The sequence below is a fragment of the Anolis carolinensis genome, chromosome 3 (genome assembly GCF_035594765.1).
Source record: "Anolis carolinensis isolate JA03-04 chromosome 3, rAnoCar3.1.pri, whole genome shotgun sequence".
NCBI classification, from domain to species: domain Eukaryota; kingdom Metazoa; phylum Chordata; class Lepidosauria; order Squamata; family Dactyloidae; genus Anolis; species Anolis carolinensis.
Window position 1 is genome coordinate 90,827,267 of NC_085843.1, and position 51,459 is coordinate 90,878,725.

Below are 51,459 nucleotides of genomic sequence, written 5' to 3' on the forward strand. Positions count from 1 at the left end.
TTTGGACACCTGCTCTGTGAAGAGATTTGAAGTTCCTTAAAAGTTCTGTGCGCTGGCCAGCCAAGTGTGGACTGCGCTTAAGTCCACTACTTTCCAGCCTTGACGTGCCTTGCCAAGCCGTGTTCCTTGACTTGTCTTGCCGTGAATCTAGTCTTGTCCTGTCGTGCCGTGTATCCAGCTTTGTCTTCAATTTCTTGCCTTTGGACTTGCTTTGAACTCTAGTGAAAGACTTGGACGTTTTCCCCACTCAAACTGCTTGGAAGTTTGAGTGCGTTTAGGTTTTGGATTACAAACTTTAAACTCTAATATTATATATTGGACAATATACTACTGGACTATATTTGACCTTTCCTGAAAGGTCTATTGATGGACTATACTTTCTACTTGTTTTCGTTTTAATTTCTTAATTCCTTAATAAAGATATTAGACTGTTTATTGGCCTCGGTGTATTGGTTTCCAGTGCTCTCGCAGCCAGGCACGTTACACCAGTATAAGTATGAATGCTTTCCAAACAAGGACACTCACGATCCAGGTGGGGTAGTGTAAGACTCTTTGTGGGAATTAACAGTACAAGCATGATACCATTACTGTCCTTTAAATCTGATCATCATTTGGAAAAGGGTACTTGTCCCATATTTGTATTAAAGGGAGGTCTTAACATCTAGATGTGAAAGAAGCCAGTTTTTGAAAGAGACAGAGAGAAAGAAAAATGTTAGCCAAAGTTCCAAACCTTCTTGGGATGGTAAGTGTTATTCTCTGGCATTTGTTATATGATCTGATATGAAGGGGCAAATAGTATGCTACAAATATTTACATATGTACTTCAATTTATACCAGGTGTGTGAAACTTCTTTATGAAAGGTTGTAGACCTATAAGAAAAACCAGTTGGGAGACCAAGCTGATGTTGGATAAAAACAGAACCAAAAATGACTAGAGACTCGTTCTGTTTTCACCATCATTTTTCTCTCTGGTTTTTTTTAAGGAAGAGTGTAGTGCCTTGCCACACTTGCTCTGAACAAGGATTTGGGGTGGAGGTGAAAGAATGCATTTGTGTCCCAGGCTGTTATTACTGTTTTAGTCATAGTCAGTAAAATGGGTGCTTGACATCCTGTTGTCCAGAAATGAATCAGACTATGAAGTATTCTTTTGAAATGCTTTGTTGGGTGCTTATGAAGGTGAGATCATCCCTAAGGGATTTGTTTTGGCCCTCGCACCTAGGGAAAAAGGAACATTATTGTGCCTTTTCTTCAAAACAGTACTATATGGGTCTCATTTTCCCATTTTCACACAATGCTGAAGCTTGAGCTAACATATTTGCAAGGATGCTGTAGGTTTCATATCTCTTTGAAAAGTTCAGGAAGGATGAAACATCAGAAATCCAAAGTAGGTCAGAAGAAGTGTGTAGCTCAGATGGGATAAGGTGAGAAATGACTCACAGATTTTCTACTCCATACTTTTTCAGTATGTATATAAATCAAATATAAAACACAACACAATGTCTTGAATTCTGTTGATTAGTCACAAGTAGAGTAGACCCATTGAATTAATTGTTAAGTCATGAATCAACATATAAGTAAAGCCAGCAGATTCAATGAGTTTATTTAGTTAGGAGTAACAATAGGATTTAGATTAAACTCTCCAGTAATCTCTTCTTTCTGAAGGAACCCAAAAATACAGTATGTTCCCCTGTATTTGCAAAACCAATATATGAAGTTCCACTTATTCACTTAGGACATTTTGTACAACCTATACCGTCTTTCTTGATACTCTGTCATTTATTCAATTGAAAATAATATTGCTATTATCTGCAGTTTCTTGTATCCATGCAAAATTCAGAAACACAGCCCCTCCCGACATGTGGGTTTAAAGGTGTTTCCTATGGTGTATCTGACAAAGTCTTAAGAGTCTACAAAATCTGGGCAGGAAAATGAACACTGATTATCCACATGAACAAAACATAATGTCTGGACTTGTGAGAAATGGCTGAAGTGAAATATGTTGTCTACGCTGCATTAGGTGCAGCATATTTAGTCAAATGTGTTCAACCCTTTTTCTGGAACTGTCCAGCCTTGTGACTAGAGATTTATCCTATTTTTTCATCATAGTGAACTTTCCAATAACATATTAAGGGAAAAGCACCACAGAGAAGATAAAAGCTTTACCAGTTTAATAGCTATTCAGGGCTAATATAAAAATTCCTTTCACACTCTCATAAAGAGCCACCTGTTACAATTCAATGCTTTTCTTCATCTGTATCTTGTGGCGCATCTGCACAGATACTGAAATCTAGGGCTGGTCCAGAGTATTGATGCTTCAAACTGTGCCTAGATTTTGCAGAGCTGTTCGGGAGTTCCTTCTTTAAGCCATTGTAGTGGAAGGAGTGAAGTCCATACTGTCCAGTCAGGCAAAATCCAGTTCAGTTCTGATGGATGATCACAGTTACTCGTATCATTGTTATTGTTGTATTCCAGGCAGCCTGGAATACTGTGTCCAGTTGAAGGGAGATGTTGACAAGCTGGAAAGCGTCCAGAGGAGGGCAACTAAAATTATTAAGTATCTGGAGAACAAGCTCTATGAGGAGCGGATTAAAGTGCTGGGCATGATTAGCCTGCAGAAGAGAAGGCTGAGAGAAGACATGATAGCCATGTACAAATATGTGAGGGAAGTCATAGGGAGGAGGAAGCAAGCTTGTTTGCTGCTGCCCTGGAGACTAGGATGTGGAACAATGACTTCAAACTACAGGAAAGGAGATTCCACCTGAACATCAGGAAGACCTTGCTCCCTGTGAGAGCTGTTTGGCAGTGGAACTCTCTCCCCCGGACGGCTCCTTCTTTGGAGGCGTTTAAGCAGAGGCTGGATGGCCATCTGTCAGGGGCGCTTTGAATGAGATTTTCCTGCTTCTTGCAGGGGGTTGGATTGGATGGCCCATGAGGTCTCTTCCAATTCTACGATTCTATGATTTTATGAAAAGAGAGATCTGGAGAGCTGTTGTTGGATGTCTTTACTGACATTAGCAAACATGCCTAAGGAGAGGGAGCGGGGATAGCTGTTGTCAGCAAAAGTGCCTGGTGATGGCCAGAAGCCCTCTGGAGCTCTTTGTCTACTGTGACACGGATACTAAAGTCTTGATCTCTCTACCTTTTCCTGTGCTGTGGTGGTGCCTGGCCAAGTGGACAATGGATTAGTTCCAATTAAGACTAGTCTAGGTGTCCACATTAACCTCTGAATATGGAGTTGCTCCAAATCTTCCCTGAAAATCTCATAACACAGAGTAAAAACAGGATAAACCACATTTATCTTATGTTACTGATTAGAGGTCCCTTAATGTCCAGGAATAATTTCTGAACAAACCCAGGTTATAGGGCCAATGTAGACAAGCCCTTGGGGTATTGTATTATTTGCCTGCCATAGCTGAAACACAAGATTAGAAGCAAGTGTTATATAGGTTCTATTTCCATCACTGCTCTGATGTTATGTGAGACATCTGGACCCAGCTTCAAAGTCTCATGAGATTTTAGGATTAATGTAAACTCAAATATTCACATAAGCAGATTAGATTGTCTACTTCTGCAAGAAACATTGCAGTAGTACAAGGAGCAATAAGTAAAATTAATGTCTTTCCTCTATAGTAACAGAATTAATCAGTAACTAGGGATGGAATAACAATGATATAATACAAAACCACTATATAGCATCTGTATTGCAGTGCTTAATGATCTATTTATAAATGAGAAATAATTTTCCAGGTGATATGCTGATTGTCTGGATCTGCTTATTATGACAAGAAAAGTAGAACTTAAATTACAGTATATATTCTTCTTTTCCATTTTCAATCCCCATTGGTATGTAGGGTCATAGAACACATACTGTGATAGAGAGAATTTTTACCCTTCACATACTCTGATTTGGTCTTAACCATTGCCCTTGTTAATTTTCTATTGTCCAACTTTTTTAGCCACTTAAAAATATTTCAGTTTGCCTTTTCCTTCTATTTCCCTCTTCCTCCTCAGTTTACTTCTGTTTCCACAAAACGAGTTCAAAGTATAAAACTACTCAACTCAGTGAGGGGATAAGTGATAAAATCTTAACTTTGTCTGAAGATCAAGCAAAAGCAAACGACTGCATCATCTTGTCTACATTTTTCCAACATTAGTATCCCATTTCCCTATCTTTACCATGCTGTGACCCTGCTGTGACCCTGCTGTGAAAATAATAGAAATTATGAGCCCAAGAAGCCATTCTTCTTGCTTTATAACCACATGAGACTTTAAAATGGTATTTGTCTGCAGATATCTCTAGCAATAGAATCATAGCATTATCTCTGGTTATAGGATATAAAATAGTTTGAAATGTGGTATACTACAAAACTAGCACACATAGTGTGAAAGCAAAAATGTAATAACGGAAAATATCATTCATAATCCCAATGGGAATTTTTACATTTTGAATGCTTTTTTATTTAGGTATTTTTTACACCACTCTTCAGCCACAAAGGCATTCAGAGTGGCTTACAAAATGTTAATTTGTCCTCAAATAAATATGTAACACATAAGATGAGACACAATGTAGCTGTGTATGGCTCCCTCCCACTCAGTGGTAAACAGAATGGCAGTTGTTGTGCTAGAGGCGATGAAAGAGCCAGCATGGTGTAGTGGTGGTATGAGCATTGGACTACAACCTTGGAGACTAGAGTTCAGTTTTCCTGCTCAGCCATGGAACCCACTGGGTGAGTCTCACACTCTCAGCCCCAGAAAACCCAACAATAGGGTTGTTGTGAGCTGTAAGTCAGAAATGACTTGAAGGCATACAACAACAACAAGAAGCAATGAACTTCTGATGGGAAAGACAAGTGGGGCCAGGTATGACCATTTATAACCTTTGCTTCTGTCACTATTTGAATATATCTGGCATTGATTATTTCAAGAAATGTACCACACACTTTGCATCAAGTAAACTTTGATGCTTTGATGCTATATCACAACAAACAGTAACTATTCCCACAGGGAGAACATTCTGCCCCCCCCCCCCCCCGGTATATTAGACAAGTATTGATGGCTGAATTTACTGAAGAACCTCCCAACTATAAATTTCAGAATTCTGAATGAATTTTCAGTACCATTTAATTTCCAGGATCAGTGTATGTATCTGTATTTCAATAATTGCTTAGGTTTCCTGTATTATTTAGTGTTGCCTGTGGGGTTTCAGTTAGTTTATGCAACTATTCCTCTGTTCCACATTCATCATGCACAGCTATTTGACTTTGCATATCAAATAACTCCTATTAATATGTATCTCACTGTATGGGTGGGAACATCTAGGTTAACAGTAGAAACCCTATGTTCCTATTTCCTGAGATGAAAGTGAGAATTTTCCCAATTCCATCTTAGAAAAGACATGAGAAATGCAGTGGGAGGGCTGCTCACATCCTAATCCCCAAACCTGGAATCCACTCATTGAGGAGAAAAGAGAAGAATCACTATAACTGTGTTTGTAATTTTGATTCAATAAGATTTAATGATCAGTGATATCAAAAGTCATTGAGATCTGAAATAGCAATAGCAGTTCTCTTCTCCCAGTTGCAGAACTGAAGCTGGATGCTTCCTAAGTACTTCTTGCCTTTCTCTGGCCAGTAAATGGCATGGCAGAATAATCTATCACTTGGCTTGAGTGGGTAGGGAATAAACATTCCATAAGAAGGCATTGAATACTTCCTTTGTAATATTTGAGAAAGGATGTCAGAAATGTATGTGTATGTCACCAACAGACTTTGTGTTCACATGGTATATGGAAGATGTCAATTACAAGAAACCAGCCTAGGACTTCATCACATGAAGAGGGGGGGGGGAGGGGGTATTTGCCAGGCAGTGTGGTGAATTGGGCAGGCAAAGGGGGAATCTTTCCATTCCCTGCATGGCCTTTCCACAAAGTGGAAAGTGTCGCTACCCAGCTTCCCTCTGTGCTCACCCTGTTGCTGGCAACGAGAACACGGGAAGCCTCCCTTGTTCTCCTTGCCTCTTAGGATTCATTCAGCACCATTCAGGGATGGAGCCCTGCCAGAAGTACCTCTACATTGTTTGGTGGGCTCCATCCCCTAACTATGCTGGATGCATCCTAGGATGGATAAAAACCTCAATGCAACGGGGTCCCTAATCTTGATGCTAAGGAACAACTGTGAGTACACTATCATCTGCAATTCATGAGTGTCCTTATTAAAGGATGATGTGACACAATGAAGATAGTGTCTAGTTGTAGCACTATAGTGTTGTAGCACTATAGTTACTTCAGTGTCCTCAAGAACCATAGGTTCAGTGGCCCGACGTGTAATGTTTTTCCAGAAGGCCGAATGAGACACAGACAGATTGAAGGCAAAATCAGGGGTTTATTCTCAATGGCCAGAGAGGATGTCAGAGAAGAAAGCATCCCCCCAAAATGATATAGCACAACTGTAAATACATAACATTTTTATTGCATTTGATAGCCTGAAAACTTGGCTCTTCCAACAGGCTTTTGGTGACTGATTTCCTTAGTTTGGGATTGCCCTGTTTGTCCATTCTATTTTTATATCATTTTTACTCCTTAGCCGTACATAGTCTTTAGGTGTATGCCTCCTCCAGCACCTTAATGGGATAATAGTCCATGGTACCTACCTCTTTCCTAATCTGTACCATACAAAACTATTTGCACGTTTCTGGCCCACTACCCCTTTTAGGAGCCAACCCAGGATTTTATCAAAGTGTGCTTATTGTTTATTGGTATATGTGATTTTTTTTGTTTATGATTTGTTTTTATTGTTGAGTTTTATATTGCTTGTTGCCTGGGCTTGGCCCCATGTAAGCCACCCCGAGTCCCCTTGGGGAGATGGGGTGGGGTATAAAAATAAGATTATTATTATTATTATTAAAAAAACTTGCATCAGCTCCTGATTGGTTTAGAAACTGTCCAGCTAGGATCCATGGCCTGAATGGCTCAGGACTCTGATGTTATCACTGGTTGACTCTTCATAGTGGCAGGAAATTCAATAAACTGTCATTGAAATATTTGAAGTGTCAGTCAGTTTATCAATCTACCTCTGAGAGGGGCACAATTGGAAAGCAATGTGGTGTGGCATTGGACAATGGTCTCGTGATGAGCTTAATTGTTTATATTTTGTGGAAACAATAGAGTTAGTCCAAAGTATACAATAGGTGCTTGAAAATGATAACTATTTCAATGGGTACTGTATGGGTGAGGCTAGCTCAGGGCATGGAAGATGAACTGTTCCCACAGATAGCCCTGATCATATCAGGAAGGAACAGGAAACAGACCCAGGAGCTCTGATGCAGATTCATTATGTGCTCCCCTCACATTTCCCAGACTGGATCTACACTACCATATAATCCAGTTCAAAGCAGATAATCTGGATTTGATATGGTAGTGTAGATGGAGCCCCAGTTAATTGTGAAGGGATTATCAAAATTGGAGGATCATTGCCTGGAGTCCAGGTGTTAGGCAACATTCCAAAGACAATTCATGTGTGAGGAAGAGGTTTTATTTTGAGTGGGATAGGGGTCTGGGGTGTGTGTATGGTTTGTCATGTGTAGTATATAATATGTTGCTGTTTGAATGTTATGATGAACTCTTTATTTTTTAAAATATTTTAATATTGTATATTATTATTATTATTATTATTATTATTATTATTATTATTATTATTAGACACAGCAAACAAAATAGATATGCTGGATTTCATATCACAAAATCACAAGTCGAACACTTCCCAAGTGTCTAGGACTGTGTGATGTATTTTCGGATGATGCACGCAGATCCCAGTAGGGTGGCCTTTTGCAATTGGCAGATCGTAATTTTGTCAATGCCTATTGTTTCCAAATGCTGGCTGAGATCTTTTGGCATGGCACCCAATGTGCCAATCACCACCAGGACCACCTGCACTGGTTTCTGCCAGAGTCTTTGAAGTTCAATCTTGATAGCGGCTGGGTTTTTCCTGTTGTTTTTCGTCAATGCAACTGTCACCTGGGTTGGCAACATGAATGATCCAAACCTTTTTCTTTTCCACAATGGTGATGTCTGGTGTGTTGTGTTCCAGAACTTTGTCAGTCTGAATTCGGAAGTCCCACAGTATCTTTGCGTGCTCATTTTCCAATACTTTTGCAGGTTTGTGATCCCACCAGTTCTTTGCTGCTGGGAGGTGGCACTTGGACTGTTAGGAATTGTGGGAGTTGAAGTCCAAAACACCTGGAGGACCAAAGTTTGCCCAAGCCTGCTCTAGATGGTTCAAAATGTTTTATTTACTTAAGCAGGTAACAGATCTGGTTGTTTCATTTCTCATGTATATGTTGCTTAGTTTTGAATAAAATGTTTGCTGAAAGATTGAATTGCTGTTTTTCTTTCTTATTTGCATTCTCTCCATGCTATTTTTTTTGCCTCTGATACCAAATTTCTGTTAAGGGAATGATGCCCAGGAACACATTTATTTTGTTAACCAAGATGTTTCTCTACTGCAATTAAACTCTGAATCACATTTCTCCTTCCTACCAATATTTTCTAACACTTTAACAATATAATATGGTATATCTCAAATTAATAATAATGCTCAATATGAATTGCCTTCTTGACAACCCGACCATGGGAAGTAATGATGGGAAGGAAGTCATTAAGCTGCTTTTTGAGGTTTCTCTCTGACAGAGTTACAATGAGGATATCTGCTGATGAATCCAAATAGATTGACTCCCTTCTCAGGTCATTTGATGTTTCTGTTGAAGCAAAGTGCTCCGGAACTGTTAGGAATTGTGGGAGCTAAAGTTCAAAACAAAGAGCACAATTTGAGAAACTCTGATCTATATCATCCACATTGTGGTCCAGATGTAGAGCCTTATGAAGTCTATATTAAATAACAGTCACTCCCATCTACGTTAACCAACAATAAAAATCCTATTTTTAAAAAAATTGTATCTAGCTGCCTAGATTGTGCTGTCACAATCAAAGGAAATCCACAAACTGGGGAAAGTTACACACAGCTGCATTTAGCAGCAGATGGTAGAGCTTGAGATCTTTCTCTCCTTGTAGGGCAGATGTATTGGAGAATGGGGAAGCACCACCACATTGAAGAAAGTCTCAAACCCTTTCTGGATGTAAGGATGATTTTGACCAGTGAATTGAAGAATCATACACATACAACTGCGGATTGGGACTGAAAACCAAATCAAAGCCAGGGAAATATGAGGCTTGGCAGTTGGTGATTTTGCCAGTTCCTTCCTCTGAGAAACAGGCTACAGCACATGGTATTCATTGCCCATCCAAGTACTAACCAGGGCTTACCCTGCTATGTTTCAAGATCAGATAGGATCTGGTGCCTTAGAGAATTTAAACAGATGGGCAATTTCATGTACTTTAATAGAGCAGTAATTAAACCTAGGATCAGGATGGAAATAGCTTGAAATAAATTATCTATTTTTATTAGGACTTTTATTCCAAGGAAAGCAAAAAAAAAAAAAAAAAAGCCACCAGGCTTCTAACTGGAGCTAACTATAGGGAGCATACAATGCCTCTACTAAAGCAGCTCCACTGACTGCTGATAAGCTGCCAGTCCCAATTCAAGGTGCAGGTGATGACCTACAAAGTCCTAAACAGCTCGAGCCCTGCCCATCTTCATGATTGCATCTCCCCTTACGAACTGGTGTGGGCTCTAAGATCTACCAGGGAGTCCCTCCTCTCACTCCCGCCACCATCACAAGCATGGTTGGTGGGGACGAGGGAGGGAACCTTCTTGGTGGTGCCCCACTGACTTTGGAATGCCCTCCCCAGAGAGATAAGGCAAGCCCTTACACTGTCCTCCTTCCTTAGGGATCTGAAAACCTGGTGGTTCCAGCAGGTTTTCAAGCATGATTAGTCCTTAGGCCCCTCCTCCTTGGTTGCCAACCAGGACCCTGCTCTGCACTTTATCTACTTTCCCGGCCCTATAATACTCGGTCGCATTAGCCTTTGCCTAGCCCTTCACAGTTGGCCATGTCCATTCTGAAATTCTGGCAATTGGTATCTGTAAAGAAGTGTATGATTTTATTTTGTTTAATGATGACATGTTTATTTGATTTGTTTAAACAGTCAGGTTTGGCTAAGTTTAAAATGGTGAGTATTAGAGTGGATGATGTATGGGGGAAGGTAGCCATCTTAAGGCGAGTTGCCCTAGCAACGGGGGCGGAGCCAACCGCCATTTGGAAAGGAAAAGGGGGAATGTTTTAAAACCCAGTGGGCAGTCTGTGATTTTCCAGTCACAGTGGTGGATCTGATTCTTGTGTGAAGACTCAGGCTGACTTAAATAGAGAGATTTGAGTCAGATTTAGGATAGACCAGACTAGGCAAGTTAGGTGATTTGTCTAGGGTCAGTTGTAGAGTCTGTGGATTAGGGGACATTAATCCCAGGGGATCCAGTAGGATCAGGGTTTAGTGTAACTTAAAGAAAGAAGTATTTTGAAAGTTTAACCACCTCATAACCGTTTGTAACCATTAAACGAAGTGCCTTTACCAAGCTATCTGAAACCATCAAGCTCTGTACCTGCAATAAACTTGTTTTGCTTTTATTCTAACTAAGCCTCTGTCATACTCTCATATTAAATTAAGCAACATCAACATCTGTAGTGGAACAAATAGAGAAAGCTTATAAGAACCAGTACCATCTGCCTGACGTCTCCATTGGTGGCAGCGAAGAAGAAGATAATCAAACAAATAATTAATTAACATCATCTCTCGTAAAACATCTTTATTAAGTGGTGGTACCTGTGTGTGTGCGTGTGTGGGATCAAAAGGGTTCCATCTCTGACACACATTCCTGTCAGACACCTCACCTCTGTACATTATTGGTGGCAGCGGTGGGATTCAAAGGGGATTCCATCCTCTGTCACCTCAGCTCCCTACATAAATTGGTGGCAGCGGTGGGATTCAAAGGGGATTCCATCCTCTGCCACATAAGCTCCCTACAGTATCTTTAACCCATCTGATGGAGTAGACTGAAACTGGACTTTACATTTTTGTGGTTGTTTTAGCAGGATTGTATGTTTTTGTTTGATGATATTACTTTTGCTATATGATCTACTATTGGCAATTGAATGTTTTACTTATGTTAGAAACTGCCCCAAGTCCTCTGGGGGAGATAGGGCAGTATATAAATAAAGTTGTTGTTGTTGTTGTTGTTGTTGTTGTTGTTGTTGTTGTTGTTCTTCTTCTTCTTCTTCTTCTTATCATCATCATCATCATCATCATCATCAAATAATACATCAATAAATAATACACACCTCCTAATGTTTATTTATTTATTTATTTACAACATTTATACCCCGCCCTTCTCACCCGAGGGGACTCAGAGCGGCTTACAAAAATTGGCAAAATTTAATGCCCAAATTGCAATCATAAAAACAAAACAATATAAACAGATCTGTTAATAACATGGTTAAAACACATTATAAAAACCTTAAAAACGTATATATAATATATATATGTCCAAATTTTTCAACTTTTTCTTAGTTGAGAATCTTCAAGCTTGAAAGTCAGTGAGTCACCAGGGCAAGAAAGAATGTTTCATAAATGTTGGACAGCTGCTAAGAACAATCAACTGTTCATAACAGCTTTTGTTCAGAAAGAAGGACAGGAGAACATCATTTCAGAACACAGAAATGTGACAGATCACAGGAAGAGCATAATTTCAGATACAAAAGAGTTTGAAGTTTAGCATTGCCTTTGGTACCCTTATTCTATAGTAATATCAATGCTGCATTCTCCTGGCTCTTGAAAAGATCTGAATGAAGCTGAAACAGATCTACATGATTATTTTTACCCAACTAATTTGAATGGCCAATGGTCAGCCAAGTACGCCACTTAACTGAAAAAGGCTTTTAAGAAATGAATTGTATATAGAATTATATAACATGTTTTCTGATCAGTATTGGGCATTTCTTTCAGTAGTTTTTTCCTTTCAACCCTGTTATCTGGTCCAGTTATATGTGAACTACATTTCCCCTCAGTGTTGTATTTTTTAATGGTGCTCACTCCCCTCTTAATTTTATTTCCCTTTACTGAACTGAAATACTATTAAATATTTAATTGCAAATCAAGTTCAGAAGACCAATGTTTCCAGTTGTACTAGTTAAAAATCTATTACTGGCAGGCAGACTATGACTCATACCTTTAAGACTCCTTGGGAATGCAGACTTCTTTAGAGCTGTGTAAAAGCTTCTGCTCAAGGCTACTGAAGGTCACTATCACCTCTGTTAATGATTTCCTCAACTATCACTGTGTTAATTAGTCCTTTAGTCAGTTTAAATGCCCACTTCTCTCCTGTTCTAGAATTGATTTTCTTCACTGACAAACCATGCTTGAATGTAATGAGTATATAGCGCATGAGATCTAGCATTCTGTGAAGTCTTACTATCCTTAATTTAGATAACACAGTGTGTTGAGAGTGAGAAAATGAATATGATTTCTTGAGCCATTGGTTCTTGGGAACCAGATGAAATCCCTATAGTATTAATGACACTACTGCATGAATATGAGACAAAGCTCCACCAGCGGATAGATGGTGTTTTCCTTGACTTGTTTTAAAAAGCTACTATGAGAGCTGGTCTTCTTTATTGAGTGGTATTACACATATAATTCCATTTAATACATTAACAAAAACAACACAAATTTAGTTATAGTAAATCAAGAATTTATTACGGTCCACGATCAGCACAGAGAGGGGCACAGTTTCCCAGGGAGGCAATCATAAAAGAGATTAGAAAACAGATTTTTTAAAACAAAAAAAACAACAGTACTGTTTAAAGGCATGTTTAACAAAGCAGTTATGGGATTAAAGGAGGGGGAAAGTCTGATAAGAGGGTCAAAACACTAAAGGGGCACTAGGGGGAGAGGGAGGGGCACATTATAAGTCCAGCAAAACCTCAGCTGCAAGAGCTTGCTGTAGCTGCTCTTCCGTCAGGGTGTCGCCCTGCGGGGCCGATCATAGTCCTTCGAATTTTAAGTGCTGCAGTACAGAACCTAGCAACACTAAGTTATTGTAGTACTAGAGTCTGAGAGCAGCAGGGCAGTATAAAATTTTCTGGTGAACCTTGGGTATTTAAGAAGCCATGGAATGATGAGACCAGTTCCAATGTCTCTATAGAGCATGCATTAAAGGAGCACATGTTTGGTTGTTTCTGTGTGTCCGGACTCACATGGGCATAATCTCTCCTTGAAGGGGGTCTTTCAATATCTCCCCTCCAATACAGCCGATGGGAGGGCATGGCATCTTGCCAGGGTGAAAGCTCTTTGGTGTTTCGGCACCTCCAGGTTTGTTAGGTACACTGTGGGGGTGGTGAGGTATCTGTTAGCTTCATGAACACTAAAGGCTGGGGTGCAGGTTAAGTCCAATTGGTGCTCTATGTCCAAGATCCGTTGTTTAATGAGATCCTTGGCTTAGTCCAATCTCATGCTTAGCAATTGTCCTTGGGAGAAGCCTAGTGTTGTGATCTTTACTGCCACTGTTTTAGTCAATGTGGACTGGAAGTCATCCTTCATGGTTAGAGGGGCAAGACCACATGGGGAGAAGGATAGGCATAGCCAGTAGTCGAGAATGGAGGTCCATACTCTGGCCTCCACTTTGACGAAGCCTGTCTCCAATCGCAGGGTGGCATTAGAGAAATATAGTTATATGCTCTAAAACAAGTATGGGCAAACCCAGGCCCAGGGGACGGATACAGCCCCTTGGGCTCCTTTCTCAGCCCCCCCCTCTCTCACCATCCTTCTTTCCCTCTTTCCTCCCCCTTCCCTCTCTCCTTTCTTGCTTTTTGTCTTTTCTTCCTTCCCTTCCCTGGATGAGGTCCATCGCGTTTAGCAGAGCCTATCCAGCTCCTTGGTTCACTAGGGAGCTGGCAGCGATGAATCAAGCAAGATGGAGATGTTACAAATACACAGGTTGTGTTGTTTCTTTGGAGAAGAGTGGAAACTGAATAATCTGTTCCTTTGAGACTACAGGCTCTGAAGAAGATACCAGTGACACCAGATCTGTGTTTAAACACTATGCATGTCACTTTTATTCAGCTACAAGGCAACCCATTCACACTCACACCAATCCTTTCACAAAGGAGTGATCAATTTCCCTTGCAGAAGTGATGGGACACCGATGCAGTGCTTCATTCGATGACCGAACCATATCAGAAGAGGTTCTCATTTTATATCATTTAGGAGCAATTCTAATATGTGGCTTCTTTGTTTCATGGAGATAAACATAATGCTCCTTTTCATGTAATCTCACAGTTCCTTTCATGTCTTAGTTCTGGTATACTTTGCTGAATTGGTGTCAGGGAGGTTCTCGCTTTACAGAATCCACAACAGCACACTGATACTGCGAACATAATACATGAAGCAGAAGCCATCAATATAGAAACTATAAAACATTTGCCACTTACCAGAAGAAGGGTTACCGAAACTGGAGTAAAACCTGGGAACCAGTTGTAAACGGCTATATATATGATGGGACCTGTTCCGACCTACAGCCAGCTACTCAGGAATGACATCTGCATTTAATCTGTTCCCCTGGCTTTGGAATTTACTCCTGTTATACTGAATTTACTTCTGTTTTACTTCTGTTATACTGCAATTCCTGGAGATATCTTATATCCTCGACACCACCAACACAGGATCTAAAATACTTATAAGATCTTCATCTCATGGTTTGATTATCTAAACTATTTGATTCAAAACCTGTGGAGTCCTGAAGAATTTTTCTAGTACTGCAGATACTCTGAGTGTTTGACCCTATTCCAGGTTTAAGCTAATACATTTATAGTAAATTCCTCTAGGACTGCAGAGACTTATTTCATCATATATTGTTTTGGAAATGTTAAATGTATATGATGCTCTAATATACATACTGTGTTGACGACATATGTTTTTGGAATCCTGGTTTTACTCTAGTCCGTATTTAAGCCTCTAGGTTTGCAGTTTCTTATATAATTATGTTTGATTGATAATATTTAGTAAGATACATCTGCGTATTATAACATTTAAGCCTCTAGGTTTGCAGTTTCTTATATAATTATGTTTGATTGATAATATTTAGTAAGATACATCTGCGTATTATAACATTGATCAGGGCAGTATTTTTGTGAATGTTTATTTATTTATTTACAGTATTTATATTCCGCCCTTTTCACCCCGAAGGGGACTCAGGGCGGATCACATTGCACACATATAAGGCAAACATTCAGTGCCTTAACATAGAACAGAGACAGAGACAAACGAAGGCTCTGAGCTGGCCTTGAACTCATGACCTCTTTGTCAGAGTGATTTGTTGCAGTTGGCAGCTGGCTGCTCATGTTGAATGTATATGTTGCTCTAATATACATACAGTAGAGTCTCACTTATCCAACACTCGCTTATCCAACATTCTGGATTATCCAACGCATTTTTGTAGTCAATGTTTTCAATATATCGTGATATTTTGGTGCTAAATTCATAAATACAGTAATTACTACATAGCATTACTGCGTATTGAACTACTTTTTCTGTTGTCTAACATGATGTTTTGGTGCTTCATTTGTAAAATCATAACCTAATTTGATGTTTACTAGGCTTTTCCTTAATGCCTCCTTATTATTATCCAACATATTCTCTTATCCAACATTCTGCCGGCCCGTTTATGTTGGATAAGTGAGACTCTAACATTGTTTTGAACCATCATTGTGTTTTGTATATCTCTTTACATTCTTACAAACCAGCCCAGGCACTGAGGTCAGCAGAGAAGGCCATGCTCTTGGTCCCACCCCCATCTCAAGTACAGCTGGGAACAAGAGAGAGGGCCTACTCTGTGGCTGCCGCCCACCGCTGGAACTCCCTCACTAAAGAAATAAAGCTGGCTCCCTTCCTCCTCTCCTTCAAAAAACAACTAAAACCTACTTCTGCTCATTAGCATATGGAGAGGAGGAGGATTAATTAAGGAGACACCAATTCCAGATCCTGATTGAGAACTATGATGTATCTGGGCTCTGTTAGTCTGTGTTACCACCATAGGCTACATAATCCAACCCACACAACCCTGTTGAACTTCAGTTGGTTTTTGTAAATTACTGTGAATATTTATTTAGATTTTATGTCACTATATAATTCTTGTTTGATTCTGTCTGACTATATTGGTTTAATTTATCAACATTATGTTCAATTAACTGATATTAGGTTTAATCTGATGTTAGGTTTTTAACGCTATTTTCATATGTGGTTTTTTTTTTGGGATTTTATGCCAATATTTATCTGTTTTATAAAGGCATCGAATGTATGCCATTGTTTGTTAGAATCTGCCCTGAGTCCCTTCGGGGAGATAGGATGGAATAGAAATAAAGTTGTTTATTATTATTATTATTATTATTATTATTATTATTATTATTATTATTATTTTATTTTATTGTATGACACAGCAAACAAGATAGACATGCTAGATTTTGTTTCGCAAAATCACAAGTTGAACACTTCCCAAGTGTCTAGGACTGTGTGATGTATTTTCAGATGATGCACGCAGATCCCAGTAGGGTGGCCTTTTGCAGTTGGCAGATCGCAATTTTTTATTATTATTATTATTATTATTATTATTATTATTATTATTATTATTATTATTATTACTTCTGAGTTGTCTTTCATAATATATTAAATGGAACTATCCTGTCCACAAAGAAAGTGCTGTGCAAGAAATACTCATTTGCTGACCAACAGCTTTTTCAGTCAAAAATACACCTAAAAAACTTGGGTGGATTTAGTCAAACAATTTTACCTTAATCTCCCCCCCCCCCACACACACAGACACACGCACCATCCCCTTCTCTTAATAGATTGGTGATATGCAAGAGTTTAGTTTGTCCCAGAAGAACCTAAAAATAGCACCCATCCCACCAACTTTCTCTGACATGGTGCCTTCTAACAGTCTTCTGTTATGCTTGACTGGAGAAAGAGCAACAGCAGTGACCAAGAGTGGCTGGCCCACTGAGGTGGCATTGATGTTTCTCCTCTCTGCAGGATGACCCTCTACATATCCCTTGATCATATTACAATTCAAAATTTGCCTTCCTAATTTCTCCTCAGCTTATTCATGAGGTTGACTTATATGGTATATTTTTGTTTTTAGTGTAACCCCTGAAGAAGGCCAACTTTGTGACCAAAATTTATTGGGCTTTTAAAAACAAACAAATAAAAAACAAGTGACCTTCTATTAGTACATGGAGCTTTGTCTTCTAATTTACTTTGGCTTTTTATACACATTCATCAGTTCTCTTTGCATTAATTTGGGACCAATTTTTAAATTAATTTTCATGTGTATAAACAATGTTGGATTATAAATGGTGCAAGTAGAACAAAAGCACTAGGATCTTTAGTGGGTAGGGGCCCCTTGCTCTCACAAGCACCATACATACCCTCCAATTATCCTGATTTGGACAGTCCTGATTAATTGAATAGTCCCATTTAACCCCACTTGTTCAGCTGTCTTTAAAATGTCCAAGTTGTTATCTTATCTATTTTCACCCTTATTTTCAGCTTACTTTAATTGTTGCAAAGTACTTTTTGTATATTAAACAGATTCCACTCATTTTCTCAAAATGTACCCCATCCCACACTTGGAAGCATTTTATTGTGACTCACTTTAAAATCAAGCACACATTGGGAACTGATAGTTACCATACTCTATTTCCACAATTTGTTTTTTGAAAGGATCATCTGTTCCTTTTCGCTTCACTGCATTAACAACCCAATATTTTCCATTCAAACGTTGGAGAAAGAAGAGACACTGTCCACAAGGAAAGTGCTGTGCAAGAAACACCCATTTGCTGACCAACAGCTTTAGATTTTTTGCTGAACACTTTCTTTTCTATCTTCTCACATTCTTTTGGTTCCACACTGACAAATACTGATTAGTGTCACTTCAGACGACTACTCCCTTCCCAGTGCTTGGCAAAACTCATTGCCCATTAGAGAAGGGAGCAGCCTTGACTGTACATTCTTTCTTTTCTGCTGATACTGAACAGCCAGTCTATTTCTGACATATGATGCAGATGACACCCCCTCACTGCCTATCTGAAATGTTCCAAGAGCCTTCCCCCATGAAATCAGTGGGAAAAAATCCACTTAGTTTGGAAGCATTGGCCCATGATTTTGCTAATGTTTATGCCTCACTAGCACCATTTGTATCTGGATAAACAAGCTCTTGCTCCCCTTATTAGCCAGCACGCTTGTGTCATGTACCTACAGACCAATGTGCACTTCTCAGGGAATAAACTCATTTGAACTCAGTGGAAATTATTTTCAGGTAATTGCATCCTGGTAAATGAACAAAGGAATGCACTACATACATATTCACAAAGCATTAAGATATTTTAGCGACAATCAACCTTACAACATTATAGTAAATAATATCTAATAAAGGCCAACAACAAGATACGTTTAATCATGAAGAAAATAGGGAATATATAATTATTAATCTGATTTAGAAGTCATTTTAAAAATCTAGTTGAAGCAGCTTGGATAACCACTCATAGACACCTGCTTTTGGCTGCTAATAACATGCAAGTTAGGGGACTAGATTGCTTAGCATGAGGCAAGAATTCCTTAAATTGCTTTTTGAAGATGATATATCCTATGCAGAGCATTAAAAACTGACTTTTTGGAAGTCATAGAATACCTCAGTCAACACTGGCTAGAGGAATTCAGAAGTTAGGTAACTCTTCCAAGCTCTGGTTCTGGCTGTCACTACTACTGAACTACAATCATTATCAGCAGACGTTTAGCCCAGGCTAAGTTCAGAGAGAATCAATTGTAATCCAAGAATTGGCCCACATTGTTTGACCAATAGAAGCATAAGCCAGAGGTGATAGCAATTTGAGAAAAACTGTTAGCTGAAGGGTAAGTACCTATTTATTCATTCATTCAGGCAGTCCCTGAGTGACAAACATCTGACTTACAAATGGCTCATAGTTAAGAACAATGGGCTGAGACAACAAGAAGTGAGAGAAATCTACCCCTGGAAAGGGGAATCCTTTCTTGAAAGAGTTATCATGCTTTAGCACCAATCCGTGTTTCCACAACAAGCCAAATTTTTCAAAATCCATTATCACAGGAAGTGAGATGAAATCTTCTGAACAGGGACACAGACAGCAAAACAAACAACATAATAGTGTTAACCCTTCCCCATGCTATCCAAAGCTAGCTAGCTCTCTCTCTCTCTCTCTCTCTCTCTCTCTCTCTCTCTCTCTCTCTCTCTCTCTCTCTCTCTCTCTCTCTCTCTCTCTCTATATATATATATATATATATATATATATATATATATATATGTGTGTGTGTGTGTGTGTGTGTGTGTGTACCTGTTCGACTCATAAACAAATTCAGCTGAAGAACAAATCTACAGAACCTATTGTTTTCATAACTTGGTGACTGTCTGTACATTAAATATGTTGCTCAGGCAAGTGGCTATATATTTGAATAATCTTCCATCTAAAAGAAACCTGGAGTAGATAAAAACCATGGCAAGTAATGTAAGATTATCTGATATCTATATTAAGCAGAGTGCAGCCAGGCAAGTGCAATATGAAATTGTGGTCACTCATACTGAACTATGGATGACTTTGTGAGGATAAAATAGAGAAAATCTTACATTAGGATCCAATATAATCTTCTCTTTAACATTTACTTTTTCTATAGTAATGGGAAGGTTGTCTTCATGAGATAGCATTCATATATGGAACAAGAGATAGAATGATCCAGGAAAGATTTGATTACTTGACTCTAATACATTCCTTAGCTTTCTCTCAAAATCTAATATGGCAGGAGGTCAGCTTTTCCAGGGAGGCACTCTCTGGTTGGGGACCTACTACTGATAATTTCCAGGTGTTAAACAATTCTATTTGTTGCAACAAAAACAAAAGAGTCAGATGGCACTTTAAATATTGACTAATGTGATTCTTGCACAAATCTTTGTGGAAACTGTTTATCAGACTATTTATAATCCTGTTTTAATATCTACACATGTGTATATGAACCTACTAACGGAGGTTCACTCTACTTGTAACACTCTTGTTCAAGAGCACACAATGACTTTCCATGGCTCAGCAGTGGCCCAAACCCTAATTTCTAAACTTGTAGTTCAATGCTCAAACAACTACACCATGCTGGCTTATCATGAAGTAAAACATCACAAATCTCATGAAACTGACACTGCCCACAAAAGCTTACACCATAATAAAATTGTTTTGTTTAGAAGAACATCAAGATTATTTTTTATAACTTAAATTGCTGTTTTCTGATAGCCACTTGCTGTCCCTCAGAAAGTCAGGAAAATGTCTTAGATACAATCTCAATGATCACTCAGGATGTTTTTATGTCATTAAAAAAAAGGTAAAGATTTCCCCTGACGTTAAGTCCAGTTGTGTCCGATTCTGGGGGTTGGTGCTCATCTCCATTTCTAAGCCAAGAGCCGGTGTTGTCCGTAGACACCTCCAAGGTCATGTAGTTGGCATGACTGCATGGAACGCCGTTACCTTCCCGCCGGAGCAGTACCTATTGATCTACTCACATTTGCATGTTTTTGAACGGCTAGGTTGGCAGAAGCTGGAGCTAACAGCGGGCGCTCACTCTGTTCCCCGGATTTGAACCTGGGACCTCTTGGTCTGCAAGTTCAGCAGCTCAGCGCTTTAGCACACTGAGCCACCGGAGGCTCCTTTTAGAATCAGCATAAAAAATATTGGTTTTGAGCCACATTGAGGCCACACTAGGCTGCCCTAAGCTGCCTCTGTGGCAGGACAGCAGCCACACAGCCCAGCCATGGTGAAACCGGTTTGGCAGGGCTGGGCATGGGCAGTGCCTTCCTAACTTCCCTGCACAACAATTTGAAAAAGGAAGCAGATGGGACAACTGAATGGTACCAATTAAGTGGGTGGTTACCTAGAATCATAACCATCTTGAATTCCACCAGTGAGTTATAGCAACTAATAGGATTCTAGTTTAAAAACCAACCAAATAACTAATTTCATCACGTAATACTCACCACCACATAACAATTGCACCCTCTTTGGGCAGGGTCTCCTAAAATAGGGTTTCTCCCTTTTCTTTGCATAATAGTTGCCCCCTGATTACCGGCCTGCATGGCAGCCCCATCAAATGGACTATTATGCAGTGAACAAAAAGCCCCTTTGAGGGAGCAACTGCATGGGTGGTGATGCTTCAAAGGGAGCACCTGCATGACTGCATCCTCAAAGAGTTTTTTCACCATGTATTAGTCACCGTTGCATAATAGTCACACTCCATTTTAAAGGGGGGAAAGAGGGGGAAAGTGTGATTATTATGCAGTAAAATACGATAAATTCTCTCTGCTAATGACAACAAATTGTGAACTAACATTTAAGTTCTATATATATATTTTTAAGTGAATATATGTATATATTTAATGCTATGTTGCCTCCACTTCTAAACAGTCTCCTTCTTGACAGACCCTAATGAATGTCTATCTCTATTTGTTGGAAAGTAAAACAAAACCCTGAAAGTAATCTTCAAAGCTAATACATTTTCCCTAGCAGTCCTATACCATGTTTTATTGTTATCATTTAGACAAATGACAACTCAGTTTGGGAGGAGTGTGACCTACATTGAGAAGTATAATGTTAAGTGCTTCATTAGTAATGATTTGTGTTCTTAAAAAGTCTTAACCAGAGAGATTTTAGCAAGGAACAGAACTTATTTATATTCATTGTTTGCATTACACACCAAAAAGGGCATTTTAAAAGCAATGCTGCTACTATTTTGGGATAATAGATGCAATATGTTACACACCAATGTCTCAAGCACAGCATTCATCTATGAAACAACAATAAAGGAACCAGCTTTTTACAATATATACTTGCATCAGCAGAGAGCAAACTGAATATCTGTCACTATCAGAAAGGTTAATGGGATAAAGGAAAAAATTCCATGTTCTAAAAAAAGAAATTACTGCAGAAATTTTGTTAAGGAGGAAAACACTGGGAAATAAGCCACACAATTGAGCATCAAGCATCTGAATGCTTAAAAACGTATGACCAAAGAACAAATAGGTTACTCTCAGGTCACTTCCTTGAGGAAGAAAAATCTTCTCTGGCTCTAAAATATACAAAATATAAAAATATGGATCAACTGCCCTCCAAAACCTCTAGAAGAAGGTCGATACCATCATGGAATAAAGTTAGGGAGCTGCAGTGGACACTGCGTGCAGTCCTCCAAGGTGCTCTGGATGGAAGAAATGCTGTCTAACTTCTGACAGCTCCCTAATACTGTATTAGATGGTCAAGCTAATTTCATTTACTGTTCATTGATGCTATATAATGTGAATATCACCTCTGTAGTGCTTTACAATTTTTATTAAAATATGGGGTTTTGATATCTAATTATAGTGGGCAAATCTAAAAAATATGTTTCCTCAGCTTTGCAAAACAAGAGCACATACCTATTACATCCCCTGGGTCCACTTTCATTGGTAATCTGAGGGCACATTACTGTGTAATCCTGAAGGTATAAGGCTCCCAGAATCCTTTGGAAATAACAATTTTCTTCTGCATTGCACTGTTATCATGCATTTACTTTCTCAATTTGACTTCATGATTTGTGACATTGAGACTGATCTACAAACTGGACACAGGGGATGCCCTCTAAACTATTGTGCTCTATTCTATTGCACGTTCTGGGGAATCAGATTATATTTCAGTCTACATTTTATTTAAAAGTGTTTGACTAGGAATTTTACACTTTACTTGAGTTCTCTTGACACCATAGTAACAAGCAAATGTATTATTTTCCCCAAAAGCTAGAGTCTCTAGCTTTCTTCTTTCTCCAAATTCATGCATCTGTTATAACCTGGTTCTTGAGAGTTTTAAAAGACAGATCTAAGAAGAAGATAAGCAAGCAATAAGTGGAGGCAGATGAATAAAATTGACAGTATATTACAGCCATAAATAGATACATCTGACTATTTTTGGTGGATTTAAAAAACAGTTTAATAATTATAATCACAGAGATTCTGTCCCAAAATTATTTGTTAAATATTATATTGTCTCTGTAGAAGGTTTGCTTTCTCCTTGGAGAGGCTACTGCTCGTGCTCTCTGTTATTCCACAATGGTACTGTGTGACAAACTACCCATATGTCCCAAAAATAAGACTGGGTCTTATATTAATTTTGGCTCCAAAAGATGCCTTAGGGTTTATTTTCAGCGGATGTCTTATTTTTTAATGTACAACAATCTACATTTATTCATGTAAAGTCATGCCATCTTCTTCTGGTACATTGTTAGAACTCTCCAAGCCTTGAATTTCAGCCTGAATTTCTTGCAACTCCATTCCTGTAGAAACATTGGCCCCAATCTCTCCTATATAGAAATAGCTCACCTTAAATGAGCACTTCTTGTTCAAGTATTAATTTCAATAATATTATTTATTGATATTTAATTACTTACTAATACTATTACTTTATAACTCAATATGTCAATCGTGTGTTGCAATGGATGTATTACCAGTAGATGCGTTTCTCTGGCTGACAATATTAACTGGGGCTTATTTTGGGGGTAGGGCTTATATTATAAGCATACTGAAAAATCATGCTAGGACTTATTTTCAGGGAAACAGGTAATACAGATGGGCCTCTGTGGATTCTGTATCCATGGATTCCACCATACACAGCTTGAATATATTTTTCAAAAGTTTCAAACAAATTTTGATTGTGCCGTTTTATATAAGATACCTAATTTTATACCTCATTGTCTATAATGGGGCTTGAGCATCCATGGGTTTTGATATCCAGGGGGATGGGGGTAGTCCTGAAATTAAATCCTAGTGTATGTTTCATCACATAACTGTAATAGATAAGGACAAATGAAATACATACATTGGATGGCATCCTGATAGTGGAATATTTTGTAGGGTGGAAACACATTTTGTTTGATCTTTACTCCTTATCAGATGGACACAAGTCACTATTCCTTCATGAACAAATTTACTGTGGATAGGAGGAGAAGAGAGGGCTGTGCCACTCATAGTCATATGTGAATGCTTAGGATGAACTCACTTGTCCTCTTCTTTGCCTATTTAACCTGAGTCTCAGATGGTTTTTATTATCTCATTCTCTATATGTAAGGACATATCTTTTATCTAGAGGAATTTCACAGAGAGAGTTTTCAAACATGAAATTTGGAAATGAGAAGTATGATGATGATGAGGGCTGACTGGTAAATTGATTCCTCAGATGTCAACTTTGGTCAAGCTTTACAATATTTTTTTTCTGAAACCTGAGATGTTGATTTATTTTAAAAACAAAAACAAAACTTCTAGATGTTAGGTCTGTGCAATCTGAAGGGAAAGGCATATGGAACATCAGATATTCCCATGATTTTCAGTTATAATGGATGAAAACAAGAAATGAATGCTATGATGGTATTATGCCATAATTACTCCATATTCTGAGGGTCAAGGAGGGATTTTGTGACAGGTATGTTGATGCTATGATCGTGTTCCTTGTGTATAAACTATGCCAAAATAACATTTTGAAAAAGGAGAATAATAATGAGGGATAGAGAGGAATCTAAAAAAGGCCTCTAGTTGAAAGGTAAGCAACATGTGCTTGCACATGTAATATCTAGAAGAAGAAATAAAGAATAAGCCAGAATAGTAGGTATTTTTGACAAGATACAGATACATATCTCATTCCGTTAGTAGTGCATCACAATGTTGATCCCTCACTACCATGTGGAGTGACACCGAAACAAAAAAAAAGATATGATGTATGTCTACCCCTTTGTTGGAAGCAGGAGAAATAATGCAAATTCAAAAGAAAGTATTTCCACACTACAAGATTACACAATGAGAGTAAAGAACAAAATTCCTTTTAAAAAGGGCTCAACAAAAAAAGAGGAAAATAACTAAACCCATTTGAGACTTTCAGTATGTTACTTATCTGACAAAGGGCACAATGATCTTACATTCATTAGGCTACACTGAAAAATGAGGAAACTTACATTCCAAGTCAGTAAAAGCATCTTTAGGATTACTGACAGCTCCTACACATGCCATATCGGAAAAAGACTAAAGAAAAAACCCTATTCAGTTCATTTTAGGGGGAAAAAATCCATATGCTGTATATTTGTTTTTTGAGAGAAATGTTATGGTTGATTTTACCATTTGTAATAATTTAGCTATTTCTTTTAAAGATTTTTGCCTATTTTTTAAAAGAAATAGATCATAGATCAATTTTTAAACATATATTTTCAATGAATAGCTATTTTAAATAGATATACATTAAAATAGACACAGATACCCTAAATACGTTTCTTATTCCTTTTGTTAGCTTATGTGACACTGTTCAATAATAATTCTCTTGTTGCCTCTTGCAAAGTTATTATGCCAAGGCTTTAAATTGGGCATTTCTTCCAATTGCAGAATTTGGGGAAATGTAGTTTAGGGCAGTGCCTTTTGAATTCTCACCTACAGAGGTCCTTGCCTTCCCAAACTACATTTCCCCAAATTCTGCAGTTGGAAGAAATTGAGTACCACTCCCCCCCCCCCCCCAATTATTTTAACATTGTTTTACCTTTCACAATTTCTTTTTAAACCATTTTCTCAAGTCATAAAATATTAATTGATCTTACATATATGTCCTACTATCAGACACCTGACAGGCAGTAATGGTTTTGAAGGATCTGTCTTTTGATTCATTGGGAGGAGGGGAGGCTCTCCTCTTGATCCCACCTCCCTCACAAGCGAGGTTGGTGGGCACGATTGAGAGGGCCTTCTCAATAGTAGCCCCCCAACCCTGGAATGATCTTTGAGAATGGCTAGACTACATTGGAAACCATCAGACACAGGAATGGCTGGTTAAATGGTGATATATACTGGGATTGTTTTTATAAGACTATTAGTTTAAATTGCTCTGTTGTGAATTTTAGCTTTTAGATTGGTTGTACAGGACAAATAGTTTTTAAACTGTTCCTTATTAATATTTATGGTATTTTAAATTGCACTAAATGATCATTTAGTTATTTTTATTGTTATTTATCAGGTACGCTCATAGTTTTGTATTATTACTTGTTGTAAGCCGCCCCGAGTCCCTTTGGAGAGAGGGGCGGGGTATAAATAAAACTTATTATTATTATTATTATTATTGTTATTATTGTCTTAACGCTGAGCATTTTCCTGCTCTTTAAATAACTTTTGAATGTGTTCATAATATGAAAAGGATGCCCTGAAAAAATAATTGAGTACATGGCCAAAGTAAGATCTAGCTTGCTGTTTCAGATATTGTCATACACAAAGTTGTGACATCATATTTTTAAGTGTTCCTGTTTGTTATTATTTTCATATTTATATATAGTTACATTCTGGTATCCCATTTCTCTCAGAAGTCAGAACTTCTGGGATAGCAACTTTAAAAAAAGTTTTATTGGTTTAAAACATTGGAGGTATATGCTGGGTTCTTTCTTTCCTTTGTTGAGATATACTTTTTAAATTACATTTAATGTATAGGTTGAGAAATATTGTAGGGATTAACAATATCAACACTTCACTGGATTTTGCTCCCTATAAAGATTTATAAAAAGACTAGCTGTGCCCAGCCACGCATTGCTGTGGCGAAGTATGGTGGTATGGGAAATAAAGTATTGAGGAATTGGTGGTAGTTAAGGTAAAGGGTAAAGGTTTTCCCCAGACATTAAGTCCAGTCGTGTCTGACTCTGGGGGTTGGTGCTCATCTCCATTTCTAAGCCGAAGAGCCGGCGTTGTCCGTAGACTTCTCCAAGGTCATGTGGGATTACTGCATGTAGCGGCGTTACCTTCCCGCCGGAGCAGTAGCTATTGATGTACTCACATTTGCATGTTTTTGAACTTCTGGGTTGGCAGAAGCTGGGGCTAACAGTGAGGGTTCACTCTGGTCACCCAATTCAAACCTGCGGCCTTTCGGTCCAGAAGTTTTTTTTGTCTGTTGGAGGCAAGTATGAATGCTGCAATTAGGGAAAATGATTAGGATGTAATGGCCTTGCAGCTTTAAAGCCTGGCTGTTTCCTCCCTGAGTGAATTTTTTGTTAGGAGGTGTTAGCTGGCCCTGATTGTTTCCTGTCTGGAATTCCCTTGTTTTCAGAGTAGTGTTCTTTGTGATATTTTATGTGCTTCTATTGTCTGTGGCCCTGAGAAAACAGAGGATTTACCAGACTTTGATGATGGGAATACTTTGTTGGGAGGTGTTAGCTGGCCCTGATTGTTTCCTGTGTGGAATTCCCATTTTCATAGTGTTGTTCTTTATTTAGTGTTCTGATTTTAGAGATTGTATTGTTCTGTTTTATTATACCACATTAATTTTTATATATTCTGATTTTAGTGTTTTTGAATACTTGGAGCCAGATTGTATTCATTTTCACGGTTGACCGCAACACAATAATAATAATAATAATCATCATCATCATCATCATAGTAATGATAGTAATAATAATGACTTTGGTAATACACAGTGCTTCACTCCCTTCTCAGCTTCCTTTCTGGAAGAATCTTTTGTTGGGAGGTGTTAGCTGGCCCTGATTGTTTCCTTTGTGGAATTTCCAATTTCCCTGCTTTCAGAGTGTTGCTCTTTATTTACTGTCCTGGTTTTAGAGATTATATTGTTCTGCATTATTCTATTCCAGTAATTATTTCATATTAAAGTAGAATCTCACTTATCCAACATTCGCTTATCCAATGTTCTGGATTATCCAACACAGTTTGCCTTTTCATAAGCAATGTTTTTGTAGTCAGTTTTAAATTCATTGTGATATTTTAGTGGTAAATTTGTAAATACAGTACAGTAGAGTCTCACTTATCCAACATAAACAGGCCAGCAGAATGTTGGATAAGCAAATATGTTGGATAATAAGGAGGCATTTGTCACGCCCAGGCAGCGGAGCACTAAGAACCAAACACGGAGGCCAAATACAATCTAATATCTTTATTAAAGAAATATTATAGTAGAACAAAAATAAGTAGAAAATGTAGTCCAGCAATAGACCTTTCAGAGAAGGTCAAATATAGTCCAGAAATATATTGTCCAATATATAATATTAGAGTTCAAAGTTGTAATCCCAAAACCGAAACACACTCTACTTCCAAGCAGTAGAGTGGGGAAACGTCCAAAGTATTTTTAAAGTTCAAAGTAAGTCCAAAGCAAGAACTGGAGACAAGGCTAGATACTTGAGACAAGATCCAAGGCTGGAAACACGACGAGATAGTTCATGAAAACTTGACAAGGCAAGGCAAGGCAAGGCAAGGAAACTGGAGTTGCAGACTTAAAACGCAGTCCACACTAGGCTGGAACCGAAGTTAATCCTGAAGCTGATCTGTTGACTCTGCACGGATTCCTCGGTGCGGGAAACTTTTAAGGAAGTTTAATCTTCCTGCAAAGCAGGTGTCCAGAGCTTCCTTTCCCAAGGGAAAGAGAAACGAAACACATCTTCCTGCAGCTGCGTTCCTCCCTGCAAATTCCCAAGAGAAACTTGGCTAATTAACGTTCTGCCTGGCTGCTAATCTGGTGCTTTTCCTTGCTTTTCCTTTTTGTCCCCGACTCGCAGCATAGGACTCTTTTCTCGCAAAGGGAGGAGAGGCGCTGGGAAAAACTTGTCCAAGGTCCATTTTAATGGGTTCTTGGCAAGAATGGTCAACAACCGGCATCTGGAATGACTCCGTCTCCTGCGGAGACGGCAAAAAACCCATGTTGCCATCTTCATTGTCCATGATGGCGCTAGGGTCAGAACTCTGAGGCCCATGAGACATCACAGCATTAAGGAAAAGCTATGAAACATCAAATTAGGTTATGATTTTACAAATGAAGCACCAAAACATCATGTTAGACAACAAATTTGGCAGAAAAAGTAGTTCAATACGCAGTAATGCTATGTAGTCATTACTGTATTTATGAATTTAGCACCAAAATATCACGATATATTGAAAACATTGACTACAAAAATGCATTGGATAATCCAGAATGTTGGATAAGCGAGTGTTGGATAAGTGAGACTCTACTGTAACTACTACATAGCATTACTGCGCATGGAACTACTTTTTCTGTCAAATTTGTTGTATAATATGATGTTTTGGTGCTTAATTTGTATAACGATTACCTAATTTGATGTTTAATCGGCTTTTCCTGAATCCCTTCTTATTATCCAACATATTCACTTATCCTGCCGGCCTGTTTATGTTGGATAAGTGAGACTCTACTGTATATTGATAATCTTATATTATCTTCTTAGAACTGGATTATATGAGGCCCCTTCTTCACAGCTGTATAAAATGCACACTGAAGTGGATTATATGGTAGTGTGGAGTCAAGATAATCCAGTGCAAAGCAGATAATATAAGATTATAAATGGGTTATATAACTGTGTGGAAGGGCCTTGAGTCTACACTGCCAGTGCAAATTAGATAATCTGTGGAAGAGGCCTGAGGCCTAAGTCTGCCTGTCCCCTGGGCTGAGTTGGTTGCTAGGAGACCAAGTGGGCAGAGATTAGTCCTCTAACTGGCAGCAACTGGATAAAAACAATTATTCCTTTCCCTCTAATTAGGACTTTATTTTTCTTTTCTTTTTGTTGTATAAACCTAGAGACGTGGATGATGGGTTGTGTTGATAAATTTTGAGGTTGGGGGCCTGTAGTTTTGTTGTTTTGTTGGTCGCCGTGGTGCCATCACTCATTTATATATATAGATTCTAGTACCATAACTTGTTCATTCTAAGCTCCAATTAATTTCTTTCACTGACAGGCTTATGTGTATTGGGTGGCAACCTGTGCTGGACGGGGTCGCACTCCCCCTGAAATCACAGGTCCGCAGTTTGGGGGTCCTCCTGGACTCAGCGCTGACGCTTGAGGCGCAGGTGTCGGCGGTAGCCAGGAGGGCCTTCGCACAACTCAAGCTTGTGCGCCAGCTGCGACCATACCTCGTGAAGTCTGACTTGACCACGGTGGTGCATGCCTTAGTTACCTCTAGACTGGACTACTGTAATGCGCTCTACGTGGGGCTTCCCTTGAAGACGGCCCGGAAACTACAATTGATCCAGCGCTCGGCTGCCAGATTAATTACGGGGGCGAGTTACAGGGAGAGATCTACTCCCCTGTTCAAGGAGCTCCACTGGCTGCCTTTTATTTTCCGGTCCCAATTCAAGGTGTATACCATCACATATAAAGCCCTAAACGGTTTGGGACCCACCTACCTTCGTGACCGTATCTCCTATCACAAGCCTACACGATCCCTTCGTTCATCAGGGGAAGCTCTCCTGTCCCCACTCCCGATATCCCAGACCCGCCTTGTGGGAACAAGGGAGAGGGCCTTTTCTGCTGTGGCCCCCCGATTGTGGAATTCTCTGCCCGCGGAGATTAGGCAAGCCCCCACACTAGCAGCCTTCAAGAAAGACTTGAAAACATGGCTCTTTCGCTGTGCTTTTGGAGAGTAACCATTTTATATTTCTTTTCCGTTGCTCCCTCTAATATCTATCCTCCAGAATACCCCACTCCCTTATGACCCTGTTCGCTGTGGTTTTTATTTTTATGTCTTTCTCACCCCGAGTTTTAACTTAATGTTCATGTGGTCTGCCCTTGTTTTTATTGTCTCCTTGTTTTATTTTGTAATGGATATTATTTACTGTATTGCTTATTGTATTGTGTTGTGCTGTTCTTTTATATGCTGTTTACATTGTATTGTTTTGGGCATGGCCCCATGTAAGCCGCCCCGAGTCCCCGTTGGGGAGATGGTGGCGGGGTATAAATAAAGTTTTATTATTATTATTATTATTATTATTATTATTATTATTATTATTATGTGGTTTGAGTCTAATATTAGATCAAACAAACTGCATTTTCAAAGTTTGGATAATTGTGACAAGGTTACCTGTTCATTGGGAGCCACTGGGTTAATGCAGAAGGAAAAATGGCCAATATTAATCAAAAACATCTTGAAGGTGATTGGAAAATATGAATCTTTGTTAGCCAGTCAAGATAGTATAAAAAAGTTAAAATTGGTGTTAGTGCCACCTGCACAGTGTATAACGTGTTCTGTAACACTTTGGTGACTGGATGCATGGGATTTATTTTCATTGATTAATTTACAACCTATACCATATCTGTATTGTGATATTATTCAGCAATGTTCCCTAAGTTATCTCAAGCACTGGCATTATGCTGGGCAAATATGAATAAGTTTGTTTTAGCCTTTTGTTCTCCAATACTCACCAAAAATTTAGACTCTTTTGGGCAATTGTTTGTAGAACAAACAGGGTTTTTAAATGATTTGAATTTTGAAGGTTAGGTCCCAACTGCTAAATAATTTTCTGATTTGCTACTAGGCTACAAATAAAAGAAACAGAGATATCATGCTCCTAGGGAGGGGGGGGAGCAACTGATAAGGGGCAGGCTTGTAGTGACAATCTCTTTTTCAGTGAATTCTGCATGTGGTCTGTCTGACATCCAAAAATCTATTTAGATAGTTAATTTATAACACAGCTACCTAAATACAACTGACTTTAATGATTTATTTGTTGCATTGCGTAATCTATCCCTTCAGTGTCTAGACCTCTTTTTATATTTGGACATTTTCACTTTACAAGCATTAAAAGAGAATTTCTGTTTTATCATATGAAGAACATGCACTTGTTATCTAAAGTTTTTTTTATAACACTCTTGGCAAAAAACAGTTTTGTGTGGCCGTGTTCTAGCAGCATTTTCTCCTGATGTTTTGTCTGCATCTTTGACTGGCATCCATCTTCTGAAAATGCCAGCCATAGATACAGGCAAAATGCCAGGAGAAAGTGTTGCTAGAACATGGACATACAGTCCGGAAATCATGCAACATTCCAGTGATTCTGGCCGTGAAAGCTTTCGACAAGTTTTTGGATTTTTTTTTAAAAAAATATGTATTATAGCACAGAAATCATTCAGATTTGTTTTCTGTCAGTTTCTTTTGCTTTTGACCTATAGAATTAGCAAAGATTCTTCTGAAGCTAATCACTCTATAATGAGGAATTCCTCCTCATTGCAATAAACATCCACAATTATGAAAGAGTTGGTGAAACATGGATGCATTATTCATTAGGGTTTATACTCTAAATGCGTTGGGGTTTTTTGGCAAAGAAAACTGCATGGCTATCCTGTGAAGAAAAGGCTCAGAACTATACACTTATGAGAAATGCTTTGATTTTAAACATGAAAGCCTTGCCTTGCTAATTACACACACATTTACTCCGCCTTTTCATATGGTTTTTCTTTATACACCTGTTGAATTTTGTGTACACAAATACGTATGTCTATGTGAACTCTTACACACAAACAGGCTCTCACTCCACTGGTTTATTGAAATGTTTGTGTGCTGGGGTCCAGGTACAATGAGAATAGGCATCTCATGGTATAGCCACCTATTCCTTTCTATAAATGTTGAATAATTAGTGTTGTAGCTATAAAGCTAATAGATTCCTTGTCAATGACACCTTCAAGGTCTCTGCACTGCTTACTGCTTGACCTTGGTTTAAATACACACAGAATAGAAACCTTGAAACCAAGATGAACAAGATTCATTCTGACACAAACCAGATGCAGCCCAACAGAGAAACACACACACACACACACACACACACACTTCCTTTTCCTTACTTTTTTACTGATGTATAGACTAAATTGTGTTGCTCATTGCCAACTTTTGCTGCTGCAAGTATAGCTTGCAAAAGAATAAACTATTAAGAGCAATGTTTTATTTTTTGTAATAACTACACTTTGTATGTAGGAGAAAAACAAGATGCCTCAATTTTTGACTGTAGCTATTCAACAGAAAGTACAAATTTATACAAAACTTGAAAAAGGGTGTATGCAGCTGCAATAAAATCAAATGCTTGCCTCCCTGGTTCTCACTTATAAAGCATTAATCATTTTTTGTTATTGTTGAGACTTTATGACAACTTTGCAGGCCTATAACAGTCTATTCCAAACTTAATAACATGAATCCATTGGGATTTCTTGCCAGCTCATAGGACTGCAACCTAAAATGTAGGTAGAGATAAGTATGTTTCTTATATATATCTCTGGACTTCATCAGACAGAGCTGGGGAAAACGAGGGAAAGTGGGGAAAATGGCTTTTGGTGGAGTTTCATAGTGCTTCATGGGGTTCCAGCTTTAGAGAAGACAAATAATTTACTCATCCCATCACACAAGCTTGCCTCCTCTGGCTTCTAATTCAACCATCCACTTAATTTATCCTCCTATTTCAAGGACACCAGCACACTTTTTAAAACAGGCATCCTTTTTGAGACACTACTTTCCCTGGGGTTGTTTACCGTCAGGACCCTTCCACTGAAGCAGGGTTAAGGCACCTTTCTTAAGGCACCACTCTCTCTGAGGTCATTTGCCCTCAAGGCCCTTTTAATGAAGCAGAGTTAAGGCATCCTTTTAAAACACTTATTTCAGTGGGAGGCACATCACCTGAAGGAACATTAGCTATTGTTTAAATAAGATATAAATCACCATTCCTTCCTCAGTTCTAAAGATTATGGCTGAAGGAATTACATCATAATTATCTTTACAAGTGGACAATAGGGAATTCCCAACACACGTTACATTTCACATTTTTCACATTCCCTCCTTAGAATCACAGAATTGAAAGCACTCCTGACAGATGGTCATTTAGCCTTTATTTAAACATCTCCAAAGAAGGAGACTCTACCAGGCAGCATATTCCACTGTCACACAACTCTTACTATTGGGAAGTTTCTATTTTGGTTACTTTCTTCTCATTTGTATTTGTCAATATCCTTGAATTATAATGCCCAGAATTGAGCCAAGTGAGGTCTGACCAAGGCAGAATAGAGTGAGACAATGGCTTCCCTTGATCTAGACACTATACTCCTATTGATGCAGCCTAGAATCATATTTTTAGTTGCCACATCTCACTGTCAATTCAGCATTATTGAATCCTTTGAAATATTATTCTTAGTTAACATACCACTGGAAAGCAGCAGAGGAATGCATATCATTTGGCATGAAAATGCACAGCCCAAATCATTCTAAGTTAGGAATTGAAATAATATTGGAAGTGTTTGAAAAATGTCTTTCTCAAGTATCAAGAAACACAAATGAGAAGAATCCAGGAATGAAGAGAATCTTTGCAATTCAGGACGGTGCTGTTGTGCACCTTCAAGTAATTTCTGACCTATGGTGATATTATCACAGACTTGGTGGTGGTGGTGGTGGTGGTGGGGGTCTTCGGATAGGGTATGCCTTTGCCTTTCTCTGAGGCTTAGACAGTGTGACTTGCCCAAGATCACCCAGGGGGTTCCACGTTTGAGCAGTAATTCATACCCTGGTATCCAGAAGTGTAGTCCAATGCTCACACAATTATGCCATATTGGCTCATTATGAAGTAGACACTGTCCACAAAAGCTTATGCCATAACAAACTTTTGGCCTATTTCCAATCTCCCCTACTTGGGCAAGGTCATGGAACATGTGGTTGCCTCGCAACTCCAGAGATTCTTGGAAGACACTGATTTTCTAGATCTGGCACAGTCTAGCTTTAGGCCAGGACATGGTACCGAGACAGCCTTGGTTGCCTTAGTAGGTGATCTACGCCGGGAACTGGACAGGGGGAGTGTGTCCCTGCTGGTTCTGCTGGACCTCACAGTGGCATTCGATACCATTGACCATGGTATCCTTCTGGGACGCCTCGGGGGGGATGGGGCTTGGAGGTACTGTTTTGCAGTGGCTCCACTCATTCCTGGAGGGTCGGTCCCAGATGGTGTTATTGGGGGACACCTGCTCAGGCCTGCAACCATTGTCTTGTGGGGCCCCGCAGCGGTCAATACTATCCCCTATGTTATTTAATATCTACATGAAGCCGCTGGGAGAGATCATCAGGAGTTTCAGAGTACGGTGTCATCTGTACACAGATGATGTCAAACTCCGTCACTCCTTCCCACCTGTCACTAAGGAGGCTGTCCAGGTCCTGAACTGGTGCTTGACAGCTGTGTCGGACTGGATGAGTGCTAACAAAATGAAATTGAACCCAGACAAGACAGAGGCCCTCCTGGGCAGTCATAAGGTCGAACAGGGTATTGGGTTACAACCTGTGCTGGATGGGGTCACACCCCCCCCTGAAGGCACAGGTTCGCAGCTTGGGGGTGATCCTACACTCATTGCTGAGCATGGAACCCCAGGTTTCAGCGGTGGCTAGGGGAGCCTTCCAACAGTTAAAACCTGTGCGCCAGCTGCGCCTGTACCTTGGGAAGCTGGACCTGGTTACGGTGGTCCACACTCTTGTTACATCCCGTTTAGACAATTGCAACACACTCTACATGGGGCTGCACTGAAGACTGTTCAGTAGCTTCAACTAGTCCAATGGGAGGCAGCTAGGTTGATAACCGGAGCGGCGTACAGGGAGCGTACTACTCCTCTGTTACATCAGCTCCACTGGCTGCCAATTAGCTACCAAGCACAATTCAAAGTGCTGACTTTAGCCTATAAAGTTCTAAACGGTTCTGGCCCAGCTTACTTGTCTGAACGTGTCTCCCGCTATGACCCACCATGTAGTTTAAGATCCTCAGGGGAGGCCCTGCTTTTGGTCCCACCAGCCTCACAGGTACGGCTGGTGGGAACGAGAGACAGAGCCTTTTCAGTGGTGGCCCCCTGCCTATAGAACGCCCTCTTAAGTGAAGTCAGGCAGGCTCCCTCTCTCCTATCCTTCCATGAAAGAGTTAAGACTTGTCTGTGGGACCAGGCTTTCAGACAATAGATGCAGCATCAACTACAACATATGTTCTAGGATATAAGTGACAGACCCGGTTTTGAACTCGAAATGCACCTAAATGTATATTTATATGTGTGTTTATGAATGTTTTAATGTAATCAAATTTTTAAATTGAATTGAAATGTTATTGTAACTGTTTATATATGTGTTTTATATTGTAAGCCACCCTGAGTCCCCATATTTGATGAGAAGGGCGGGGTATAAATGTTGTAAATAAATAAATAAATAAATATTTGAACATGGGGATTTCATGTTCAAAATGGAAAGTTTGACTATTATTTATTTATTTATTTCGTGTCAAAAGCATTGTACAACAAATACATTTCAAATAATGGAAATAAAAAAGAAAAGAAATCACAAGCAACTAAATAGTTTTGGACCAAAAGCGGGCAACAGCAACCGCATTGTCTGTAGCTTTAAACAACTCCTCCTCCGTGCATGAGGCAGGGCATTGTGGGCAAGCATACATATGCTGAGTTGTTTGTTCAGCTCCACAGTCACACAAGGTGGAGGATTCCTCCAGGTAGTGCCACCTTGCCAGGTTGTCTTTTGATCTGCCCACTCCACTTCTGAGTCTGTTCAGGGACTTCCAAGTTGCCCATTCTTGGTTTGCCCCTGGAGGAAGACCCTCTTGGGGGGCCATCCAGTTAGAATTGCCAGGTTTAGCTGCCCAGAGAGACACCCTTGCTGTTGCTGGAGGAACATCAAGAGGAGTGGTGGTTCTCATGAAGCCCTTCCTTGATTTGAGTCTGGTGGGAGGAGGGTGATAGCCATGCAGTGGGTGGCTTTCACAATGTTCGACCTTTTCTCTCTCACTGTTAGCAGCAACTTCCCGTCGCACGTCAGGAGGGGCAATGCCAGCTAACTTGTATTATAACTATTATAAAATCTACATTTCCAACATATTATTCAATTTCCTCCTGAAGAAAGACATGATTGAGAAACCTTTAGAATTGTACAGTGTGTCCCCACTACTTCACGGTACGCTTATTGCGGACTTGCTGTTTCTCAGGGAAAAAAAATGTATTTATTTACCCACCCCATTGCTGCTTCTAATAGTTACATAAGTGGCCTTTCTCCCCCTTGCAAGCCCTGGGGAGAATGAATTCTTTCCTACCAGTGCCGGTGGGCTTCTTGCTTCATGCCTGCCATGTTGCTCTGATTGCCTCTGTCACGTTTTACATGTAGAGTAAGATTAACAAATGTGGTATTTGAAACGAAGGACAATGTCCTGTATCAAAGTAGGCACTGTTGGACTTTGTTTCCTGGGAAAGTTTTTATGCTTTACTGGGAAATGGAATTCAATAGTTCTAAAACCAAGATTTGAAAATCTAAAATCAAGAATTGGAAGTGCTCTACTTTGCTTGATTGTGCCATGTTTACCTTATTTTAAAATAAGAACTAATTATTTACTCAGAAGGAGATTTACTTTTAAACTTTCAGCTTACAGAGATATATATATATATATATATATATATATATATATATATATATGAGAGAGAGAGAGAGAGCGCGCGCCCAGGACAGAAAAAAATGTGTAAAGATTATTTCATTATTACTGAGATAATTAACATGCTATGAGTACCCTTCTGTTGAAAACATTGAGATTTGGAGTATTTAAATATATTTAAAATGTTCAGCATCTAAAAGTAAAATTTAAAAAAGGCTAAAAATTATTTTATTTTCACTGAAATTGTTGCTTTCTAATAGCTATCTGCTGTACCTTAGAAAGTCAGGAAATGCCTCAGATAATATATCTGTAAGCCGCCTTGAGTTCCTTTGGGTGAAAAAGGTGGGATAGAAATAAATAAATAAATAAATAAATGGTCACCCAGACAGGTATGGGAGTGGTTTATCCAATCATATAATGTTTATATATCAATGCATGTTGTGAGCTGATCTTTGGAATGGACTTGTTCTGCACAAAAATTGTACATTGATTTGTGGGGAGGGAATTTTGCATAAAATATACCTTAACTGCAAATAGTCTGAAAAAATTGAAATTTTTCAAAGATTGAGTTGCAGGAGGAAGAAAACTGCTAAAATTACTAATTGCTTTTTAATGAACTGAATTAGCATAAGTTACATCCCTATTCTATAGACCTCATCACAAAGGTCCATGGATTTGCCACACATCATGGCAAACTCATGGGTTCCTTGTGGTGGATGTGGAGAAGTCATTGCTCCAAGCCTTACATCGTTCAACTTGCTTTTCCCTTGATCCCATGGGGAGAAGCATCACTTCCTGTCTTCCCCCCATTGCTGGTAAGGTTCTCCTTTTTCTAGATGGAGCCCGACTGGAAGTACATGTGTATCACGTAATGGGCTCCATCCTGAAAGGGGAGAACAAGCCGCATAGAATGGGCCAAATAGCCTGCCTGATGAGGTCATTAGCTGAGGTCTTAAAACTGGCTACTAGTTCATAGTCTGGTTACCATTGTCATATCATATAAATTATTTACTTAGCACCTTCTGTAGTTGAAGGTACAGGATATGGCAACAAGGAAGGTCAGTTAATTAGCCACCAGACTTTGGCAATCTCAGAGTAAGGAATGCCTTTGGTTTAGTGTCAGCCATGAAATAAACAGGCATTTGCAGCTAAAGTCTCAGTTATAGCAGAAATCCATTTTAATCTGTTTTTCTATAAAAACCACTCACTCTAGGCAGTGCCTTTTCAAACAATTGCATTGTTCTTTCTTCCTTCAGCCTTGTGACTCATAATGTACCTTAGTCATTTTTAACCTTCAGAACTGCACTTTGCATCTTTTCTGATGGCTTAACACAGAGAACTCAGAGAGGCAACTGATAATTTTATTCAGTACAAATAATGAACTAAAATCTTAAGATTATTTAATTCTTTTTTTTCTCTTTAGTTACAGAAAAAGGCCTGAACAATGTTGGTAACTGGGGAGGGGGGGAACCCTCATGGCACCGGGTTGGGAGTAAAATCATTGTTCTTACCACCACCACCACCACCATCACCATAACCATCACCATCATCTGTCCTTGATCACTTGCTGATGTTCTTATGCATTTTTCTTGCTTTGGTAAATAAGGCTACACAACAATAAACTTTTATCTGGAGCTCATGACAGATTTCTTGTTTATCAACTGATTCATTGCTTGGTGTATGTGTGAAAGCTTAATTCAGGAATGAGGCTCATCACAGTTATCTCTGATCAAAATGAAGGGGGAAAAGGAATCTTTGGACTCTGTCCCCTTCCAGAATGACTAAAATTGCTGGAGCTGATAAAAGTGATCCTCTGTTCAATTATACAAATAAATAGCCATCAAGAGCATGCTATTTACAAATCCTGAGTTCTTGCCAATGCAGGATTTTTACAACTCTGTTTCCCCATGTAGGATAGAAAAATCCTGACACAATAACTTATTTCTGTTTACAAATCACATCAGCATTCAGATGCCTGCTTATAAAAAAGAAGGGCAAACATAATATAGATACACACACACACACAAACAAACTATAAGCCAAGATGATCCATTTTTGGGATGGCACAACCTGGATACCATCAATTTGGCACCAAACAGTACACTGCATGCTACCAGTACTATAACATCTTAGCAATATGTATATTACACTTGAAATTATAGAACTCACGCAAAGTCTTTATCCCTAACACTGTAGAAGGTCTACTCATAATATTCACTAACATTCTAATCAAGGACCCACTGAAATATTGAATTTTACCACATTTTTTAAAAAAGGAAACACAAAGTGGAAGTGTTCCTAATGATGTTACTAGAATTTAATTGTACAACTGTGAAACTAAAGAAATGCCTCCCTGTTTCTATGCTATTTCCCCCAACTTTCCAAAAATGTCATTAAATTATTTTTTTAAATTTTTTGAATTCATGCCCAAAAGTAAATAAAATAAGCGGGTTTAAATATTCAGTCTAACCCTCCTAAAAAGCAGAGGGAAGAAAACCAGATCTATCATGTTTCTTATTTGGTATAAATGGCAATAAGCACAAGCTTGGCTGTTCTCTTGAGAGTCATGACCCCATTGGATCAATAAGGCTGCAAATAGGGTAAAGAAATTGGAGAAAATATCAACAAAAGGAATGCTGGTCTACTGAGAAAGAAAGTGGGATATAGCAGCTTGAACAGCCCAGTTGCTTTCTGACTATAACAAATGGATCGTACAGCTTTGTGTCATGGTATTTAACATTCAAAACAGACAACAAAATTGTATATTTTTCCAAATATTATCAAGTCTTCTATGAATATGTGTGATGGAAGAACAAATGTCACCAGAGTACAAATGTAATCATGAAGGTCTGACCAGGCAGGATTTCCAGTCCACATATGGGCATAGGTCACCTACACAACTAGATTTCCAGGACGCAGATTATTTTACTTCTGAATAATCACAGTGTTTCTCAGAAAAAAAAAATAGAAAAACGCAAAGTAAGGAAGTCAGCCAGAGATGCAATCACCAAAATGAATTATCACCCAATGACCACAAAACACATTTTCTTGCCACTATCATCATTGATGGCCATGCAGAAATTCAAAGAGAGAAAGAGAGCACAAAAAAACAAGGCAAAACAAAAACCAGAAAAAAACCTTTAATAGAGCAGCATGATGAAAAATAAGGGAGGAAATGGTGATAAAAACAGTAAGAAATTAACTGAAATGCCTGTTAACTAAAAATAATTGAGACTTAGTAGTTTGCTCTTAGCAAAACAAAAAGCAAAATCTGCTGTGTCCTAAATATTCTAAAGCAGTAGTTCCCAACCTTTTTGACTCATGGAACCCTTTTTAGAATCCATTTCTCTGGTAGAGCCCCTTAGGCCTATCCTATGTCCTACAAGTTAATGGTGTCTAGGAGTAGTGTTACAGGGGGAGGAAGGGGGAATAGACAGGAAGGTAATGTAAAGTAAAGAGACATAGAAACAATTGCACAATGTCCATGCAATGAAATTGGATTTTAAAAACTTTGAAATTTACCATAATATCTCAATGTATTCTCAGCTATCACCAATACACACAATATTGTCAACTTGGCCAAAATAATTCTTCAGAAGTTCAATAATCAAACCATTTGCATTACAAACAACAGAACTAGAGTACACTGTAGTGAACAGTAGGTCTAAATAAAGACATAACAATGTATAAACTTTTAATGAGACACCTGTGATTGTGCTTTTTGCACAGTTTCTTTATTTTAAGTTCAATTGATGATAATTGCAGGTGAATGTCTGGTATTACATTTAAGTGGTTTCTGTATTCTGTTTTGGTACCTTTGTAGGTGGAGAATCCCACTTCACAGGGATATGTAGTTGAGAAAGGCAGCAATACTAACTTTACTTTGCATTTGAATTAATCTTGTAAACGCAACCAAGACTTTGATTTTGAAACACAATTTTTAGTTTGTGAGAGATGTCAAGCCTATGAGGGCCTTGTATTCTACTAAGTTTAAACTGGATTTTTTTTTGGTTCACCTTGAACACATTCAGTACTCATTTAAAGTCATCAAGCACCTTCTCTTGAGCTGTCAGAAAATAATGTTCAAACAAGCCTTTCAAAGCTTTGAGATGCACCTGAATATTTTTCTGTATTTTTTTCTTGAATATTGATATTATTTTCATTCAAGAAGGATTTTATAAGAGGGAAGCAATCACTATCTTCCTTTTCCACACACTCCTAGCAACACATAAGTTTCTTCTTAAAAGAAGACACTCTGGCGTTTGCATCAAAAACTGTGGCAGTTTTTCCTTTCAATGATAGATTCGTTTTGTTCATTATTTTCATCTTTTAAAAATGTAAGCCAACCATTTAGCAATTGATAACAGGTGCAATCGCTGTTCTAGTACATGGGTTCTTAACCAGGGCTCCATGAAGTTGAATGGAAACAAATCAGTTTATTATCTTTATTTTCTCTGTACTCTAATTGAAATCTAACATTTTCTTTACTTATGAATGTATGCAATAAATTAAAGTAGTATTCAATTCATATCTCATTACAGTTGCTACATACTATGACAAATCATTTATGCTCTTCCATGCTTTGAAATTATCGTAGATGTTAGACCCAATTCCAAATTCCATGTGTACAAATTAAAATTTATTTAAAGTCATGCCAATGTTGAGTGTCACAAAACTATCTGCTACATTCTGAGAAGGAGTCTGTGGTTTTCACCTGGTTGGCAAAGGGTCCATGGAACAAAAATGGTTAAGAATAGCTGTTTTAGCAGCAGTGCTTCCCATTCCAGCGCATTTGTCAAAAGAGGAATCTTTGAAAGAGCTATAGATCTACCAAGTGTGAGCAGCAAGAGGGGAAATAAGGCCGGGCTGGTTAGCAGCCACCTGCAACAAATCACTCTGACCAAGAGGTCATGAGTTCGAGGCCAGCCCGTGCCTGCGTTTGTCTCTGTCTCTGTTCTATGTTATGGCATTGAATGTTTGCCTTATGTGTGTGCAATGTGATCTGCCCTGCGTCCCCTTTGGGGTGAGAAGGGCAGACTATAAATACTGTAAATAAATAAACAAACAAATAAATAAATAAATAAAATAAGACATTATACCTTTGGAATCACTTGGGAACCATTTAGTTTTTATATTACTCAAATCAATACTGTTGGAGGGTGCTTTAATTGTGCTTTTCCTGCATGACAAAGGGTTGGACTGGATAGCTCTTGTGGTCTCTTTCAAATCTATGATCCTATTATTCTATGAAGAGGGGACTTATGCCTTTTTTGAATCAAGAACATTTTTGGAAAAACGATTATAGAAAATTGAGATTATTATACTAACAACATGTCACTATTGAAAGACATTATCTATGTTGATTAATAAGCAATAGATTTATGAGTTGATAACTCGGAGAGAGGAAGCAGGAAGGGAGGGATAGATGGAAAAATGTATCTTAAACTACAGCCCTTTTTTAGGTTGAAAGAAAACAGTTGTATGTATAATGAAAATAACTAGTATTGTTATTGCTTTACCTTATATGTGCTAAAATATTTTTAAAAAAGGGTCTTCGTATACACCTGTAAGGAAACACAGAAAGTATTTAAAACCTTTTAAGCCATGGCCCCTCTGTATCACAATCTGCCAAGTTTACATTAATATTAAATATCTTTTTGTCATAACTTTTGACATTTTAATCTCTATATTCATGAAATAGACAGTTCATTTTTTTAAAAAGAAATGAATACTAGCAATAGAAATATGAACACAGATGGCTATCTTGTACAGTCCTACACAGCTACAACTCATCCCTTTACCAAAAGAAAGCAGTAAATGAGGAGTTTTTATTTCATTTTCCTTCAGATATTAGTGCTTGCCCGCACTTTCAAGGACTTAGGTGCATTCAGACAGCCAGTTTGACATTGTAAGTGACATAGTGAAGCAACCCTGAGCTCAAGGCTAAAAATAAAAATGTTGTTTCATCTGACATTCATTAAGATGTTAATTAACTAATCTAGTCCATTAAACAAAGACCAGATCACATTTTACTCAAGGCTTCACCTTGAGCAAGAAACTCGCATCAAAAAGAACTTACTTGTATTAAATCAAAATGGAAACTGTTAAAGGAGCAATTTTATAGGCATTTAGTCTTCTCTGACTGGAAAAAAAATGAAGTAGGTTATTTGGATCAGGAATGGACTATTCTGCAGAAAATACCTTTAAAGCATCTGCAAATAACCAAATGAAAATATTCCCTCAGCATAGTTGTAATGCAAGACAATGCAAAATAGAATGTGAAGCAAATTAAAACAAGGTTATTCATGTACACTGAGAAAGATATGGAACTATATAGATCACAAACCTTTTTTGTAATTTTGTGAATGTAAGATATATTAAGAAATATCCTTGTAATGTCAACATTATATAATGATATGCCATGCAACATTGGATTTAGAGAGGTTAGAGAGTGATGAAGCTGTGAAACATGATGTTAAGAGGGATCTTGGTGTGAAGAAAATAGACAGCTAAGATCCTATATTGTTGTAGTTACATTTTACGATGCCATCCTCTAAATATATGCCTTTTCAACCTGGCAGTGTCTCAAATAAAGTGTTTCCAAGGCAATGCAGACCAGGGTGCACATGAGGAGAATTTAGTGTCTTAGCACGCTGCCAGGGTGCTTCCTCCTCAGACTCCACCAGATGCTATCACATGATGTACGGCAACTTCTGGTGGGGCTCCATGGAGGAAGCATCCTATAAGTGTGGTAGGATGTTTCCCTTGGAACACAGAAGTCTTCCCATGTTCTGGGCCAGTTCAGGGGGAAGCTGTGTTGTGACACTTCCCCATTAGGGATGAGGAAGAATCACTGTGGGAGAAGTGGGGCGTGGGGCACTGGTATTGCCCCACTGTGCCACTGATTCAACACAGAGGATGGCAAATCAACCCACTGGACCTCATCCATGTGATGAGGTCCTAGGACTTGGAGAAATTGATTCAAATTGAAGGAAAAGAGATTCCACCTAAACACTTGGAAGAACTTCCTAACAGTTAGAGCTGTTTGTCAGTGGAACATACTGGCTCAGAGTGCAGTAGTGTCTTTGTTTCTGGAGTTTTTAAAGCTGAGGCTTGATTGCTATCTTTCAGGGTGCTTTGGTTTTGCGTCCTGCATAGTAGCAGATTGGACTGTAAGGTCCTTGTGGTCTTTTCCAACTCTATGATTCTATGATTCCTGAGCCTTTATTTTCTGCACATAATCAGTGCTCTAGTGACACAGTTTTGAAAGAACAGATAAAGAAGCACTTCTTAAGTATTCCAAATGGCAAAATGTAGAATGAATAATTGAATTGCATTCTGTTGTCAATGAGATGATTTTCTGTGAGCATTTTTTTGGTGGGGGATATTTAATGGCAAAATCAGGCTTGGTATTCCATTCTGTAATCATGATGTTGTAAGCCTGATTCCAATTCAGATAGAAGATTGCAATGATCAGCGCCTACCTTTGAAACCTTGCAGTTCCTTCCAACAAAGATACAGGCAGTTATCACAGGATCCTAACAGAGTCCCATGGATGTTTCTCCAGCTATGTGTCCAATAGAGGATTTATCGTTACTCACCACCATGCTCTCCAGTCCCTTGGAAATGGCTGTGAGATTTCAATGGCAAGATGGGTGCATCTCCCAGTGCAGAATTTCAGTCCAGGTCATTGTGGTTAGTCTATTTCGCCTGCTAGGTTAAATTTAATTGTAATTTGATGACTTGGGTTCAATCATTTTAAATGTTTGCCTGTCATTTTACAATTTTACAATTTGTTGTAATAAAAAATATTGAGAATAAGCCTCAGACAAAGAAAAGTAGCAGTAATCTGACAACAAGTTGAACATGGGCCAACAGTGTGAAGCAGCAGCAGCAGCAGCAAAAAAACCCCAAAAAACCCCCCCAAAAAAACCAAAACCAACCCCCCCCCAAAAAAAACCAAAACCCAAAAACCCAAATGGGATTTTAGGCTGCATCAGAAGGGGCATAGTGTCTAGATCAGGGGTCCCCAACCTTTTTAAACAGGGGGCCAGTTCACGGTTCTTCAGACCGTTGGAGGGCCGGACTATAGTTTTTTAAAAAAACTATGAGCAAATTCCTATGCACACTGCACATACCTTATTTTGAAGTGAAAAAACAAAATGGGAACAAATACAGCCTCAACGTTAATCATAACCACAATCATAATAAAAATAATAAAGAGGGTTGGACCATTTAGTTCAACCCCTTGGGCCATTTAGTTCAACCCACTTCTGCCTTTGTGCACCAAAAGCACTAGCAAAGCATCCTTTAATAATTATTAATTAAATAATAATTTAAATATCATTATAAACAAACAAAGCTTTGGAAGATGTGCACCAGGCAAAGGAGGAAGTGGGAAAGGCATGTGCCTCCCTTGCACCACACACACCTTCTTCAACGGAGGAGGGAGCCGCTGCCACGAGGGCCAGATAAATGGCTTCAATGGGCCGCATGTGGCCCCTGGGCCTTAGTTTGGGGACCCCTGGTCTAGATCAAGGGAAGTCATGGTGCCCCTCTATTCTGTTTTGGTCACAACTCACCTGGAATACTGCATCCAGTTCTGGGCACCACAATTTAAGAGAGATATTGACAAGCTGGAACATGTCCAGAGAAGGGTGATTAAAATGATTCAAGATCTGGAGATCATGCCCTATGAGGAGTTGATTAAAAAGCTGGGGATGTTTAGCCTGCAGAAAAGAAGGTTGAGAGGAGACATGATAACCACGTTTAAATATTTGAAAGGCTATCATAAGGAAGAGAGAGCAGGCTTGCTTTTTGCTGCCCAGGGGACTAGGACTTGGAACAATGGGTTCAGATTACAGGAAAGAAGATTCCACCTGAACATTAGGAAGACCATCCTATGAGAGCTGTTTAAAAGTGTAACTCTAAGCCTAGGAGTGGGGTGGAAGCTCCTTCCTTGGAGGCTTTTAAACAGAGGCTGGATGGCCATCTGTAAGGGGTACTTTGAATGTGCTTTTCCTGCATGGCATGGGGTTGGACTGGATGGCCCATGTGGTCTCTTCTAACTCTATGATTCTATGACACATGTTCATCACATGTCATAGAGAATGTTGTTCTCTCCAGGAATCTTCTAAAATCCTTCCTTGAATATTTGGCTCTCATAAAATAAACTATGATTCCAGTACTTTTATTTACAGACTTGCATGTAGGCAGCATTTTGTTTAGTAGCCCAGCAAGATATAAACTTGTTCCCAACTTCCACTGTCCTGGCCATTGCATACAGGAAACTGGAATAACTTAAAAGTACATGTCACTTACACTTTAATTTATCAATAAAAAATTAATTAATTAATTGAGAGTATATGGACATATTACACTGGATTTAGCCTTGTTATCTCTTTTCCCTTTCTTCTTTTTTCGACTCCAAATATCTGGCAATAGCTATATATCATTTACCACAAATAATCATATATTTAGAATATAATTCTTTATATGCTAACCTGAGAGTAAGCCACATTGAACTTCCCATCATTTTGTATGGTGTCACACTGGGATGATGATGGGCATTCTTGTATTTATTTAATTTGTTTAAAATATTTGTACAATAATTGATATTGTAAATCTTGTATGTCTTGACCTGTTCATCCATATCAATCTATCAACCTCCTATATGGTGGCAGCGGAAAAGGTACTTAAACAGATTATATCTATCTATCTATCTATCTATCTATCTATCTATCTATCTATCTATCTATCTATCTATCTATCTCACATGGCTGCCATTTAGTAATATGGGGCATGAATCACAATTGCTAAAAATCACTGCTCCAGATCCTATTAAGTGTTCCAATACATCTTCTTCAGTTATTAAACTTTTTTTGCGGGGGGAGGGGGGTCTTTTTGAATGATTTTAATATTATTTTGTTTAAATGTCCTTGAATCTGACATTGTTTTTTCAAAGAAGCCATGAAATTTTCCAGTCTCAAAGACTTAAGCTGAAAGTCCATTGTCAAATACTGCAATCCTTTTATTTTCCCATATCATACTCCTCTACTTCTTAGAATGTCTGATCCTTAAGCCAACAAGGTTATCAGACTTATATCCCTACTGTCTTGTTTTGACTGGCCAGTGCACTATTTTGCTCAAGGAGCAGAACAGAAGGGAGTAAAACTAAAGTGAGAATGATGGGGAGGTGGGGATGGGGAAATGAGGGTCATGGAAACTGTCAAGGCCTTCATTGTGGTGATGGCCAGGCTGAAGACATTACCTATAGTCAGTATCAATCAGTCCAACTTGTGGGGTGACAAGCTCTGAATAACAACATGAGAATTTAAGACTGGAGAACTGGTTTATCGAATGTGGGAGAAATAAAATGCAAGTAACAAAAAACAGTATGCCAGGTAATACTGCTCTAAATGAAAGTGAATATATAGAAAGAGTTATGATTTATATTAAAAATGCATGATTTGTGCTTTAAATAGGCATTTAAAATTGTCACTCTCGCACAGAAAGAAAAACACTTCCATGTACTAGGAGTACTGCCCAGTTCTATACTAACTGGGACTGCCTTCCAGCTGGAAGCCAATGTCCTCACTGTGGAAGAATATGTGGGTCAAGAATAAGGCTCTACAGTCACCTACGTATCCACTGCCGAGACACTACACTTGAAAGTCCATCATACTCAGACGAGGGATCTGTTTCTGTTCTGGCATGCCAGCAGTAAAGTGATGTGGGGTGGCAGGATTCTTCTCCTCTCCCCTTCACTATTCCAAAGCTGTTCATTTTTCTTTTCTTATATATTTTATGTTATATTTACCCCTTTGTCTGGAATTTTACATTTTCTGTAAAATAAAAGAATATGGAACAGTGGTGGTGTCGGAAGGTGTGGTTATGAGGGTATGCAGAAATATGATTGCAGGATCACGAATTGTTGAAGCAGTGCAATGTGCTATGGTCTGCAGGCTATCTGGTCCAGCTCAGCTTATCTTTAAGGCACCAGTTTATCTGGCCTGGCTCTGCTATTGTGAAGGCAAGCCTTCAGCAGAAGCGGACATTCTCCAGTACAGTATTTGGAGCAAGTTCGGAAGAGATTAATCTGACCTCCTCTTGGAGGACAGCATTGGGCTTGAAAGAGATTGGCTCTTGGTAGTAAAGAACAATGGCATTCTAGCTTTGGCTCCTAACTCTGTCACCTTTTGGTTTGGCTTCAAGGTTTCTTAGCATTTCTGACTTGCGGCTTCATTGTATCCTTCTTTTGGCCACTGTCTCTGCTGCCCCTTGATTTGTCTCGAAGAACTCCTAATATTATTGTCAAAGGTTTTCACGGTCAGAATTGCTGGGCTGTTGCATGGTTTCTGGGCTGTATGAACATGCTCTATCAGCATTTTCTCCTGACATTTCGCCTGCATCTGTGGCTGGTATCACAATGCCCCCAACTCCTAATATTCCTGACTTCTTGACTCTCACCTTGGTTCCTGTAATCCTGTTTTGGCCCGTTTGTATCTTGAATCCTTGGCTCTGACTTCTGGACTGATTTCTTGGCGTATTATATTTGGCCCCCGATTCCCGTTTGTGGTTTTGGACTGTGACCTTGACTTCAGTTACAAGAAACCCTGATGTTTGAGGTTGACTAACAATCCTCAAAGTTTGTCTTTTGAAGTCTGACTCCTATTTGTTTAAAGTATTCCTGGCTTTTGAATGCAGGCTATTCAGCTCATCCCACTCTGGTTGAGGTTTGCATTTATGTTTTTTTAGTGGAATTTTAAAGGACTTAATAATTGAGCTTTCCTGTTACTGAATCCTTGAATTTGGTTGGCCCTTAATTTGTGTAAACTTTATGCCATGCTAGACAGGACCTTGGCAAAACATGACAAATGCCATGATTGAAGAGAGGTGCAGTATTGAAGGTGCTCAACTCAGTGTGTATCCACTATTAATGATAGTATGACTGCTATGGCTTCATGTGATACATTCCTTGTGCAAAAGGGTCCTCAGTCCTCCTGCTATTACACTCAACCACTGTGGAGAGAGCAGCTGTCATAATATTGTCACCATCACTTGCCCTGAACAGGCCAGCTTTTATTGTGCTTGACACAAGGAAAACGGTTGATTGATACATATGTATAGCCATATACATAGTAACCATCAATTCATTTTCACAGAGTGCTCCTAAATCCTCGACATTTCACAAATGAAACTGGACCTGCTCTTGTAAACATTTCTATTATTATTTGAAGCCTTGCTGCCCATGCCTTAGCTCCTTGCTTCCAGGTTGCTGAATGTTCCACTTCATCTGTGGTGCCCACTTACTTTGCAGTTGCCTTGTTGCACATAAAGGTGGTGAAGGATGAATTTGAAGGGGTTTTCTTTCTTGAGATTCTGCTGGAAAAGTGCAATTATCCTACACTCATATTATCAAAATGAGCCTCAAGTGGAAGGCTGGGCACTGTAAGGCCTCTTCAGATTGATGATTTCCATTAGAGCTCCTGCACTTCTTTGCAAACTCAGAAAAGTAACATCTAAAGACCAGTGTTAGGAGACTGAAAACAGGCTGTACCTATGTAGCAATGAGCAGATTTCTAAAAAAAAGGGATAATTAAAAAACAAAACTATGGACAAGGTAAGGGAAATGTACTGTTGGAGATAGGGATATGAAATTAGCAATTGTCTTTGATAAGATATCTGAGCATATGGCCTTTCCCATTCACATCTCATTTTTCCTTCTAATTAACCCAGTAATGTAGTATAGGGCATTTTTTTTCTAAGCCTCTGAAAAAAACATATATGAAGTTCAAAAATCTTATTTTTCTCTTGCATTTCCAAAAACAAGAATGTCTAATCCTGGATACCACAAAGTCAGATCTCCAGTTTAGGTTTGTAGTGTGTGAGGTTTATGTTCTGAATTCTAGCTAATCAGCCATGCCTTTCCCCAGGGACCCCCCATTTAGGTTCTGCTCCCATTTTCTTTATTTTTAATTCATATTTTAAGTCTTTGTAGGACTGTACATATTTTAATTAATATTTTATGTCTGTAGGACTGTACATATGTTAAAAATACAGACAGAAATGTACAGCTTTCACAGTGCAAAAAATCTGGTTTTGTGAAATTGTGAACTCTTGGAGTTCTGGAAAAAAATCATGGGGTATGAACAAAGAGAGGGAATGCTTGAGTTGGGAGGAGATAAATCCCAGCAGCCACAGTGAACTGAATGTTTTGAGTTTTCTGAAAATGTTTTTAAAAAAGTATTGGTGTGATAGTAACAGGAATTTGCCAGTTGTATTCCAGTCTCAAGCAAGATGATTTAAAATGACAGAACCTGTTTTAGGAGCCTTGTGTGATAATGTCCTTATTGCATTCTTTCCTCACTACACTATATGTTTTGTGTCTTTGCACAATCTTTTCAGTTATGTCTATTATCTCCTTCTGAATTTTTATGCAATCTTAACAATTTGAGCTCATTATTACAGTCAAGGTGTCAACAGTCTTTATATTTAAGGGATAGATGCTGTTTCCTTAATAAGTAACAACTATAAGACTACCAAATACATTTATTATAGCAACTGAAGTATGACCCTCTTATCCACAGATTCAATGTCCACCCAAGAAACCCCATAATAAGCCCTTGAAATTAAAAGAACTTACCTGACCCCCATTATGCCTTTCAGCATGGTTTTTGGAACATACTAATGTAGCACTAAGACATGGGAGGGGAGAGCGATTTGCCCCCCATCTCTTAGCTTTACATTGGTATGTTCCAAAAACCATACCAAAAGGCATAATTGGGCCTGGGTAAGTTTTTTTAAAAAAAATTAAAGGTTTTTTTTTGGGGGGGGGGGGTTGGAGAGAGGGGGGTTCTTTTCTTCTCCAGACCCACACGGCCTGAAGAATCAAATTGGGCTATGTGGTCCGACCCCTCAGTAGTTCCAGCACTACCAAGAGGTTAGTTCACACAGGGCCCATACTCCATGGGTCTTTCAGGAAGACCTGGGTCTAATGTAGTATCAAATTAATTTGGGACAAAGCAGGGTTTTCCTGCTTTGTCTCAAATTAATTCAGTTTTACTGGAGACATCGTTTGAACACCTCCAGTAAAACCACGGGAGCTCCTGGCTTATGGGCCCTGTCTGGATGGGCCCCGAGCCTACTGGGAACAGCAAGATTCCACTGTCCTTCTCTCCTCTCACTCCTGTTGAGTTA

At 38.8% G+C, this 51,459-nt stretch overlaps 1 long non-coding RNA gene across 1 annotated transcript; it reads right to left on the reverse strand.

Annotated features, from left to right (window-relative positions):
- Window positions 1-11,335: 11,335 nt before the first annotated feature.
- On the reverse strand, window positions 11,336-45,050 carry LOC134297497 (uncharacterized). The gene is made up of 3 exons (XR_010004257.1): window positions 44,862-45,050; window positions 42,780-42,824; window positions 11,336-14,369 (listed from the first exon to the last, which is right to left on the reverse strand). It is a non-coding gene; the product is annotated as an uncharacterized LOC134297497 (long non-coding RNA).
- Window positions 45,051-51,459: the final 6,409 nt, after the last annotated feature.